Raw genomic sequence first — 72,089 nt, 5'->3', positions numbered from 1 at the left:
AAATACAACGGGATTTAAAGGTAGGCTATCTTTCCCTACAGTACCAGTCAAACGTTTGGACCTACTCATTCAAGGGTTTTTCATTATTTTTACTATTTTCTGCATTGTAGAATAGTAGTGTAGACATCAAAACTATGAAATAACATATACGGAATCATGTAGTAACCAAAAAAGTGTTAACCTTTTGACTGACCATGTCTTAAAGTAATGATGGACTGTCATTTCTCTTTGCTTATTTGAGCTGTTCTTGCCATATTATCTTAGTCTTTTACCAAATAGGGCTATCTTCTGTATACCACCCCTACCTTGTCACAACACAACTGATTGGCTCAAACGCATTAAGAAGGAAAGAAATTCCTCAAATAAACTTTTAACAAGGCACACCTGTTAATGTAAATGCATTCCAGGTGACTACCTCATGAAGCTGATTTGAGGGAATGTCAAGAGTGTGCAAAGCTGTCATCAAGGCAAAGGGTGGCTACTTTGAAAAATCTCAAATGTAACACTTCTTTTGGTTACTACATGATTCCATATGTGCTATTTCATTGTCTGATGTCTTTACTATTATTCTACAATGTAGAATGCAAGAGATATGCTAATTGGATAACAGTCGTTCAGCATAGCTAGCTAGCTTGCAAAGCGATTCTCATTTCTTGCTAGCTAACCAAATGACACGTGCATCTTTAGCTGTGTAGCCACCGAAAAACAATACCAGGGGAAAATTTGCGACCATGACCTCTCCAATGACACAGTGTCCTCCTAGCACCTATCTAGCTAGCTATCTAGCTAACGTTAGGCTCTATGTTTTTAGCTTGCTACATAAATAGATACGCTAGCATATTAGCCATGTTATGACTGACTGGTGATCATTGCCCTTGCTAGTTTGATTGTATTGACATTCCCAGCCTTAGTTACATTTGTCAGTTTTTTGTCAAAATATTGAGTAATTGAAACTGAAACGGTGTGTCCTGAATGGAGGCAGCAAACAATGTACCAGGCCAGCTGTGATTTACAACCATAAAGTCATATTTTTGGGACTACCAAGAAATGTATTAGTGAATTATTTTAATCATGCATTGAACTGATCTAATGCCTTAGTGTACATCATGGAACGTTGAGTCAAATAGAACCTATTTTTAAAACCTCTTATGAAGTTGGTTTTGTAGCATAAACTGGGAATTTTATATTTTTGACTGATATGATTGTCTGTTTTGTATCTGCAAAGTAGTTAAAATACTGTCAGTTCCACTTTAATGAGAAGAGAACATCTGTGTTTTATTTTTAGAATCTAAAATATAGACATAGGAATCTTTTTCCTGTTTATTTTATTTCCATAACCATTGCAGAATAAATTCCTCACCTTTTCTGAACAAAAATATGCAACATGCAACAATTTCAAGGATTTTACTGAGTTACAGTTCATACAGTATACGGAAATTAGTAAATTGAAATAAATGCATTAGGCCCTAATCTATGGATTTCACATGACTGGGAATACAGATATCAGATACCTTAAAAAAAAAGTAGGGGCGTGGATCAGAAAACCAGTCAGTATCTGGTGTGACCACCATTTTCCTCATGCAGTGTGACACATCTCCATGGTGCACTCGGTTCACAACGTTGACATCAGCAAACCGCTCGCCCACATGACGCCATACACGCCGTCTGCCATCTGCCCGGGACAGTTGAAACCGTGAAGAGCACACTTCTCCAGCGTACCAGTGGCCATCGAAGGTTCATTTGCTCACTGAATTCGGTTACGACGTCGAAATGCAGTCAGGTTAAGACTCTGGTGAGGACGACGAGCACCCAGATGAGCTTCCCTGAGACGGTTCCTGACAGTTTGTGCAAAAATTCTTCCATTGTGCAAACCCACAGTTTCATCAGTTGTCTGGGTGACTGGTCTCAGACGATCCCGCAGGTGAAGAAACAAAATGTGGAGGTCCTGGGCTGGCGTGGTTACTACACATGGTCTGCGGTTGGACATACTGCCAAATTCTCTAAAATGATGTTGGAGGCGGCTTATGGTAGAGACATTAACATTCAATGCTCACAACAGCTCTGGTGGACATTCCTGCAGTCAGCATGCCAATTGCTCGCTCCCTCAATTTAAGACATCTGTGGCATTGTATCCACTCACTACTACTACTGTAAGTCACTCTGGATAAGAGCGCCTGCTAAATTACTATAATTTAAAAAAACATGATATAACTGAACATTTTAGAGTATGTGGCCTTTTATTGTCCCCAGCATAATATGCACCTGTGTAATGATCATGCTGTTTAATCACCTTCTTGATATGCCACACCTGTCAGGTGGATGGATTATCTTGGCAAGTGAGAAATGCTCACTAACAGGGATGTAAACAAATGTGTGCACACAAGTTGAGAGAAATACGCTTTTTGTGCGAATGACACATTTCTGGGATCTTATTTCAGCTCATGAAACATGGGACCAACACTTTACATGTTGAGTTTATATTTTTGTTCAGTGTAAATAGTTTTGAATATACAATCAATCTTAGACACTTGCTATAGGCAGCATGCATGCTTATTCTGCCCATATTTAACAGTTGTAAATGAGGCTCCAGGAGACTGTTGAAGTACCTAAACTGACTTGGGCTAGGTTCTTGTCTGCTGGTATCAATGCAGGTCTCTCTGTCTACGCTCTGTCTTGTAAAGTTCTACAAATAAACATTGTTTTCTATTGTTTTGTAGAATATAGTGTTTTGTTTTGAGAATGTTCAACATATTACAATACTAGAATCCATATCTGACAAGCAAATATCTTTGGTACATGCATTTTCAGGTGGGGCTCTCAATGTGTCATGCCCAGACTGCCAGTACTAACAATGCAATCATGTACTACCATGGTTTAAATAATTGTTCAGCCCCTTTAGAGAATACCTTACAACTATGTATTCAAGGTAGAACAGACACTTTCATTAGCGGAGGGTGAAAAGGTTAAACGTTAACCATATCATCAGGAATTAACCATATAGGCCTAACCACAGCATTGTTTGGCCTCCTTCCCCTTTTCAATCTCTCCCCCCTATTCAAAGCATGTTCCCCTTTAGTGTTGCTAGCAGCAACCTGAATCCCTTGCCTTCTTATATACCCTTGATCTTTTATGGAGTAAAATCAGGCCAAGAAAACAGAATTAGTCAAACGGGCTCACACGACACCGAGGAGGAAAAGATGTTTTAAACCGATAGAGTTAATATTTGAATTAAACCTTTTCATTATGCACACGTACTTTAGGGCTGCTGTGTTGTAGGGCTATGCTGCATAGGGACTGGAGAGGCGCCCATCGTGGTTATTAATGGACTTTGAGGTAACACAGGCCTCAGGGTGCATCATCAAACTGTCCACCCACACGACTGAGCGCGACACTCGGCTCTAGCCCCGGGCATACCTACCCACAATCCCCTTCCAATGCATTTTACGTTCTCAAAGATGATATAAAAGGAAGAGGGGGTGGAGGGGCTTGGGGACCCCTCCTCTCCTGCCCCCCCCCAAACCCCTCTGGCCCCCCACCTTCAGCCAGCACAGAGAGTGGCTCACAGAGGTTTTGAATGCAGCTAATGTGTGAGTAGGAGTGGTGAGTACACAGGGGGCCCTCAGCATGGTGGCTGTATTTTCTATTGACATAATGCGTAGGGTATTATCAAGTACCACGGTAGTCGATGGGTTACTAGGAGATAATGACGTCTTTGATGCTTTGAATCTCATTCAAATCCTAGATTGCCCAGTTTGGAGCCCTGTTGTAGTCCCTTGGGATTCGTTTGTTTGGTGTATGCCATATTGGTATCGTTTGTGACAAGAAAAGTAATCCATTTGGGCTTCACACATATCTCCATAAAGCAATTGACCTGATATTTGTCCCAATCCTACCCATGATGACACCCTCTCATTTCCAATATTCAGCTCCGTAGAGAGCGGAACATAATGCAATGTGGATCCGTCGGTATCATAAACTAAATGGCCACTAAACACGACATGACACATCACTGCAATTTACCGCTAACACATATTCAATCCGTACAACTAGAAAAATGGCATTCCATGTTTTAAACACTGAACAATTTTGCCCTGTGGTTATGCTCTTCCACCTGGTAGTCACAGGGAGAAATGGGAGAATTAATGCAATCTCTCGCGTTAAGCAAAGTGTGTCAGACTGACTCTGCTGTTCACGTCGTGGCGCGGTATTGTAGAGGCAACAAACAGCACAGCCCACTCAGTTTGTCAACAATAGTACGGTTGGAACAGAATTGAAATCAAGACTGTTGAACATAATAAACATGTACTGTTGTGTAGACAGTATTAAAGACTGGCTGCATGTACTGTTGTGTAGACAGTATTAAAGACTGGCTGTGTAGACAGTATTAAAGACTGGCTGCATTGGATATTGAGAATGAAGAGATTCTTTGTTTAAAAATGTGTGAAGATTAGTCTTCAAATTTAACCAAAAAGTAGATGCATTTGGTCACAGGTGGAAGGCTATCTTTCCTTACTCCTCCACTGATTGTATAAGGTATTATTACTATGAAATTTGAATAGATGTCACCCCTCTTTACAGACCAATTGGGAGAGACGATAGGATAACCAACAGTTATGAAGCTATGAATCACTGCGTGCCTCTGATAGAACAGTTAAAGTCATGGCAGAGATTAGGTAATATTGTTACATCTTAGTTTATTCTGTGACAACCTTTAGATTGTCCACATCACTCTTACTTTTGTTCCAATATTCACACTGGGATCATCTAGCATCCTTCCATCGGTGGATTCATTGAGTTATCATTCACTAACACCTGATTTAATATTATCCATAACCGTGGACAGGGTTTCTATTCCCTCCTGATTATGAACAACCCTAACCCTAGCTTCATGTCCACATCCCGCTTCAACCATAACCCTAGTCAACCACAACCCTAACCCTAGCTTCATGTCCACATCCCGCTTCAACCATAACCCTAGTCAACCACAACCCTAACCCTAGCTTCATGTCCACATCCCGGTTCAACCATAACCCTAGTCAACCACAACCCTAACCCTAGCTTCATGTCCACATCCCGCTTCAACCATAACCCTAGTCAACCACAACCCTAACCCTAGCTTCATGTCCACATCCCGGTTCAACCATAACCCTAGTCAACCACAACCCTAACCCTAGCTTGATGTCCACATCCCGCTTCAACCATAACCCTAGTCAACCACAACCCTAACCCTAGCTTCATGTCCACATCCCGGTTCAACCATAACCCTAGTCAACCACAACCCTAACCCTAGCTTCATGTCCACATCCCGGTTCAACCATAACCCTAGTCAACCACAACCCTAACCCTAGCTTCATGTCCACATCCCGGTTCAACCCCAACCCTCAACTCCAACCTTAGCTTCATGTCCATAACTTGGTTCAACCCTAATCCTAGAATCAATTACAACCCTATTCTGTCTACTACACATCCACCATTCCTCTACCCATGCCCTCTGTACCATGCTCCTAGTAGCTGTAGACTAGCAGAGCAGCCACAACAGACTCAGGTCGCGACCTGACGACGCCGTAAAGCCCATAACAATGCCTTCCGTCTACCCCGTCGCAAAATGCCACCCCACTGTAAAAGGTTTTATAGCAGAGTCCATAAAATACTGAATGCATTAAACGTTTTCATTGGCCTGTTAAGACACGTTGCTTTGAACAGTTGGTGTCGTGTGTACTGCATGTGTGTGTTTACTGTATGAGTTGTGTGTTCTGAAAGTGTGTGTGTGTTTGATTTGTACATGACTGTTGATCTAGGACTGTGTTACTCAAAAACAGCCGACTTGTGACCACTTTCCTCATTTTGATTTAGGAAAATTCGGAATATCCCCAATTTAAGTCGGATGGAAACATGAATAAGATGTGTTTGTTTGTCCCTCCCTTTATTTTGATAATCTACCATATTTGTTATTAGTTTCTGATAAGAGCAGAATCATTAAATCCCTTTTATAGCTAGGTTACAGTATATTTCCAGAGATTACGGTTTTATGAAAGTTTTTAAGGAGTTGACATAGTCTACTTTGTAATAAGGTAAAGAAGGAAAAGGCTATACAACCTAACCCATGAGAATCAACGTACCGTGATCTCTCGCTATGTCTTGGTGTTACATTTGGAGTCTGTTGTCACTCCCTATCCTATCCCCTCCACTCATGCGTACAGCCAAGTGAGAATAATTCTCTCCCTGGTAATTAAAGTATTTTATTTTTGCCACGGGTCAAATAAAGGGAAACAGTTCATTCCTTAATGTGTAGGTCGATTTAATGTGTAGGTCGGCTAGATTGTTGCTGGAGGTTCTGAATCACTAGATTGTGGCCCTGAGCACAGGGCTTGTTCACTCGTCTTAGCCTCACAATGAAATATACTTCCATACATCCATGAACTATGGCGATATCATTTTTCCTCATGTCTAAGGCTAATGCCATTTTTCAAGAAATAACTGACTCCTGCAGATAGTTTCCCTATATGACGGACAGTATTATTGTGAATATTAAAATTACAATTAGCTTTTTTTGTAAAAATAAACTCTTTAGAGAGATGGAAGACAGAGAAAAAGCCTCTGCTATTTGAATTTGAAAGTAAGAAAATGTTGGTTTGGGGCATTTTGAAACTGGTGGATTATCAACAAAGAACAGCAACATTAATTTCACGCATCAGAAAAAAGCCTGGTTCCGTTCTCTTGGTTCTGAGGCTGTCTGATTCTAGACTGAAACAACACCTCCAGCATGGAATGACAAACTCAAAGAAAGACAAAAACAAAGACTGGTCTGGGGAAATGTGTTTATGCAAATGTACATGTGCACATGTGGATATGGATAAGGCACAACTGTTTTCCTCATTACATCTGATATAGGTTTCTATGTGGGAAAGACCTGTTATTCCACTCTGGAGACTGAGTGAGATGCTGAATAAAGATGTTGATCATCTCTCCAATGGCTTTATTATAACTGTCAAGGTCTTTGAGAATAATCTATTTCCTACATGCAAACCGTCAGTTATTAATCAGGTATTTTCTGAAACATTGCAGGCTAAGTGCTAATTATGCAGTAATAACCTATGAATAATAACCACCGTTTAATACCATTTAATATCAGGCAGTTGGGAATAATGATTTGTGAATTGAATACACTGAACAAAAATATAAACGCAATGTAAAGTTTTGGTCCCGTGTTTCATGAGCTGAAATAAAAGAAATGAGCTGAAATAAAAGCTTATTTGTCTCGTTCTGCGCACAAATTTGTTTACATCCCTGTTAGTGAGCATTTCTCTTTTGCCAAGATAATCCATCCACCTGATCAAGAAGCTGATTAAACAGCATGATCATTACACAGGTGCACCTTGTGCTGGGGACAATAAAAGTCCACTCTAAAATGTGCAGTTTTGTCACACAACACAATGGCAAATATGTCTCAAGTTTTGAGGGAATGTGCAATTAACATGCTGACTGCACCAGAGCTGATGCCTTTGGGTTATGATATGGGCAAGAATAAACTACGGACAACGAACACAATTGCATTTTATCGATGGCATTTTGAATGCACAGAGATACCGTGATGAAATCCTGAGGCCTATTGTCGTGCCATTCATCCGCTGCCATCACCTCATGTTTCAGCATGATAATGCACGGCCCATGTCGCAAAGCTCTTTACACAATTGCTGGAATCTGAAAATGTCCCTTCATATGAATATGCCTGCATATTCACCAGACATGTCACCCATTGAGCATGTTTGGGACGCTCTGGATCGACATGTACGACAGCGTGTTCCAATTCCCCCCAATATCCAGCAATTTTGCACAGTCATTGAAGAGGAGTGGGACAACATGCCACAGGCCACAATCAACAGCCTGATCAAATCTATGCGAAGGAGATGTGTCGCGCTGCGGTGGTCACACCAGATACTGACTGGTTTTCTGATCCATGCCCTACTTTTTTTTAAGGTGTCTGTGACCAACAGGGGCAGAGGCGCAACTTTCGCTGGTGACAAGGGGCACATGCCCCCCCCCCCCCCACAGATTCTGAAATTGCATTTTTGTCCCCCATAGTTTTATCATTGCGCTGTGTTACAAAACGCGTCTCTGGTGTGCTTTAGGACCATGCGGATGCCTCAGAGCAGTCGGGTAGGCTGTTTTCTGGTTTCAGCTTGCTGGATTTAGGACCGCAGAGACACCACAGAGCAAACAGGCTGTTTGAAGGCAAAGCTTCTGAAAGGCTGGCATATAAGACCAGCACAGGAGAGATGAACAGAGGTAGCTGCTGTCTGTGTTGCGATTTATCTCTGAGTTGTAAAAGCAAGCAGAGCAGAAACTGGCTACTCTTTAGTTGGCTGATCTAGCTGGCAAGGTAACTACTGTTTGACAGAAGAAAAATATATAGATTCACAGTACTGAGCTAGTAGTGTAACAGACATGTTACCTTAGCTAATGTTTCATCCCCCCCCCCGACTGAGGTGAATGAACTACTAGCAGCTAGTTAGCTAGCTAGTAGCTACCACAGCCAGCTCAGCTCTAGCTAGCCTCTAACTATCTGTCAGAAAACAGTATCTAACAGCTGTTGTGTGTTTGGAAATGTTTTGTAGCCTTTGCTTTGTCCCTTTTCAACGGAGGTACATTTGATGATGTACCATTGTACCATTAGCTAGCAGAGCTAGCCAAAAGCTGGCTAACATTAGCTAGTTAATTAGCTAGCTCGCTAACTTTAGCTATTATTTTTGCCTCAATCACACCAGAGCTAAATCAAACGATGAAACCAGTGGCCAAATGATTGAAGACCGATATTCTGACGTTTTTTCAGCGCAATGTGAGTTTTTATTAGTCAGTATAGCAATGTAATGTTTTTGAACTGTCAGTTTCCCTAGCTAATTCCCTACTTTTCACACTGACACAGTATATACAGCTCTACAGGATTCACTGTCATGGTACACAGTCATTACACAACACTATGCTCATCATGTCTTAGCAGGATCAGATGGTGACAGGTGTCCCTGCAGCGTCAGACATCCAAGGAAGACCAGTCTACATAGCTCAGGTAAATTTTGCAGTATATTATAACTATGAGTGAATGCATACAAAGTTCCATCTTGAGTTGATGGGTAGGCTACAGTCTGAGATCTGGGAATAATGGTAATTTCAATTGTTGAACCATTGATTCTATTCATGGATAATATAATGTATACTAATGTCATTCTTTGTCATGCCAGTGACAGTGACAGGGGTCTAATCAGGGTCAGGCAGCCAGGGAAGACCAGTCTGTGACAGAGCTGCAGATACAACACTTTATTTTCTCTGTACAGAAAACATGGGACAAGCAAGAAGCTTAAAAGATTTAAACTATTTTAAAGCAGTCTGACAAACCTCTAAAGTTGATTTCCAAACTGTACCAAGGGTTGATAGAGGCTTTTCCCGATGACACAAAACATGTGAAACAAAAATGTGAGGAAGAACTGGGAGATGATATTGATGATGATGAATGGATACAAATATGTTTGAATGCCCAGTCATGCTCATATAATCTCAGACATAAATTATTACAGTTTAAGACCATCCATAGAATGTACTATATGCCAGTGAAACTGGATATAATGCACACAGAAATGTAATTATTCTGCTGGAGGTGTAAAACACAAAAGGGAATATATTTGCATGTAAGGTCTTGTGAAGGCTGGATGAATTCTGGCAAAGAGTATGTTATTTTATCTCAGCATGTCTACAGATTCTCCCTTTGCCCTTTTTTTGTTTGCTTGGAAATGTTGAAACTGGAAACTTATCAGAAGAAACAGTGTAACCTAGTATTTATAGTGGCTAAGAAATGCATTGCAATTAATTCAAAATCAAATTTTATTGGTCACATACACATATTTACAGATGCTATTGCAGGTGTAGTGAAATGCTTGTTGGAAGGTTGGTTATCCTCCCACAATGGATGGAAGAAATGTCAAGTTATGTATCACTAGATTTGATTTATGACAAGATGAAGGGTATGCTGTGCAACTTTCATAAGGTCTGGATGCCTTATATGGAATAAATCAAATCAAATGTTATTGGTCACATACACGTGTTTAGCAGATGTTATAAAGGTGTAGCGAAATGCTTGTGTTTCTAGCTCCAACAGTGCAGTAATATCTAACAACTAATATCTAACAATTTCAGAACATATACCCAATACACACAAATTTAAGTAAAGTAATGTAATTAAGATTATATAAATATATGGACGAGCAATGTCAGAGCGGTATAGACTAAGATACAATAGAATAGTATAGAATACAGTATATACATATGAGATGAGTAATGCAAGATATGTAAACATTATTAAAGTGACTAGTGTTCCATTTATTAAAGTGGCCAGTGATTTAGAGGCTGCTGCCTATATACATAGACTTTATGTGCTAGTGATGGCTATTTAACAGTCTGATGGCCTTGGGATAGAAGCTGTTTTTCAGTCTCTCGGTCCCAGCTTAGATGCACTTGTTCTGACCTCGCCTTCTGGATGATAGCGGGGTGAACAGGCAGTGGCTCGGTTGGTTGTTGTCCTGATCCTTTTGGCCTTCCTGTGACATCGGGTGCTGTAGGTGTCCTGAAGGATAGGTAGTTTGCCCCCGGTGATGCATTGGGCAGACCGCATTACCCTCTGGAGAGCCCTGTGGTTGCGGGCGGTGCAGTTGCCATACCAAGCGGTGATATAGCCCGATAGGATGCTCTCGATTGTGCATCTGTAAAAGTTTGTGAGGGTTTTAGGTGCCAAGCCAAATTTCTTCAGCCTCCTGAGGTTGAAGAGGCACTGTTGCGCCTTGTTCACCACACTGTCTGTGTGGGTGGACCATTTCAGTTTGTCAGTAATGTGTATGCCGAGGAACTTGAAGCTTTCCACCTTCTCCACTGCGGTCCCATCGATCTGGATAGGGTGCTGCTCCCTCTGCTGTTTCCTGAAGTCCACGATCATCTCCTTTGTTTTGTTGACGTTGAGTGAGAGGTTATTTTTCTGGCACCACATTCCCAGAGCCCTCACCTCCTCCCTGTAGGCTGCCGCGTCATTGTTGGTAATCAAGCCTACTACTGTTGTGTCGTCTGCAAACTTGATGATTGAGTTGTAGACGTGCTTGGCCATGTAGTCATGGGTACACAGGGAGTACAGGAGGGGCTGAGCACGCACCATTGTGGGGCCCCAGTGTTGAGGATCAGCGAAGTGGAGGTGTTGTTTCCTACCTTCACCACCTGGGAGTGGCCCGTCAGGAAGTCCAGGACCCAGTTGCACAGGGCGGGGTTCAGACCCAAGGCCTCAAGCTTAATGATACGCTTGGAGGGTACTATGGTGTTGAATGCTGAGCTATAGTCAATGAAAAGCATTCTTACATACAAATGTCTCTTGTCCAGATGGGATAGGGCAGTGTGATGGTGATTGCGTCGTCTGTGGATCTATTGGGGCGGTAAGCAAATTGAAGTGGGTCTAGGTTGACAGATAAGGTAGAGGTGACATGATCCTTGACTAGTCTCTCAAAGCACTTCATGATGACAGAAGTGAGTGCTACGGGGTGATAGTCATTTAGTTCAGTTACCTTTGCTTTCTTGGGTACAGGAACAATGGTGGCCATCTTGAAGCATGTGGGGACAGCGGACTGGGATGGGGAGAGATTGAATATGTCCGTAAACACACCGACTAGCTGGTCTGCGCATGATCTGAGGACGCGGCGAGGGATGCCGTCTGGGCCGGCAGCCTTGCGAGGTTTAACACACTTCAATGTCTTACTCAAGTCGGCCATGGAGAAGGAGAGCCCACAGTTCTTGGTAGCGGGCCACCAACACACTGTGTTTATCATGACACAAGGCGAGACCCAGATGCAGGCAGATGGTTGGAGTTTAAGATCTTTAATAATCCAAAAAGGAGTAGGCAAGAGAATGGTCGTGGACAGGCAAAAGGTCAAAACCAGTTCAGAGTCCAGGAGGTACAGAGTGGCAGACAGGCTCGAGGTCAAGGCAGGCAGAATGGTCAGGCAGGCGGGTCCAGAGTCCAGAAACAGGCAAGCGTCAAAACCGGGAGGACTATAAAAAGGAGAATAGCAAAGGCAGGAGAATGGGGAAAAAATGCTGGTTGACTTGGAACATACAAGACGAACTGGCAAAGAGATACAGGAAACACAGGGATAAATACAATGGGGAAAGCAAGCAACACCTGGAGGGGGTGGAGACAATAACAAGGACAGGTGAAACAGATCAGGGTGTGACAGTGTTATCCTCAAAGCGGGTGAAGAAGGTGTTTAGCTTATCCGGAAGCAAGACATCGGTGTCCACAACGTGGCTGGTTTTCCTTTTGTAGTCCGTGATTGTCTGTAGACCCTGCCACATACGTCTTGTGTCTGAGCCGTTGAATTGCGACACTACTTTGTCTCTATACTGACGTTTTGCCTGTTTGATTGCCTTGCGGAGGGAATAACTACACTGTTTGCATTCTGCCATATTCCCAGTCACCTTGCCATGGTTAAATGCGGTGGTTCGCTTACAGTTTTGCGGGAATGCTGCCATCTATCTACGGCTTCTGGTTTGGGTAGGTTTTAATAGTCTCAGTGGGTACAACATCTCCTATACCCTTCCTGATTAACTCAGTCACCGTATCAGTGTGTTTGTCAATATTATTCTCTGAAGCTACCCGGAACATATCCCAGTCCGCGTGATCAAAACAATCTTGAAGCGTGGATTCCAATTGGTCAGACCAGCATTGGATAGTCCTCAGCACAGGTACTTCCTGTTTGAGTTTCTGCCTATAGGAAGGAGGAGCAAAATGGAGTCGTGGTCAGATTTTTTGAAAGGAGATTGGGGGAGGGCCTTATATGCATCCTGGAAGTTGGAGTAACAGAGGTCGAGTGTTTTACCAGCCTGAGTGCTACAGTCGATATGTTGATAGAACTTTGTCAGCCTTTTCCTCAAGTTTGCTCTGTTAAAATCCCCATCTACAATAAATGCAGCCTCATGATATGTGGTTTCCAGTTTGCATAAAGTCCAGTGAAGTTCTTTGAGGTCCGTCGTGATATCGGCTTGAGGGGGGATATACATGGCCGTGACTATAACCGAAGAACATTCTCTTGGGAGATAATACAGTCGGCATTTGATTGTGAGGTATTCTAGGTTGGGTGAACAAAAGGACTTGAGTTCCTGTATGTATCACAATTACACCATGAGTCGTTAATCATGAAACATACACCCCCGCCCGTCTTCTTCCCGGAGAGATATTTATTCCTGTCTGCACGATGAACTGAGAACCCAATTGGCTGGAACGACTCAGACAGTATATCCCGAGAGAGCCATGTTTCCGGGAAACAGAGTATGTTACAATCCCTGATGTCTCGCTGGAAAGAAGCCCTCGCCCTGAGCTCGTCAACTTTATTATCCAGAGACGGAACATTTGTGAGTAATATACTCGGAAGCGGTGGGTGGTGTGCGCGCCTCCTAAATCGGACTAGAAGACCACTCCGAGCACCTCTCCTCCGCCAGCGTTGTTTTGGGTCGGCTTCTGGAATCAGTTCAATCGCCCTGGGGAGTGCGAACAAAGGATCTGCTTCAATTCAGTATGACAAAAGGAGTCTGTATTGAAAACATGTCCACATCAGGGGAGATACCTATTTAGGCAATACCTAGCTGCTAGGCTGCTCAGTCCTGGCCCTGGGGGTCTGCCTACTGTTGATTGACACTGGCCCTGGCCTAACACACCTGAAACCAATAATGAATGTTTCACTAAGATCCTAAAGCTGAGTGGGGTGTGTTGGGTTGGGGCGCAGCAGGGACGTAGACCCCTAGGGACAGGACGGGGTGACCCAGCTATATTTGCAAGTAGAAACAGCTCTACAGGACTATTAGGCCTGTGATATGAATTATATGTAGTGTGTACGGTTTCTGTGTATTTTATTTCCAAGCCTTTCCTTGAGACATAAAACAAAATGGGAAGGAAGTGTTGAGCAGATAGTTGAGTTATTGACTAGCCTGGTGGGGGTTGGGCTTGCAGGCGGCCCTGGCTGGGCGGTCTGGCTGACATTTTATATAGAGGATGTCTGAATAAAGACAATCAAAAGTCTTTGTATTTTTTAAAGAGTTGTTCCTTTGTTAGTATATTGGTTAAAGGTGCAACACAATAATGATTCTTGAATTATCATTGATCTAGTTCAATCTTATCAATCATTTAAACATATTTAATAATGATCTCTTACCTAGCTTGACGACTGGACAGATTGTGTAGAAATGCAGGATATTAGCTTTAGATGCTCCCAAAAATGGGAGGACCCTAGACACCCTACCAGGTTAGGTCCCCCCCACTTCTTAAACCAAAGTTGCGTCCCTGAACAGATGCATATCTGTATTCCAATACATTAGGGCCTAATGAATTCATTCCAATTTACTGATTTCCTTATAAGAACTGTCAAAGGGAAAATCTTTGAAATTGTTGCATGTTGCCAGTAGAAACCGTGTCATAAGATAAAGTGCTACCCAGTTAACTGTATAGTAGCCTACATGCAACACTAGTTCTCATCATGCTATGTTGCTGCATTTGTTCCTAGAACACGATAAAGGGAAAAGAAAATGCATAAATTCACAGTGACAAACTTATAAATACGTCTTTGAAGTGGCAACTTCATTTACCACATCTGTAAACTGAATTTAGCAAATCAAGCCTTAACCCAAGCGTAGGCCTATCAGAGGACTTCTGAGACTGTCACAGAAACACGGGGAGTTATTTAAAAATGCAACACTTGAGGAAAGAAAATACATTTTTAAATAAAGGCCAGCCTCAATTTTCCATGAGGATTCTGATGAGCCTAGTCCTAGGAGAGGCAGCATTAAAGGTACAGTAATTAGCAGAGCCCGGCTAGCTCTGATTAGTCCACATTAGCTTTTTACAGTTGCCATATGGGCCATTTAATTTCTCTGTGACGGTGTTCCCTGATAGAAAATGTTTAAAGGGGGAGGAATGGAGAAAGGAGTTTGTCCTCAAGTGACACAGTCATATGCTATCAATATGCTGCCATGTTCTTTTGGAGCTGGGGTTGTGTTTTAATAGGCCTGGTGGTTAGAACGTGGCATGCGTTTCACAGGGACACTGTATTGTTATGCCTCCATTTCTTCTTTTTGAAGGATTTTTTTTATACTAAAGAAGGCAGACGTCCGTTATCATGAAGCTCTTCCAAAAAGGAACAAAGGGGGGCTATTCCAAAACAGAGTGGTCGACAGTTATTATATGAAATCACCACACATAGAGAGGCTTGGCTGGGAGAAGGAAAACAAACCGGCCACATTCCCCCTGTACTGTAGCCTACTCTGACTCACATCTTGGTTATGGAGTTGGACAGAGGGGTCCCAAGCTGAACATAGTGTCATATGGCAGCATTGCCATTCTTCTGTAACCTCTCCCTTATTCACAGACCACTCTGCAGTTAACCCTAGTCCTATTATTTATACTGCCCTATTTACATTACATATTTATGTTGCCAATTACTTTAAGCATATCCTTCCTACTCTCTGTCCAACACTTCGACAACCCCTTTTAACAAAACAAGCAAATGGATGAAACATTCCCATGCAGCAAAAACTCGGTTTCTTGGATCCAAGACCACATTCATGTTTTTTGTCAAAAGTTGTGTAGAGAGTGAAATGTGGCGCTGAAATCATTGGTGGCCTGCCGGGCTCGTTTGGTCTTCGAAAGTGTCTCTGCGTGCCAGGAGGGAGGTCACCCAAAGCTGGAACTCGTTCTGTCTTTTATTCTCCGTGGAGATTTAGTGAAACACAACCACAAAGCTAGTTTAAGTATGTCACTCTCCCATCGTTCTCCCAGTTCTCTGCCAAGGCATGAGACATCTGATTTAGAGAATAATGAAATGCAGAAAAATGGCTTTCCCATAATTAGACTTTCTCTTATCTCTGCTGAGCTCTGTAGAAAAAAATAGCACATTCCATAATGGCATAGTCTTTGCATTGGCTTTTAAAAAGTGTATAAACAGAAACTTCTGTTAGGGGGTATGAAAGCAGTTGGCTGATTTGAAACTGATGTGAATGCTGTCGTACAGTACCACACAGCTACAATTGTATCTCTGGATTATTTGTACACTCAATCCATATGGAGATATGCTGACTGAGAAACGCTTTCTGACAGTATTTACACAAATCACGTTTCTCCTCAACAAATACAATAGTTGGTTGGTGCCCTACCAGAAGATGTAGTGATCTTGATTTAACTTGGAACATTTTGATTGGACGTGGGTTTGTCACACTAGACAGGGCTCCTGTTGCTTTAGCCTTATCTCTCTACATGCTCTTCCTCAAATAAGCTCTACAGGGAACTGATTAGTACATCCACAACGGGTCATCTACCCAGCTCTATAGTGCTGTTGAGGAGTATGAAAGCATGGCACCTTATTGCCTTTCAAACGACTCTCAACCTACTGGGAGTAAGACTAATTAATTATTTGATACAGGTTCTTTTGACATACTTTGACTTTCAAAGTGGCTTTAAAGTGGCAGCTTCAGAGTGGAAGCTCTTTGGACTGGTAGTCTATGATACTATATGCTACAGATGCTGTAAGTGGTTGGTGCTTGAGGGTGTGTCTGGACCATCCCAAATTACATAGATCCATTAGTCCTCCTGGTATAATGATATTGATTTAGGACATGTTCTAGGACATCTGTTGTCATTGGTGCAGTATTGCAGAGTTGTCATCATACTGATATTTAGACATCGTAAAATGGATGACCACATTGACAAAAATGTATCTACACAGTCTATGGCTTTCTTGGGGTTTCTGCGTCCACAACGAAGACAAACAATTTTCCTTGAGGGCAAGTCTGCAGTGTTGGCAAACCTGCGACTCCTGCTGTATCTTAAAAGACAAGAGACTCCTACTCCAGCCGAAAAGACAAAAATAGCACACAGCGCAACAAAGCTTTGCTCCCAGAGAGCAAATGGTCAGAGCAGACAGGGAGTGTGTTTCATGTGGTCTCTAGTCATATAAGTAGGAGCAGAGCAGCTGTGATCTGATAGTGATGGAGAACATCTTGTCTGAGTGACACTGCCCTGGCCACTAGTGACCAGCAGAGGGTGCTGATTCACCCCACCCGCCCTCTGGTCTGACGTAGTGCAATGAAGAAGTGGTGCTGCTGACCAGCTTTGGATCAGTCTGGATAAATCAAAGCAAACATATTGACAAAAAGCCTAAACAAAGTATTTTCCTAGATTAAAGCTTTTCCCTGATCTTCATCAAACATTCAGGAATTAGATTCACTCTTGAATTAAATTATCTGAAACAGGTTTGTGTATAATCTGTTGTGATTCTCTTGTCATGAATCTCTCAGGTGTTTCAGATCCCTGTAACTTCTTACAGTATACAGTGCTGTACAGAAAGTGATGTGAGAATAGAATAAGGAGTTCACTGTGTACAGTACTGGACATGATGGCAACTTTAAAAGTGACACATTTAAATAGCATTACATAAATCTAGATTAGGGAGCCTGTTTTAATTGCGGCCGTGCTTTGAGGAGCAGGGCTGTGTAATAGGAGCCGACAGACGTATGATATGAGTCCTGTGATCACTTATTAGACTACAAAGGCTGTGGCTGCTCCTCTCTGCTCTGCTCGCCCTCCCATGCATTTACACTGTGATTGACTGTTTTATTTCAGGGACAGCTCCATTAGTTATATTTCGATGAGTGGTCGTTCGTCAGAGAAAATTATTAAAAGTAATCATCTCATCCGGGTTGTCTCTCTCTCTCACACACACACTGTGTGTGTGTGTTTCTGTGTGTAGGTAGGCTCCTCTGATCACCCAGTATTCATGCTCCATCATTGTATATGTTTGTTTAACCCCTAAAACAGACATTTGCAATTGGAGGAGGAAGGGAGACTTTTCCCAATGTGCTTGTGGTTTCATACAATGCATATGAAAAAAAACAGCCTCAGTGCTCATATTCAAATGATTATTTTTAATTTCCAAGTGTGTCTGAGACAGGCTCTATGCAAATGAGCCTGTCTCAGACACACTTGAGGATGATGCTCATTCACAGACTTGAATAAAGACAGATTTGAATGCATCACACAGGCACACACAGATAACTTAACATAGTATCATTACTTTTGTCAATACTTCATTCATGATACTGTAGCTATGCAGTATACGGCAATGGAAGAGCCAGACCACAAAATAAGCTATTTACTAGTATGCATTCACTATAGCACAATTCAGAAATCACAGTTTGGGTTCAAGTGTAACTAACGATATAGTAAAATATAAATGATATTAAAACTTTAAGATAAGGTGTAAATCCTCACTATTAATAATATATTACAGTAATACTAGCTCCAAGCTTTAGGCACAACAGGTCCTCTTGTCTGTTCATGAATCCATCCATTGCTGTAGATAAAATGTCCTTATCACTTCTTCTCCAGGCCGAAGATCTCTGGGCTCTCAATGAGGATGAACTCCACTATCTGGTTCTGATAGACCATGTTGACCGCCATGTTCCCACAGTCCAGCTCAGGCCACATGAGTGTCGGGCCAAACACGATGCTGATGCCTTGTGTCGACATCAGGTTTTTCCGTGAACACGTCAGAATCCTGCAGAGAGATAATGGTTAAATTATCTGTGAAAATAAGAGAGAGCTTGGATTTAGATGGTTGAGATTGAAACAATGGGATATTAACGCATGAGTCACCAAACAAGGTTTTTCCAGTCAACATCAATGATCATCACAAAAACAGACATCTCATTGCCACCGGAAAATGGTGGATCATTTCTGCACACATTCAGTAGATTTGTTAGCAAGGCTGATTTTTACCCTTGAGTGGCCCCTGTTGAGAACATCTCTTATTTCAGTATTGGTAACTCTGTATATCATTTGTGCACCCAGCTTTGTGTACTCAAAGATCCAGGTTCAGCCACAACTAAACCTCTCACTTCATGCCACACATTCAGCACCGTCAGTCAGCTGCGGAACATCTATTGACTCTAATGTATCTGAATAGGGATAGTTACAAAATAAATCTGGATGGAGTTTCAGTGTAGAGGGGGACTGGATAAAACGGGGGCAGGAAATTAAGAAGCACATGCAACTCTTGTACATTACATACATGCTGTACGATTCTATGCCGCAATGAGGAAACTGTAGATGATATTCTCTCCTGTACGATCTGCATTTGTTTCACTGTACAGATTGCCTCGCCTTCTTCCTTGGCCATAATCCATTAGATATATATTTCATTATCTTGACATGAGCAGTATGCTATGCAGAGTGTATATAAGGACTCAGTGGTTGTACTTTCTGGAGAAAGCACAGAGAACGTGATACAGGGAGGCTTTTTGAGAAGTATTCTTCCTGAGCTGAGGCTTGGCTGTGGGACAAAGACCCAGGCAGGCCCAGGCAGGGGGACCCACTCCGCTCCAGTCTCTACTCCCTCTGTGGAGGAGGCTGCCGCCCACAGGCCTCTGGGCCCATTATGGAGTGAGGCCTGGAACGGGATGGAAGGGCTGTGGCGTGGGGCGCATCTCCAAGCTGTCAGTGGGATCTTGATGGAGCGTTCTGAGGTGGGATGGGGTCCCTCCGTGCCCAAAACGGATCCACACAGGGCCTCAGCAGATAATTGCATCCAAAAGGTATTGTCAGGGTGCCAGGCTTAGGCACTGCAGCGCTGCGGCGTCTGAAGCTGGTCTTTTGGAAAGCCCTAAGTGATGTTATCTATGGCTTACATGTCATAAAACAAAAAGCAAAATAAAACAACAGTCTGCATATTTTTTCCATTGCCTAAATGTAGTGCACATGTATAGTAAGAAAACACACACTAGAAAAGTTCAATTTTATTTCTTTACCTTTTTCCCCAAAGTATGGAGTTAGTATTCTTTGTGACAAGTACTATAATAGTTAAGTTAACATAACATCTAGCTGATGTAAAGGCAGGCATGCAAGAGCTCAATCAGGATAGACATCTAAGATGGACTGACATTCACATTAGGGATAGTCTGTCTAAACAGTTGATTTCAGTGCTACAGTATATGTCAATAAAACACGTGTCTGGAAAGGTCACGATCAGGCTGTATCTCTCACCAATGGAAATATGCCTCTAAATGGTTAATCATGTGGGATGGTCAACATCTTGCTCTGCCACATGTCATTATAATATCGACCCGGCGTGTTCATGCCATGCATATTTCTCAAGCTCATTACTAAGAGAAAGGCATGATGATGATCCAACCTGACATAATCATTATGAATAATTATCCTCATCTCACTTTAAGCCAAAAAATTATATTTTCCATAAAATATGCTATCATGCTACGGTGTCAGAGCGAATCTGTATCAATGTACTGTGGTAATTTATGTATAGTAATAATGCAATAGTGCTAGCTTTAGCAATACCAATGTAGCTAGTACTGAACAGTGTCTCCCTGTGCCATAATGCTAGTAAGGCACAAAACACTGATGTCTTGGAAGGAACTATATTGTGAAAAGAGTGCCATAATTGATTCCAGACGAGAGCACTTACGTTCACAGGTGGGAGTGTAATTGCAGGAAGTGAAATTCACTGCCACCTATTTATCGGTGCTAGCAAAGCAGAATTAGAGATTTACTGTCACCGCATGCAATGCATGTGCTGTAAGATTCTGGTAAAATATATATTTCAGGGGATGACTGGGAAAAACAAAGTTTACTGAACGCACGTACTTGAGGTGGACAATATGATGTGCAAGTGCTTTTTATTTTATTTTTGACTTTCTAAATACAGTTGTATTCACCTGATGAATAGAGTTTCTATCCATGCATTTGCCATTACTGTAGGTCTGTGTCTTTGCATGCATGTATGTCCATGTGACTAAGTGTTTTGGAGTGTGTCTTGGAGTGAAACCTGATTAAAATGTGTACACGCTATAATTTCCTATTTATGTCTGCAATTAACCTCAGCCCTGTGCCTGTGTACAGTACATCACTGTTCTCTGCCTGTCTGACCATCAGCGTTTTAACTTAATTAGAACACTGCGATGATCTAAGGGTCTGGATTACCATGCCTAATGGTTCACTAATGATCTCAAATAAGGCGACTCAATTATTAAAGTAATTCCACTGTATATTATTATTATTCATTATTAAAGTAATTCCACTGTATATTCACAGAAGGAATACATCACCTTACTAAGTTCTCAGGATCATTCTGCCTCGGCACAACGGAGACTGGTATAACTTACTGTAGACTAGCTATTCCTCATCTCCTCTTCCTCTGACTACAACGGCTACAACCTCTAACACTAGCTATACTTACAGGAAACAAAATCACACTTCAAATACTTCACACCCAAACTTGCAAGTAATGACTAGTCACCAACACCCTGGCACAGTGTTTCCAAAAAGCCATGGTGGCATACACAGCTCATATCAGCAATGTCCATCCTACCCTACCCAGAGAGCTGACCAGAGGGGACTCGTGATTTGATCTGACGAATCATTGATGTCTCCTACATGAGCTGACGTACACGGCCCAAGATGCCAATGGTAATTAATTAGCATCTAGTTTCTCCAGGCGGGGCATGACAGAAAATGAGAGCTGGACCATGATGGGGTCCCCTCCTTCTTCTCCTCCTCCTCCTCCTCCTCCCCTCCTTCCCTCCTCCTCGCCTGGAAGGCTCCTCCTAATTGGGTCAGGATCACTGACTCCTTCAGGATCATGGGACAGATAATAAATTGAGGTGGGGATGGGAAGAGAGAGAGAGGAAGGGGCAGGGAGCCGGAGGAGGTGGGGTGAGGAGGAGAGGGGATGGGGGGGTGGTCTAAAGCTCGAAGGTTGAAACTATAAGTGTCAGTCTCGTAAAGTGAACAGACAGCGCCCCATTTGATCTGAACTAAAAATACCCCATGGGACCAAACATTTGAGTTGAAGTGTTGAAAAGTTTCCAAGCAGCGAGCATCTTCTTGGTGCACTATGGTTAAACAACACTGCATTGGATCATGGCAGTTGAGAGCCAATCATAAGAGCTGTCCTAGACAGACCTATGTCATCCATTCTGGTTCAGCAGCACCCATTGATTTAGATTCCTCTCCTAGCCTCGGCTGTGGCTACCTATCACACCTATAGAGGTTTGTTTTCCACTCTGTAGTAAGGTCGGCGGGAATTGAAAGCCCATGGATTTTTTTAAAGCCCTTGTGGTAAATGGTACAATGAACAGCAGTGACAAAAACACTTACAAAAAGTAGAATAAATAGAATGGCTAAGTGAAGGTACACTTCAGAGAATCTGGTTTCCTTGACCACATCACCACAATGCAAGTACACAGCTCGATATTGAAGCCAGACCCTATGGATTGGGGGAAAAGGAACACTGGTTCCACACAGGCAGAGAATGAAGCCACAACAAAGCAGTCAGAAAATTTCATAGACTCCTACATTACTGAAGGCACAGCCAACCCAGCCAGGACCGAAATAAAACCGCCCAGTGAAGCCTGGGATCATAAACCACTCTTCCTTCTGGAATAGAAGTTGTTTAATACGGGAGGCAGGGACACACATTCACCCACTCTGTAATCTCATTTGATATCCTCGATAAGGCAACATGCACCACTGATAAGCGTTTGTCAGCGTAAACTTCGTACTCTCATCCTTTACCTCTAATTGTCTTTATAAGATTTTCTCAGTGTTCCCCCTCTTTTTGCTCTCTGGCAATCTCAGAGAATGTTTTATACACTGGTCCTGTGCGCCCTCCAATGCTGCTATGTTCTTCTCTTTGGGGGAAAAAAGGCAAATAATAAATGTAAAAAATCACACATGATCCCAATTTACTGTGGTCTGGTGTGAAATTTAGATTAGGCAAACGCATCTAGCCTATGAGAAATAAAGAGTGGAACTGGAAGTGAACGCGGTATGGAGCGAGACAGAGAGCGAGAAAGAGGGAGAGAGAAATAAGTGAATTAAAGCTAAACCACATCAATAGGTAAGGGTGTGGTAGCCAAAGTCCTGGATCTGGTCCCTAGAGGCCCGTTCTCCTGCCATTCTGTCACATGAGACGTTCTGGCTTGATTATTTGCATGGTGAGAGGGCAGGGAGAAGTCATTTTGTGGTGGGGGCAGACTTGGAGGCACTGCCTGGGATTTACTCTGTCCCCACAATCCCCTCGTAATGAAACCGTGTGAGCAAAACAATGTGTCAGTAACATTACTTCACTCAATCCATTGATAGTTTTTATGAGGATATTATTCAACATATTCTATTATGCAAAGCTGCATAAAGGAGCTGCAAAGAAGAGCTGAGAAGGACTGAGAAATAGGATAGAAATGCCGCTGAAACCATTCCTTGAACTAGGTGTGTCATTGCTGAAAGAGAGAGAGGGGGAACGAGAGGTAGAGATAGGAAGATAGAGAAAGGAGAGAAAAAGAAAGAGCCAGAGGAGGGAGACAGAAATAGAGAGAGAAAGAAAGAGAGAGATAAAGAGATGTTTTGGGGTTATCTCTGCAGGCAATTCTGCATGGGGATATGAATGGGGGATTTGGACTTATTGAGGGACCTGGCATTCGAAAGCAAACAGACAAACACACACGTCCTCTGCTGTAGCCAAGGGGTATGTTCCAGTTAGGGAGGGGCTCATCAATCTAAAATGAGTCATTTGGCCTCCTGTGTGGGGTGGTAAATATGGAGAAGGGTAAGATGGGATAGAACACCTCTCCTGGGACATGGGTTTAGCCATATGGCCCCTTTAGCCTGGCCAGGACAGTCAGAGTGGACCGGGGCCAGGCAACTTGCACACGCAGGCAGCACTGAGGTCATTTCCCCCTGTCCTGCACACATGGGCCCGGGATGCCACGGTCGGGTGGGGGGAAGGGGGATAGGAGGGTCATATGTAACTTTCTACAGAGCTTGATGTTTTAGTGTGACCTCTCCGTCACCCTTTACAGTACGTTTGACCCTCTGTTGTCACTCTACTTTTTAAAAACACTGGGCTAATAGAAAAAATACTATTTATGAGTTAGTAGTAGTACTACTGTAGTACTATACTACTACTACTACTGTAGTACTGTAGCATTCGCCTACCGTATTCTACAATGCATCCGAATTCTGGACATTGAATACAACATGTTCTGGCTGTGCTCCAATGACATTAACAGGCTGTGAACTTACGTCTGCAGGTGTCTGAAGAGTACTCTCATGGTGTCCTGGTTGGGTTTAGGGAGCTGAAGTACTAGCTTCTTTATCGCCTGCACCTTCTGCTTGCCAGCCTTCGTCTCTGTTCAGAAGGAAGATTTGGAGGAATATCGTTATGTGGCAACACTACAAAGATTGATTATCCAAATGTAGATGTTTGTCTGATTATTCACATTCAATTCAAGAGTATGTGAGACTTTACTTTGTTTTTTTAATGGATGATCATTATTGTTATTACTGGAAACCATTAGAGCCTTTCTGTTACTTTAACACAACACTTGGCTGACCAATTAGCCTTCCCAAGGGAACGTCCTAGTCTCCAATGGGGAGTCAGATGGGCCCTTACCCATAATGACTTATATAGATGGCAAACTGTTTGGCAACAATGTGTCTGACCTATGACCCTTAGAAATGGTTAGCATACATCATGTTGTGCTAGCTGATGGGTAACACTCTTAAGACCGGACCTCCTCTCCCGATACACATGCCTGCATTACACTGTTCTGTAATAGGTAAGAGGAATACACCAATGAAATCTCTCAAACAATGTGCATGTCTTTCAATGAGACTTTATTTGATTGTAATCAAACCAAAAAGAAACCTAACACTATGGTCAGATGAGTTAGATAATCCCAGGGAGAAAATCCTCGATGATTTAGTCCTCATAGGGGCCAGGCCAGGCGGGGACGTCAATACAACCAGTCCAGGGATCAAGCTCCTTTTCCACCCCGAATTCCACCCCAAAACAACTTTGCGTGTTATTAATCTGAACAGATGTTTGCTTTCTGTATTGCTACTCCATTTAGGAAGAGTTGGGTAAACACGTGTGAATGTGTGTGTTTATGTTGATGTATTTGCTGAAGAGGGAGAGAGTGAAAAGTACTTGTAAAATAGTTTTTGTATTAAAACAAGACAAATCCAGTCCTCAATCCCTGATAAATATGACAAGAAACTGCAACACTCAGTAACACATCTATAGTCCAAAAACTGTCCCATCCACTGTGGCAATACAGCCATGCAACACCACCCATCCATCTGTTGAAACCTGCTATCTGTTTTTTTTATATCGACATCCTGCAAAGAGGTGACAATAACCTCATGCTTGCTCTACCCTCCCTGTACTCACTGCTCAGCATCCTTCTCTGACCTCCAAAGGAACCCACAGGTTAGGTTAACACTAATGGCCTAATGGAGTCTACTCAGCTCTGCTTGTTCTCATTACCCCAGGTTGTTAGCAGACAGAGCCGCAGAGCGAGGCGAGGACAATGTTTGGCCCCCTGTCTGTCGTACCGTGGAGGCTCCCCTTGAGCACGGCCAGAGCAGATGTCTGCGTGTACACCGAGCTGGCACAGGCACAGGTGGCAGATGCCCACGTCGGGTGCCAACCCTGCCAGTTGGGCACAGATGGACAAACCCGTTCTGGGAGAGAGAGTAGGGCCCCTGACCTTCTGCTCTAGGTGAGCCTAGCCTGAGCTATGCTCTGCGCCGACCCGGCAGGATGGAATGTGTGGCAGCTTTCCCTGCCTGGCGGACAGGCTGTCACTCTGAACAGAGTTTTCCTGTTTAGTTTTTGTCCTCAATATTAACTATGACTGGAAGTTATCACTGAGATTATATGAATTGACTAGAGATGACCCACTCTGACATAGATCAGGCGATATATCTGTTAAGTACAATGCAGAACTGTTTATAAGAGGCACCTTCTGCTACACAACTAATCAATAGTAGGCCTCACCCTGAAATATTTAATCTAGTCTACATTACTGGCACAAAGGACATGATTCATTCATTACTTTGCCGTTGGTGGCTGACATATTGGAGATGCCCCTCAGCTCACCATTGTGGACAGATGGCGAGGACAGTGTCATTAATTTAAAGCAGGCTGAAAATGCCCTGTTAGGATTATAGCATCTACATTTGCTGATTCACTCCAATGTACCACACACTGAAACATACAACCTGACCCAAAAGTCACACAGGTTCATATAATATGGCACTGGATGAGCAATGGAGCCAGATGAATACGGGTAATACTGCTCTTCACACAAGTACTCTAAACCAGAAGATCATTTTCAGCCTTCTTATAAATGAAGTTGTGATTATTTAATTGACTGAGCTGACTTTTGGCAACCATAGCAAGCATAGAACATTAAGTGTGGTACCATTTCCTGGAAGATCCCATTTCCTTTTTTTGCAAATCCAATATTGTTATGAATCTGGCATGGACAGGAGTAAAGCCTCTCAATGATGGGAAACATCTCAAGGGATAGAGCGTACCCCACAGAAGACTAAACGAACATTAGTCATGTCAACTTTAGTCCCCGGCTGCAGCATTAGGCAGCTTTTGGGCACCTAGAGGGGATTGAGTGATTTATGAGCTGCTATGACAACAGACCATTACAACTCCCCATCCAGGTCTGTATACAACAACACAAACAAACAAGGCTGTGCCAATGAAAATCAATACTGTGTATGGGGTGTAACCCATGGAATAGTCCTTTGATCCCAAACAAATATTTAAGAATTGCTGATCTGTATAGATTGGAACAAGAAGGTAAATGCCAAACAAATGCATACAGGTTTTGAAACCTGTAAGTCTGTAAGCCTACAAGCATTTCGCTGCACCTTTTATACCTGCTGTAAACTGTGTACGTGACAAATAACATTTGATTTGTTTTGTTTTGAGGTATCAATTTGGGACAATACGATTTATGAAATTGTAGACATTTTTGCATTTGTGCAAAGTTACTTTCCTAGTTATTAAACATTCGCAATGTAAATCTTAAAACCCAATGTTAGTAATTTGAGAATGTCAATAGCTGTATATTCATAGAGATTTCAGTGAGAACCAATTACTGTACAATAGCCTCAAGTTTTTCTTCTCTTTTTGATTTCTGATAAGTGTTTCAATCGGTGACACAGTGACTAGATACACATTCAGCATCTAAACCTCTGTGTATATAATCCCATTATAAACGGGGAAATGTATTTTGTTTCAGGAAATCTAGCTGTACAACCTCATCTCCAGGCTTAGTGTACTGCATGGCTCACTAAAGCCCCGTCAAGGCAAATATTAGCAGAAAGCAAATAATCCTGCAGGTTGTGATTAAGATTTTAAATGGATCCCAATTGTGTGCTTTTGGTTAATGAATAACAAAGTCTTGGAGGATGGTGTCTGTAATTTATTAAACATGAAAAGCTCCTTGATGAAATATAGAAACTAGATATTTTTGCATTTCAAACGATTTGCATGGCCAGCTTACTTCGCATGCAAATTTGTTTTAGAGCGTTATAAAAAGAAATGAACTAATAAGTACCATTGAATGCCCCCGTTTCATGAAAAGGTAGTATCTTCAAGTATCTTGATCAAAGGTAAAACTTAATTATGAGGAATTATTATTCTCAAACTGAAACGTTACCTACCAACTTAAGAAGTCTCAGCACAGTAGCACAGAAGTGCAGAATTTCTAGATCGTTTTTTCTAATTTGTTCAATCTTTAATTGCATATTCATGAGAGTGCTTTGCACCACATTCCCCGTTACAGAAAATACACAAACATAATTAATACTCATTATGAACACAGGTCGTAAGTTAATAATCCATCTGTGATTATGATGAGTGCTCTGTATGCTCTCAATAAGTCAGAAATAGAAACCAAACAATGTCAAACTAATAAAAACAACTCCTTTGTATGCTACAGGACTTGTATGGCTCTGGGCTCTCTGCCTTTCTGTGATGTGCGCTTTGAATTTGAGGTAGACTATAGAATGCTATTCTTTCCTACTGTAATGGTGATTGTCAACTACGCCAGATCATAAATACGTGCAATTATTCATATGTAAATGACGTGTCTCTTTGAAGCTTGAGAAGTGGTGTGTAACCCAAGATGACCTGGAGATAGCGCTGGACTTTACCATTTTCCAAGAAATTATGCATCTGATGAGCTGGCCCAATTGTAGTCTGGCCCTTCCTGTAGAATGTAGGATATCACCATTATAACCACAAATGCATTTCAAACAGATACCAAACACTATAGAGAAATGTGATTCTCTCTTACGTTTGTCATGTTCAGGCATTTTGTCTTCCCTAATCTACAGTATTATCATAAATACTGAACCCACATTGGTAAAGTTATTGCTTAAGTGGGTGAATCAACCAACCCCAACTGAGACACAATAGATTCCCTCGATTCTCTCTGCAGTAATGTTTTTCTGCTGTGTTTCTGTTTCTGTGTCAGTATGGTGAATAAATAAGAGCCATGTATAAAACTGTGCTAGCTAGTTAATGAAGAGAAAGTCCCTGGCTTGGTGGAGATGCGGAGGGAGCAGTATTTAGACTTCTCTCCTCGTCTGTGTGGCCCAGTTACTAACTCACATGACTCCATTTCCATGGTTACTGAGGGCATAGACAAGGACCAAACAACTTGGGAAAATATGCATCTTTTTCTAATTAGCATTTTTGAATTAACAGCAGAAGAATTTTTAGGATGCCAGCCAATCTGAAGTTCTGGGAGCCAAACATTTTAAGAAAATCACTTATGTTAAGAGAGTTGAAATCTTTGTAAATATCAACAGTTAAACACACACATGCATGCATACAGATAGCATCCACTGAGCCATGACCATATAACATCTTAGTTCTTGTAACCAGTGTAAAAATGTCTCAACCCAAGACTCCGCTCCTCCCCCGAAACATTTACACTTTTACGGCAACACTTTCAATGCCGCCACCATCCTCTACAAAACTACTAGAAGCAGTGCTCTAACAAGATCAAACTCAATTCATCAGTGTTTGCATTGATTTGCTTGCGAAACAAAAAGGAGTGTTTGTCTGCGAGACAGGTGGCTGGAGATTCCAGATACCCCTCTCTGATACTGAGGCCCACATGAATAATAGAACGTGGTAAGTTGGTGCCAGGATCACGGCCTGCAAACACAGCTGCTCCTCTCAGCCTTCCAAGAATGAACAGCTCACTTGGAAGGGAGACAGGGAGACAAGGCCTGCATGGACACCACCTGAGGACCTCAGACTGAACAACTAATCAAACCTACGGGGCTGAGAGGGAGGGAGGGAAGGGGGCATCTGTTCATACAAAAGTAGAGAGAAAACAAATGAAACAGGAGACCAGAGAAAGAAAGAAAGAAAGGGAGGGAGGTGTAGGACTGAAGATATGATAAGTGTTTGCATTGTGTTTAGGATATTTAGGAGATAACAATATCATATCTCCATTATTAGAGGCTGAGAAAATCCTTTCATATAATGTGAATGGACTGGACTACATCCAATGCTACACTAACCATCATGTTGTAGTACTTGTAAGTCTCTTTGTCCAATGGGACCCAAGCGCTTGGCCCATGATTCCGGTTACGACACTGCCCATTCGTAACAACACATGCACACTGCCCATGGTTCCAGTAAGCTGCAACACTGTTGGCTCTTGGAACGGTGGTTTCAATTAGAGACCTGGTGATCAGCTCACCTCCCGTCCACACAAGCCACGGACCCATAGGAACTCCCCGTAATGCAACCCCATTACAGGGCCAGCCAGCATGGGCAACACGACTCTAATGATGACGACCCATCATCTCCATCACCAGGAGACTCTCTCCCTGTCTCAAGGTCCTAAATAGGGCATGAAGTCAAACAACTGTTTACTAATAATGTGTTGGCTGCAGATTAGGCCTTGCTCTCATGTTCTGGACAGTTCAACCAGCTCATTATCTTGAACTAGGACGTCTTAAATGACGTGGGGCAGGTGATTGCCATGTGCTGATGCTAAATCTTCAGTCTTTTTTCAGTATCTTTGCAATGTAAATTAATGGTGTACGTCACCATATGGTCACTAATGCATCTATTTAGCTGCACAACTACATTCACTTAGTGGCGAATCTGTAGTGACTCCACCCCTGGCCGTTTCATCTCTACAGCGGAGCATGGCGTACCAGGTTATCCTAATTACACCTCCTGCTATGAAGGGCTTCCTACACTGCTAATTAGTTGTCTAAACGCTGTCTGAGACTCATCAGCCGTGCACATACTTATCTGATTAACTGGATGTAACCACCTTGAGCGCCAGAGGGGATTCTGGCCTACATTCTGGAGCATGTAAATATTTATTGCCAAATTATAGCACCACCTTGGGATTGTTTTCGCAATCTGTTTCCGGGGGCTTCGAGGGTCTCAGAGAGAATATTTGGGTATGGGATGGGACAGCATTGACAACAGCAGGCACTTTTGTACAAATGACACATATAGAACAAATGAAAAAAATAAATAAGGGGTAGAAGAAAAAGCATTATTCAATATAATTTCCTTATGGTTCATCCATGGAGCTCAGGAGAGAGCTGATGGCCCCTGTAATTCCAACCCTGAGGTGGGGTTACAGGGCCCAGGTAGCATTTCAACACAAGTGCACAACCTTTAACAGTATTGTTTACACAAGGTTAACACTGGCGTCAGTAGGACGGCAGCTAGGGTGGGAGCCGGAACAATGGCATGATGGGGGTTAATTGAGTCGTGGATTGGGGGCGTGTGTGTGGTGGGGTGTGTGTGTGTGTGTGTGTGTGTGTGTGTGTGTGTGTGTGTGTGTGTGTGTGTGTGTGTGTGTGTGTGTGGTGAAGTAGAGTGGAAGTATGTCGACACATGACTCAGTGTCAGATCTGATCTTGTGTTAGCTTCTGTCTGGACTGCCAGCCCTGGCTGCCGTGACCTTTGACCGGTGGAATTCCCCCCACTAACCACCAGGGGATGTCAGGGGTGAGAGAGAGAGGTGACCCACCTCACAGTTCTACAGCGACCTCTTTTGACTGGACAGATCGAGAGAGGCAGAGAACTCTGCTACCTTTTTGAGACCACCTGGTGTAAGTGGAGTCAATGATACAGTACATTGTACATGAAGCACAGAAAGAAATCCTGTACATACTGTGTAGATCTATCTGAATGTTTGAAGAGTTTATTCACCGCCTCCAAATGCAACCTAAAGTTCTAACTCTGAGGTTGTTCTCCTCTGGGCCCATACATACTGTATGTGCCAAGTGACCATGTGGAAAGATGGCTATTGATTTCACCCCTGTTGCTTAGCAGAGAGTGGAGTATCAACTTAGCATACTGTACCACGGCTCAATCCTCAGTGGTCTTTCTCTCTCTCAGCCTCTCTGAATGAAAAATCGTTTAGTGTTTAAGTGAGCTGCCTTGAGGACAACGTTTCTAGAGGCAAATAAAAGCGCATGGAGTACAGTATAAACAGGATTAATGCTAACACACCACAGGGCCTGATGCATGTGTTACTATGTAAAACCCAGGCAAGCCTGCCTATTTCACTGGTAGAATAGCAACCGTTACACAGTTCTGACACAAACCATTATTAATCTGGATTTGGAGAATTTCATTGCATTCCATATTTTCAGTCTTCTTGACCTCAAAATGAAAGTGACTGAAATCTGACTGCAAGCCCAAGCTTTGCGAATATGCTTGAATATGCTGACAACAACAAAAACTCTAGGCTGTATACTCACTGATGGCCTCCACAAACAGCTCAAATAATGTGAAGGGAAACAGGGGCTCTGGCAGCTCCCGGAAAAACATCTTGAGTGCCCCGGTGACGACGTGGATGTCCTCCCATTGGCTGTCGTCCAGGTTAAACTCCTCCTCTGGGACAACACCAGGAAGAGAGGGGGTAAGAGAGAGGGGGGGAGGGGGAGAGAGGTGGGAGTGGGAGACAGAGAAAGAGAGAAAGAGAAGGAACAGGAGCAGCGAGAGAGAAAAAGAGAAAGAGGGAGTGAGAGAGAAAAAAGAACAGGAGAGGGAATAAAGAGGGAACAACAAAGCTTTAATTGGGAGAATTTGCAAAGGCTAATTACTATGCTAATGTTTACCTGCTAACAGCAGAGCTCACTAACAGGCTCCCAGCTACCCAGAGGTCTGATGAAGCCACATGTGTTGGATTGGGTTTCTGTTCTATACTGACATATACCCTCTGTTGAAATCAGTTAGTTCTGATAGGGCTGAGAATAGAGAAAACCCCTGGTAGTGACAGAGACAGGCCATCAGGTGACGAAGTGATTCAGAGGCACCAGGCTCAATATGCCACAGGAGGGGTGCAGGATGATCCAAAGCCAAGATGACAGGCCTGGAGGTCTGAAGACAGTGGAATGGTACAGCACAAAGTCACATTATGCTGTATGTTGAAACTGGAAATAAGCAATCGTTCGTTTCAGACAACCCTGTTACATGATAATAGGAATATAGTGCCATAGGAACTTCTGAATAATTTTCATAGAGATAATTATCTTAGAGCGATTTTATCCATGCTTTGAAATTAGAGTAATGTAATTGGCATGTCAAGATGATCTTAGATCTTCCCTTCCATCCTTGGCCAACCAAAAACAAAGGCAATGTGTTGGAGAGCCAGAGTCATAGAAAATTACATAAAGTGAGTGGGTATTTCTTATTTTTTTCTGCACAGTTTTAGGTACTCCCTAGAAAAAAGTCCAGACTTTCAATTAGCCAGCCTCTCCAGTGTGTGCACTTGACACATCTGAGCTGATTGCTAATCAGCCCATGGTTTCCTTGTTTGTACTGAATCCTGGTACAAAAACCTACTCAGGGAAACTGAACCTGCTGCGTTCTATGGTCCTGAAGGACACAGTAGCCTACTACATGGTCAATGTTTTCAACCCACTCTCACTTGAGATTGTACTGCACTGGCTCTATATAACTATGGGGGTTGGGAGCACATTCAGGATAAATGGAATGTGTGGGACAGAATGTAGGCACATGGTGTCATTGTGTCAGAATGCTTGGAATGTGCAAAATGTTGATGATGTCACTCTCCCCTCAATGTCCCGCATCACAAACCACTTCTTTAATCTCTAGGACTGCAGGGCACAGTAACAAATAATGGTGTATCTAAATAACAAGAAGGTTGCTAGCTACCTCAAGACAGAGAAATACGTTCCAGAGTGATAAATTAGGCTAAAGGTCAACCAGTCTATTCTTTATTCTCAGAGCCTGGACAACAACAAACGTTCTCTTGTTGGTTTGCTGGAGAAATGCCCCAGGAGTCCCTTACAGGAAACATTGGATAATTCAGATGGAGTATGTAGACGTGTTTCACTGGAGGCCCAGATATGACTTGAATTCTCATGAGGGATGCTTTATCCTTCCTTTAACTCTGAAAGATCCCATTCTTAAGGTATTCGTCAATCATTTTTTACTTGCCAAAGAATGCCTTGTGATCCGTTACTCATTCACCATCAATAGGTCTCTACAGTTACTCATAATTAAGCTGTAAAGTAGAGTTACTCAGTAATTACCCAGTATCATCCATGATTATTGAAGATGGCGCCGGAGAGGATGGCTGCTGTTTTATTTGCTCTTAACCAACCGTGCTATTTTGTTAGTTTTTTCATATTGTTTGTAACTTATTTTGTACATAATGTTTCTGCTACCGTCTCTTATGACCGAAAATAGCTTCTGGACATCAGAACAGCGATTACTCACCTTGAACTGGACAAAGAATATTTCTTAAATGAGTCAGACGGGAAGGATATACTCCAAACACCCGAAAAGGCCCTCACCCCGTCATTCGCTGGAAAAACAAACTGAGATTTTGCGGAAAGAGATCGGGGTGCCTTGTGAGGATCAGGCGACGAGTGGCTAATCTGCCTTTGCCATCAGTACTGTTAGCTAATGTTTAATCGCTGGAAAATAAATTTGATAAACTGAAAGCACATATATCCCTACCAACGAGACATTAAAAACTGTAATATTTTATGTTTCACTGAGTCGTGGCTGAACGATGACATTAATAACATACAGCTGACGGGTTATGCACTATCGGCAGGATAGAACACCAGCTTCTAGTAAGACACGGGGCAGGGACCTATGTATATTTGTAAACAACAGCTGGTGCACGATATCTAAGGAAGTCTCGAGGTTTTGCTCACCTGAAGTAGAGGATCTCATGATAAGCTGTAGCCTACACTATCTACCTAGAGAGTTTATCTGTATTTTTCGTAGCTGTCTACATACCACCACAGACCGATGCTGGCACTAAAATCACACTCAATGAGCTGTATACCGCCATAAGCAAACAGGAAAATGCTCAACCAGAGGCGGTGCTCCTAGTGGCCGGAAACTTAAATCAGTTTTTCTATCAGCATGTTAAATCTGCAACCAGAGGGGGAAAAAAAACTCTAGACCACCTTTACTCCACACACAGAGACACGTACAAAGCTCTCCCTCGCCCTCCATTTGGCAACTCTGACCCTAATTCTAAAATTCTATCCTGATTCCTGCTTACAAGCAAAAATTAAAGCAGGAAGCACCAGTGAATCGGTCTATAAAAAGAGGTCAGATGAAGCAGATGCTAAACTACAGGACTGTTTTGCTAGCACAGACTGGAACATGTTCCGGGATTCTTCCGATGGCATTGAGGAGTGCACCACATCAGTCACTGACTTCATCAATAAGTGCATCAATGACATCATCCCCACAGTGACTGTACGTACATACCCCAACCAGAAGCCATGGATTACAGGCAACATTCGAACTGAGCTAAATGGTAGACCTGCTGCTTTCAAGGAGTGGGACTCTAACCCGGAAGCTTATAAGAAATCCCGCTATGCCCTCCGACAAACCATTAAACAGGCAAAGTGTCAATACAGGACTAAGATTGAATCATACTACACCGGCTCCGACGTACAGACTACAAAGGGAAGCACAGCCGAGAGCTGCCCAGTGACACGAGCCTACAAGATGAGCTAAATAATTTCTGTGCTCGCTTCGAGGCAAGTAACACTGAAACATGCATGAGAGCATCAGCTGTTCCGGACGACTGTGTGATCACGCTCTGTTGTTGTGCCACCAGAGATTCTGGGTTCGAGCCCTGGCTCTGCCGCAGCCGGCCGCGACCGGGAGGCTCATGGGACGATGCACAATTGGCCCAGCGTCGTCCAGGTTAGGGAGGGTTTGGCCGGCAGGGATATCCTTGTCTCATCGCGCACTAGCGACTCCTGTGGCGGGCCAGGCACAGTGCATGCTGACCAGGTCGCTAGGTGTACGGTGTTTCCTCCGACACATTGGTGCGGCTGGCTTCCGGGTTGGATGTGCGTTGTGTCAAGAAGCAGTGCGGCTTGGTTGGGTTGTGTTTCGGAGGACGCATGGCTCTCGACCTTCGCCTCTCCCGAGTCCGTATGGGAGTTGCAGTGATGAGACAAGACAGTAACTACTACCAATTGGATACCACGAAATTGGGGAGAAAAAAGGGGTAAAAATAATAAAATAAAATAAAGTTTAAAAAAACAACACATCCAGCACGCTGATCGTCAACACGGGGTCCCCTCATGGGTGCGTGATTAGTCCAGTCCCTTCCTGTACTCCCTGTTCACTCGTGACTGCACTGACAGGCACGACTCCAACACCATCATTAAGTTTGCCAATGACACAACTGTGGTAGGCCTGATCACCAACAACAATGAGACAGCCTATAGGGAGGAGGTCAGAGATGTGATCAAGACAAAGGAGATGATTGTGGACTATAGGAAAAGGAGGACTGAACTCGCCCCCATTCTCACCGACGGGGCTGTAGTGGAGCAGGTTGACAAGTTCCTTGGCGTCCACATCAACAAACTAACATGGTCCAAGCACACCAAGACAGTCGTGAAGAGGGCACAACAAAGCTATTCCCACTCAGGAGACTAAAGTATTTTGCATGGTCCTCAGATTTTCAAAAGGTTTTACAGCTGCACCACCGAGAGCATTCTGACGTGTTTTATCACTGCCTGGGATGGCAACTGCTCGGCCTCCGACCGCAAGGCGCTACAGAGGGTAGTGCGTAAGGCCCAGTACGGGGCCAGGCTTCCTGCCATCCAGGACCTCTATACCAGGCGGTGTCAGAGGAAGGCCCTAAAAATTGTCAAAGACTCCAGCCACTCTAGTCATAGACTGTTCTCTCTGCTACCGCACGGCAAGCGGTACTGGAGCGCCAAGTCTATGTCCAAGAGGCTTCTAAACAGCTTCTACCCCCAAGCCATAAGCTCCTGAACAGCTAATCAAATGGCTACCCAGACTATTTGCAATGCCCCCCTCCCCCCCCTTTTACGCTGCTGCTACTCTCTGTTATTATCTATGCATAGTCACTTTAATAACTATACCTATATGTACATATTACCTCAATTACATCGACACTGGTGCCCCCGCACATTGACTGTACCGGTACCCCCTGTATATAGCCCCGTTATTGTTATTTACAGCTGGTCTTTTATTATTTGTTTTTCTTACTCTTACTTTTTTAGGTATTTTCTTAAAACTGCATTGTTGGTTAATGGCTTGTAAGTAAGCATTTCACTGTCAAGTCTACACCTGTTGCATTCGGCGCATGTGACAAATACAATTTGATTTCAACAGAACACACTGTCTTAGTTGTATCCATTGTATCACAAAGAAAGCCCCCTAATTGAACCCTATTCGAATCCTGTTGTGTTCATTATATGATATCCAGTAGAAACTGAACTGTATGAAGTCAAGCACTGTTACAAACACTATAACATAGTCAATCACAAGTGAATTAAACGACAGAACATACTGTACCTTGGTCAACCAAGAATCGTAACTTCTGGATGGTGGCTAGATTACCACTCACTCTGTAGATGCCATCAGCCTCTAAACCTGGTGGTTAGACATTAAATACAAGCAGATTTGACAAGACTACGTTTTGATTTGGACTTATATGACCATAAATGACACATTTAGATACAATTCCTGGGTTTTACAATAGACAATGTGTACATTCATTGCAGTGGAATGGATAGTTGACATCTTGCCTAGATAGGGGCTTGGACTTGGACAACATACGGCTCTATTTCACTGTGACATTTTGAGCATTACTTTGATTATAGAGTCTGACTGCCATTTTCTTTTGCATCCAAGTACAGGAGACCAGCCTGCCAAACCAGCTCAACAGCATTTGATAGATTGTCATGCTTTCATTGTCCATACTCTAAAAACAAGCCATTTAAAAAATATATAAATTAAAAAGTGACCAGCATTTAAATACACAAGGCTGGAGGCTTAAAAGTTGAAACACAGGCTAGGCTACAGATAATGTAATGCTAAATATTTGAGTCACACTGTTGTCAGTGCAAACTAACACTGCCGCTGCATAGAGGTAGCTGGGGCGACACTTTCCTCTGGCTCTTTCTATCAATTGCTCTAATGAATGTCCGTCCACATTCCCGAGCATTTGACAGTGGCATACTATGTACTGTACTATACCGCTGTCACTGGTGGGGTAACTTGAGGATATGGTTGACTTGAAAAGTAAAGAAGACCTACGTTTCATTCTTTGCAAGGCATTCTTGTATAACGTCCTGGCTATTTTCTGCAGCTCAAGTGTTAAGATGTCCAGAGGAATTTCACCCCAGTGTTTGGCCCTTTGTTTACATAGAAAGCATTCAGAAGTTGTTTGTTTGTTCTTTCCCTGCTGTGTCCAGAGCCCAGCCAATGGCCTCCCAAATGTTGTTTGTGTGTGTGTGTGTGTGTGTGTGTGTGTGTGTGTGTGTGTGTGTGTGTGTGTGTGTGTGTGTGTGCGCGCGCGCGCGTATGAGTGCGTGTCTAAAGGTTTATTTTCTAACACACTAAAGTCCATCGTGTATCAAGAAATGCAACAGACCTTTAGATCATAATCATTACAGTTAAAAGACGTTCTTAATCATTATTATTTTCTCAGCGTGTTTATCGGGCCACAGCAATTTTACCCCCAGATAACTAATAGTCCTGAACAAATGTTCAGCCAAAACCACAAACGGAACCCATTACACAAACACATAATTCAGTCTCAATTTCAGCGCGTTATAAACAGTCTGAAGTGGACTCGGAATTGGACGCGGACCAAGAGTGAGTGATTTGGGATGCCGAGGAGCATTTTCCTCAGGGTTCAGCGCCTTTGCCTGGCCAGCTATGTGACGGAGCCTGGGAAACTACTGATCACACACATTGTGTGAGAACACTACGAGTCAATGACCGGGATACACGTCTTATAAAACAGGCACTCAAAACTATAGGTCTTTTCATATTCACTCTCAAATGTCAAAACAGAGGGGGAAGTGTAAACAGTGGTGAAATGCTGAAGCAGCTACTGTAAATGTGTGAGATGAAGCATCACTGAGGTGGACAGGCCGACTCGACAGGGTCAGGGTGTGGAGAAGGGTCAAACTACCAAATACAGGAGGACAATACAGTACATACTTCCCACACACATCTTATCCATTGTTGATTTATTTCCCATAAACAAAATATTAATTAAATATAACAATTTTAGTAAAAGTGCGTACCTCTTTTTTCGACGGCCTCCACACACTGCCTGACAAACTTTGGCACAGTGGTCCCTTCCCGCTCGCAAAGTGTCAATAAGTGACATCCAAACACTTGATCTGTGAGGAAAAAAAGACATGATTTGTTCAGTTAAAAAACCAATTTCCCAGAACTACTGAACTAGAGACAATGTAAAAATATAGATATTAGCAGTAATCATCAGATATTGCATTTAATTGCATCAAAAGTCCTCAAACGTGGAATGTGTTGAAATGTCTGTTTTCAGATCTCAGGAATTTTGGTGGAACGGTAAAAGGTCTGTTTAATAAGTCATTCCATTCACGCTTGAAAAATCTCATTAATACTGTCCATTGATCATCATCATCATTATGTGGAGGGATAGGTAATTATTTCATAGCATGAGTAGTAACACTCATCGCTCTTGAATCCTACTGCCCTGCTTTCCTCTGATGGCTGTTTCCAGAACAGTGCTACTAACAGTAGGCTACATGGATTCCACGGCCACATTGGTAAAGGATAAACAATCTAATGTTTAATCACACACTTAGCATTTTATCGCTAACATTTTTTCCCATGAACCCTGAGAATCCCAGGCCGCTTTGCTCCAATCAGAGGAAGAGGGGGGCCACATTTTCTTGCCTTATATGAACATTCTCATTGCTTCATTACTCTACTTTTGTCCATTTAAATGTACTGAGGCATCCCTCATTTAACCTGTCCTTACTGGCAATAAACTCAGGCTTCTGTGGTCACTAACTCTGGTCAGTTAATCTCTAGTAGACGCCCTATAGGGCTAGCAAAAGCTAGGGTTAGCAAAGCATACCTCATCAATCATACACTGGAATTCAAACTGACTGTGCACAGAGGTACACTTTCTCACTCATCAACTGGCTTATGTTACATTATCGGGACTCTTGAACAGTGCTGTCTCTCTAGCACTGTGCAACATCAAAGATCGCGCTCTCTTGTTTATACACTGGAGGGAAGTGTGCACCAAATACATAAATGACTGCAAGCGCGGCACCTTTGCATACAAAATGCACTTCCCAGCGCTCGGCAGATAAGCAAGAGAAAAGACGAGGGAGAGAGGAAGGGGGGCAGAGAAATGGAGCAAAATTACCCCTCCTAAAGGAATTCAAATAACCCTCGCGTTGCATGGATTTAATTTGCATTCTGAAGTACGATAGGAAAGGGGGGGGACCTGATTTGAGGAAGCACACTCTCTGAAGTGGCTTGCCCACCAGCCCTGCCAAATAGGACAGTCTGGAGGCCACCTGCCCCACTCCTTAATCCAGAAGTATTTCATTTATTCCGTCAATAACGTCCTCTCCCTTTGATCTAGCGTTTGTCCCGTGGACACAACATTAAAGGGTCTCCTTGAAGCTGGGGGAAATTCCAAATACCGTTACCTTCTTCTAAGGATTGCAAATGTGCTTAAATATGCCCTTTAATGGTGTATTTTCCTTCAACCGTGCGCTCAATAAATTAGTTCCCCCTTAGAGGAATGGATTCTGTGGTTGCCGGTTGGATTGGCATGGTTTGTTCAAGTAAAATGCATTCAGTTTAATTTTATCAATCACTGTTGTTCTGTGACTCCTAATAAACGTGGAAAGACCTTTTCAAATATTCTATATTTACAATCAATTATAAAATAAATTGTGACATCTGGGAATATACAGACATAGTTAACTCTCTTTTTTCTTCTTTGAAGGGCTGTCCTAATAGAAAAAGATGACAAAATGTACAACACATTTTGAACGATTTGTGTTCTTCACAACATGTGAGGTGTGCTGGAAAATAATACACTTATACTGGTACATTTAAAACAGAATACTGTGATACCTTTGATGATGCCTTTCTCCTGTAGAGTCTTCATAGAAGGCCGTCTTGAGATGAACTTTTTGAGTCTGTTCTTCACCCCATTCTTATCAGCACTGTCCGACATGCTGTAGGTGAGCTTGGAAGACTTGAAAACTTGTCAGGAACACACAGACACACGGTTAAATGGCAACAAGTGAAAGGGAAAGCTAGGGTGTTTAGATGTGTCTATAGACAGGCTCAGTAGGCCTATATGCCCTTACAATGTTCAACCAGTAAAGTGGAGGTGGATAGCATGGTTCACCTCATCTCTCTACCTGACCCTCGCTATTCCCCTCTCTCTCTCTCGTTAGAGTCCCACTGTTATTTATTAATTAGGCATCCTTCCAGGGGTCTCTCCCATGGCTGTCTTTTTCTATTATTCATTCCAATTGAACTTGTCCATGTCTAGAGGAATTCCCTGTAGTTTTTTTAAAGTCCGGGTGCTGCTTGTCATTCTAATAAAAATGAACACTGCTCCTCCCAAATGAATCAAATGACCTATTTTGTCTACGGACTAGCTTTGCCATACAATAAATATATTCAACTTGTTTCTTGTATTACAGTTGGGTTAGACAGAGTTGCAAAGCAAATAATATTGTTGTCAGGTGATTGTATATCATTTCCTGAAAACATACAGTAGGACCTACAGTGTAAAAAAAGCTATCCATGTTGCTCTCCAGTTTGTGTAAAGTACTGTCTTTTTCATGGGCATAAATTCACATGAACATAGCCAGAATCATACCCATAATGAAAGGTTCAAGCAGCTGAACATAAGAGACTGGATCTTGGCCTCTATGTCCCTGGCCCCTAATTAGAGATTTTAATATGCTCATCCAACATCAATATATTCGTCTCGCAGCGCTTAAGGTGATGAGATTGATTTGAACCAATGACAGGGATTAACATAATTGCTACTTGACATACGATGACATAATGTTAATTAGCATGTTCTTGTGTCATGTTCCTACAAGAGCCATAATTGAAATCAACAGTCCCACACACATTTTGGGCATATAAAAAGAAAACGCAAAAAAGTGCCACTAAAAATCAGGAAAGCTGTCAGACCTTATCATGTTGGTGGGTAAGGGAAATGAGCACACATACATTATGCAAATGTGTGAGCAACCGTTTCCCTGGAAAAGTTATGTTTTGAGCAATTAAATCCCTACAGTAGCACAGATAAGAGACAACTTTTAATCAGCATACCTCCGAGTTCCAGCTTGTACTAACACGTCAAGAAGTGTTTTGATTAGCATCTGTAGTAGAACTATAGTCGTTGGAGACAACTTACTGAGTGAACGTCTGTGTTCAGGTTCCTTTGTGCAGGGGGAATCAGGCGCAGGTTTTGGCAGTGACAGTGTCTTGCTAGGCAACCCATGTCTGGGTAGGTACTCTGTGCTGTTTGCTCTCTGTATGCCAGGCTTGCCAGAGGCCTGTCCTCCAGCTCCTTTAGACTACATCAGAAAGGAGGTTACAACCTTTCAGAGTCCAAAGGTAACTGGTTGCATACAGTAACTCATTATTATCAGTCATTATTCAGTAAAGCAGGTCTATGCGATTATCTGCACTACGTGGAACATACAATTATATGTTTGACCTGATATATAGTCAATGATTTATGGAATTGTCTTACTTTCATTTCGAGAAGCATATTATGACTAAGCAATATTCTGAATGATTTAGTCATAATTTCAATATCCAAAATCATAAACACTTCAGAAATGTTGAACTTCAAATACACCGTCTGTAAGAAACAGGAAACTGCTTACCAAGTTGTCAGCTGTGCTTTTAATAGCATCATGCCATTTACATATTGTGGGGTAATTGTCAGCCTGGAGAAGGAACTCACTGCCAGAGCTGGTTGTTATCTGGAACAGAGAATGCTCAAATTGACCTCAATAAAGGTACAACAACAAACAGGCCTTTACCTAATGCATTCCCATGAAGCGGGGCATAATACATACCGAATAGCAAAGGTTAGAATTCATAATACCCTAAACTAACAATCAATATTTACATTTTCATATCATTTTAATGACACCTACTGATCCACATGAGTTTGTAAGACTATGCTCACTCCAGCATCAGCAGACTTTGCACTTGATACTCATTCCCTTGGTCTGTTGAGTCTTTTCAGCTATGTGCCTGTTAATATGTGTGCTCTCTGTGTTTGACAAGAAGCTCACGTTGTGCAGGGGGTGTGTGTGTGTGTGTGTGTGTGTGTGTGTGTGTGTGTGTGTGTGTGTGTGTGTGTGTGTGTGTGCCAAAAGAAGAGACAAATGCAGACTGTATTCTCAGAGGGGAAAACATAATTAGTGTGATACTTGTCATCTTAATATCAGGCCAGTTCTGCATCTCTGCAACAGTGTAGTAACAGCATTTGGCGCCGTCAAACAGAATAACTGTACTGTTAGTAAAAGTCTTTGAGAAACCATGACATCAAGGTCAGCATTGTCAAGTGTGGTTGATATTACAGCTGATTAAATTTTGCTCATGTTTTGTAACGGAAATGGTAAAAATAACATAAAAAGGAGATAAAATGGTATTTCATACCATACATAATGATGAAACTTATTTTCGCATGTTATCTTCCTAAATTAGTTAAAATGTTGACAATTGTTCATCATTCATCTATGTGATAATTCCTTAGAGGAAGTGTTTTTACCGTATGGAGTTTGGGATGTGAGTAACCTTTTCCCCTTCGTATATTAATATCTCTTTAATCCAGCATGAAAAGCCAGACCAGACTGTAATTATTTTTGTCACACGAAACCTTTTAACAAATTCTGAGGAGGAAATTTCATATTTTATCAACAACCATGCTTGCAAAGTCACTCGTAGCCTTGGGGAGTAGCATCTCACATCTTGCTGTCCCAATATTCCACTCATGCAATCATGGTTACCCTACATGGACCTTCAAAGTTTGGGACTATTGTGGAACTGACTTTTGTGACTTCCTTACAAAACGTCAGGAGCAGTTAAGCAGCATGCTTTTGTGATGCCAGATAAAAACAGAGAATGGTTAGGGGCACAATCCTTGTCAGAGTGAGTTTGCCATCCCTCTTTTCTTGGGTTACAAGCATCTGAACAAGCATGTTTGCTCTGGAACATTGTTTTTCCTGGAGGCTTCCCCAGGACGTGTCAGTAATAGGCTCTGCAATCACGCTGCAATGTGGGGGACAGGTTACGGGGAGGCTCACTGGTGAATCTGAAAGTGCTCTCAAAACAATCACAAACACACAAACCTTGGGCTCCGAGGATCTATTTTCTGTTCTCTAACATAAAGTATGTGTAATCAGATACACAAAACATAACAAATGGGTACAGGAACCTGTGTAAAAAATGTTCAACCACTACCATGTACAATACATCCTATAAATAACAACACAGATCGGTTGTGTTTGTATCACCTCTTCTCTCCACGATTAACTGGAACATAATGGACTTGGATAGGTTGTTTTATAACCCAAGTTAGATGTATTTGCATGAATTTTGCATTAGTTACAGTCTGTTCCTCTTATAAATGTTAGATGGTGGACACACTGAGTTCCCTCTCTATTCCCACAGGGGACTGATCTCGCTACCTTCAACTGGGATGACTGTATGCATTGATGTTTCATTTTGCCATTCACAGCCCCTCATAATTGTATAATTTGGCAGAAATGATTTACACCAGTATGTCAGAGCTTTAGAATCATAGTACGAGTTGATTTGAAGAATGAGTAAAGCAACCTTTCACGTACATTATTAATATCAATGAGAGATTTGCAAAGATTTTTAAGTTATGTGCCTGGATGTCAACTTCAAATCATAAGCCTAAAATCCTAGGCCTTGAAAGAGGAAACTAATATTAGTGACTGTTTATTAACTGGTCCCTGCAACTTGGAATCTCTGTTGAAATCCAATGTGTCCATATCATGGTGAAGCTAGCCTACAATCCTCTTTATATTGGGTTTTAAGACTCAGGATTTATCATGTAGTCCATGGGATCCTCATACAGAAATGCATCCTGAACATTACGTCCTTTTTCTTCTCCTGTCATCTTGGAAACAGAACCCTATTGAAATGTCTGGCTTACACCAAAGTATATCTGACTTCCTGATAAGGCAGACTCTTCCCTCTGAAGTTTAATCAAAAATTGAGAGTGAACTGCTTAAAAATATATATATATTTTTAGGAGCATCTTAAAGATGCATTTAAGATTATCTGAAGCAGCGCAGAGAAATGACAGCGGACGCTTCGTGTCTATTCATTCAGTTAATGAAAAATGGAGATAAGCTCCTTCAACTAAATATGGCCCTACCCAGTCTCCATGTTCACATGTCAACTGTCCTAATCTGAGCCAGCACAAAGGTACAGTGTGTAGAGCACCGCCTCTCAGGCTCATATTGAGCTGTAGGTTCATTGGGACGACGCAAACTCCTTAGTATGCCATGATATTAATCCTGACGTGCACAGGCCTCTTGAACTAAGAGTTGGTGATTTTAATTAGCATGGTCATTTTATTCTCAGGCAAATGTTTGCTGGAGATGCTAATGTATGTGAAAGCAGATAGATCCCCCAAAGAACCTTCATATCAACATGCTAGCTATAGTCCACAGTCAAACAAAACAATAGGCAAACATATGAATTAATAAAGAAGGACAATGAAAATGTAATTATATAGTTTATACCACTGATTAACATTGTTCTTTATAACCAACAGACCAATAGTTGGTAATTCATAGACTGTTATGAAATGTGAGGTATTATAGGAGATAATCAGCTTTGACAATGCAATGGAAATGCATTGTAAAATGACTGCATATATACGGTATGACTTGACTTATATTCAGGGAATATATTCAGCTCATTGCCACTATACAAAAACAAAAGTCAAAAGTTTGATGTGTATTTTTAAGAAGTGAAATGCAGTTATAGTAACCAGTGCAAAGTAGTGTTTTGCTTTTAGAAATGAAAAAGAATATGAAATAAATCTATTTTTTTCATCACATTTCTTAATAAAGAGGGTGTTGAATTTCTGGGCTTTATTTTGACTGGAGCCATTAATATTTAAATATGCACAGCGGAGCAGAGAGGAGAGTGCCATTTGTGCCTTTACATTTGCATGTGGCTCTTAAATTAAACATTAATTGTGGTTCTTCATAAAGGAACAATGCAATATGGAAGCATTCTACTTTGCCAAGTTAATTATTTCCAATTTGCAACAAAATATCTGTAGATGTGTCAAAACTGCGATGATAATCACAGAAAGAAAAGTTCTTAGAATAACAGTGGAAGTAGTGTGAAATTAAAAGAGTATCTAAGTGTTGGATGCTTTTTATTTAGGTCTGACCTGAGCAGAATGTTAATCCTGCAATGTACTGCTGAGTTATCTTAGGCCAAGGCGACAGTTGTCATAAGAATGTTCCATCATTTCCTGAAAATGTAATAAATCTCCACAATTCATAACCCACAAATTGCTCACTTCTCTTCTCTTTGCTCCATGACCTGAACTCATCCCAGATGCTCAATCTTGGTGGCTCACATTTCTCCACATAAGAAAGGTATAACATTTAATACTGTGTGATGCATGTCTGGCTAGTATTAAGTCATGTGGTTTAACTGAAGTTCATTTCTAAGTTGTAATCTCCAAGGCAATCTGCTGTTGGGGGTTTAAATCCTTCCACCGTACTGGCGATTAACATACTATATACTTTCACTGTTTCTCTGAAGAACCAAATTAATGCCCACTTCAATGTAAGCAGCTTTGAGGAAGAAGGGCCACACCACAAATACCTTTTCTACGCTCTGGGACTACCAGAGAGAGACTGTCATTTTAACGGATTAAGTCCTCATCTCAAGTCTCCAGAGACCCACTTCAGAGGGAGCATTACGAAGGTAACTTACAACTACGCAATCAACGTAACACAATGCTGATGCAATTTAATAAACTATTATGTTTTCAACTTGTTTCCCTCCTTTGAATAAGAACACTGTGTTCCAGTGACAGAATGAAATACACAGATAAAAGCCTTTTTTTTTTTTAAAGGGGGGGTTGCGTGCGAGAAAGGACCAGCTGAGAGAATGACATGGGGAACCTGACTACGTCTTGTAGGGGTCAGGCCTTAGATGACGGCTAGTGTTTCACAAGGTGACATTCTGTGTTAATCTGGGACTATTGCCAGCTGCCTTGCGACTCTGTTGTCATAAAGTATCTGTGTTTAAGGGTTACAGGGAAGAATCTTTCAAACGCTCTCATTGTTTTTTTTACATGGTTTGTGGAGAAAGAGACAATATATAAAAAAATCACAGTGCCACTTTACTTCACAGCTTAGAATAAATGTGTAATAACTTAGTAACAAAGTGGAGCTGTAACTACCCTTATTCCGAGCTGGGAGTAATGTGCTATCCATATGTATAAAAATACAACGTATGATGGTACTCTAACAGACCACAGAGTGACAAACGGACAGGCCTTCCTCTCATAATGGTAATGTGTTTTGTTTGTTATGTGAATAGATTGATATACAATAATCCTACGACCCCATTTGAAGCCCTAAGATTTTGCCATCCTCCTGGGCCAATTATCCATAACACTTATCACAAAGTCACTCCGAAACATATCAATCCGTGCGCATGGCCGTGAGGTACAGTGTGAAACGCCAGTTGTGATAACACTGTTAAAGAGCTCCAGACTCCCGCAGCTCTGACACCACGGAGACATGCATCGCTACAATATGGTGCATGTCTTAGTGGTGCGGTCTCTACCCTCCAGCCAGAAGGACAAGAAATGACAAGACAAGAGGGAGGTGGATGAAGGAATAGCAGTGGAGAATGAAATGCAAGGATATGCTCATTATATAAAATGTGATTGCTCAAAATCAAACAAAATGTGGTATTATTCATTCATTGATCTGGATATTGCTATTATGGTCCAACTAACTTTCCTATTAACATTCTAGTATAGGCTGTATTTTAAATAAACTAAGCTACTAGTTGTTGGCCGATGCCTACTGTCATCAACACTATGGAAGTTAGAAGCTTCTTTTTGGGTGTAGCCCTTTCCTGCAGTCAAGTGACCAAATCACCCTCTAGTGGCCTCATGGGTGGAACGTTATTCATATTTTTCATAATTTCATAATTAATAAACAATAAAACAAAAAAAATATGCAGAAAATACGGTGTTTCTATGTGAAACGGTTTTGTTATATTTCAGTCGTCTGTGATGTATATAAAGTGTAATACTTGGATAAACTCCAAATGAAATACATTCAACTCTATATCTGACATGGTACAGGTGTCTTCTCCCCCCCCCCCCCCCCATAACCATGTCTGTGAGGTATATACTTTTGTTTCAAAGTAGATTTGTTTAAGACTACCAAGAAACACTCTGTGTGACCCTGATTTAGCCCACAGCAGTAAAAGGTTAACCACAGGTCAATCTCCTAGACCTCACCAAGGTAGTGTTGGCTAGTACAAGCAAAGTCTGTGTCTGTGAGAGGCTACCTCTATTTGTGTGTGATGTGATGTGGGATCCATTTTGGGAGCAAGCCACTCCTATTCACAATCGTAATCACGGCTGGTCATCAAGAAGCAATCAGGCACCGTGAGCTTTAAGACAGATGGCATTAAAGTAGTCAGGTCAGCAGCTTTGGACGATTACATCCTGGGATCAGGGGACCAGTAGGCACTGGATAAATCCTACTCCTACTGTACAAACTATAACCTGCTCTGACAATCTACTGTACTGATCTTTCAGTTGCTTTAAATAGTAAATACATTCATTTACATCGATCTGGTCCAGCTTTTCTTATTTACTCCACTCAAGATACAGCTCCTACACTTCAGGGCCTGGCTGATGCACAATGATGTGGAGGTGTTCAGTATTTCTGTGTTGGTGTAACAAGGGCCAAGCCAGTTGTAAAAGTCAATGCCTTTCATCTGACTGAACTTTAGAAAGGTTGAGGCTCATACAGAAATCCGAAGATCAAAAACTGTGCTAACCTCAATGAACTTCTTCCGAAAAAATTAGGATGACATCCTGCCAGTATAATTCACCTTTAACACTCAGAAGGACGCTTCCTGAAGTGATTACGGGTCTTTCGCAAGAATATTAAACTTTCCTGTTGATTAGTCAAGACAAAGCAATGTTTTTAGAGTGGTGGCAGGTTAAAGCTCCTCTACTAAAATGGACTCATTATTTTCTAGCCCTGGGCTCTATTTCATCATCTTAGTTGTTTCTGTCTTCTCTCCATGGTTGTTGTTGAAGTCTGTTTTTCCACATCGTGACTATGAGAACGATGTTTGTCAGAGCAGAGAGGGTACAGGGGGCTCACAGCGAGAGTCGCCCAAAACTCCAAAGAATCAATTAGTGATGAGAGAAGGATGCTGGTGTTGACGTCTCTGTAGCAGCGGCCAGTGGTTAAAACCAGACGCCTTTGACACTACACTACTTTTTGTCTCTCTTTCTTCTGGTGGAGTTGATGCAATTTGGACTTTTCTGCTCCTTTTGTTATTTGCTTTTAACTCACTCAAGCCAGACTCAAACACTTAGATATGCAGAAAGGCATGAAAAATGCATGACCACTTATTCAAAGTTGTGCTCCTTTTCATTTGTTGAGCAACGTCAGAGATACTTCTCGTTGTATTATCCTCGTGGGATAGTTTTTGAGCCGTTAGTCCTTTTCAAACAGACTATCTGCTTTCATCAATGCTGATAATAGTTTAAAAAAAACAAATAATGTTGAAATACTTATGAATTGCTTTTGGTTATAAAGACAGTGTGCCAGGCATTTCCATTCAGTCTTCTGAAACAGACATTTTGACATATTATTTTTAGTATATAATTTGGGGGGTGCTTATATTTCTCCTGTTAAACACAAGTTTGTAATGGAAATGTGTTTTTGCATATCCCAACCCCCTGAAACCCACACAGGGAGTAGGGTCACAGTCACCATTGAACAGCACCGCTGAGGCAATCAGGGTTAAATGCCTTGCTCAGCTACAGATTTTTTATATATATTTATTATCTTGTCAGCTCCGGTCCTCGAACCAGCAACCTTTCAGTTACTGGCCCAACACTCTAACCTCAAGGCTACCTGCCACCCCTGGTATGACAGCTCAATATAGATAGACTGCAGTTTGGAATACAGAGTTCTGCTCAATGTGTCTGACTTTGATCGGACAAATGTTAACCTCATATAGCCTTATATATGGTTTGGTTTATGGTTCCCCAAGCTAAAGTATGTCCTCTCCTCATGTCCCTTTTCTGCATCATGTCCCCTCCTACCTCTATGCTTCTTCAAATGTTTTTTTATTTTTTATCACAGTACAAATAGTGAAGTTTAAACAATCTCTGTTCTTCAGTGAACCTTTTTGTATGTTTTTACAATCTTATGTATCATAAGGCAGCTGTGTGACGAACAATGACATATCTCATATTGCAGTCAAATATGTGTATTTCCTGTCAATCCTCATGCGATGTTTAACCTGAGACTGATACAGACGCAGAAGTGACTTACTCTCAGCCTCAAAACAACCACATCACAATTGACCACAGTTTTCTCTGGTTTCTAACTATGTTTGTGTATGCATTCTTTCCGTGAGCATGGCACAAGATATGGGGGTCCCTCAGGTGTCAAAGGACTCCAAATACAAAGACCAGAGCTCCCTCCTTGTTTCTGCAAGGTTACGTTTCACTTTGTCAACCCTGGCTGTGTAACTGATAGCCTGATAAAAATGTAGCAGACATGAACCTTGCATTGTTTTAAGAATTTCCTATGTAGAGACCAAGTGAAGGTTATTCCCAGTGTCTCGCTAAGCTGAAGTGTGGAGTAACCTTGAAGGAAAACAAAGTCCCTCCTTCCTTAAGCTCCTGGTAGGGCAATACTGAATCATGAAGAACAATGTCCATCTATTCATAAACACAAATTATGATATTGGTGAGTGAAGAGATAACGGGAAGGGTGAGTAACAGACTTGTGTCAAGTCTAAAAAGAAGCCTGCAGCTGAATAAATACTGTGGGTGACAATGGCCTCAGTTAACACCCTCCTCCCATTCCCATCCTCTTTCCCCTGCTTGTGGAATATGGAAGACCTTTGTGTCACCAACCTTGTCACTCCTCCACAATGACAAAAATAAAGAAAAAAAGTGAATAAATAAACTGGATAGATGAATAACATGAACACCTATTTCTGAACCATTTCCATCAACAACTTTTTCTAACACTTTTACTATTCCTTCAGCTGCCCTCGAGCCAAACCAGAGCTTTCTTCTAACCATGTTAATTCCCTTGCAGGATCCCCATAAAGTGATTGAACCATTTCCTCAGTCGATCACACATTCAGTAAACTTTCAACTTTATAGATAAGAAAAACATACTTTTTTTTCAGGCGGGCATTGCCTTAATGAGTCAGTCAGTTTCAGCTCTCCTCTATCCTTTTACCCATGACTTCCTCTAGAAAGAGCAGGTTGGCTGCTTCCTGCCTGCCAAGCAGCCATGTTGCTGATCTGAAAAGCTACTGTGGGGAAAAACAGCTGGTGACCACTGAGGTCTTAGAAAGTCAACGCTGACTGACTGAGAGGCACATTTCTCAGGGTCATGACCCTGTGATCTTTGGATGGGTAGCCTGTTAATGACAACACTGTCCAGGGAGGACGCTTCCTTACTGGAATGTTCACAGAGAATGATAGTGATAGAGAGCAGAGCGCTGAGCAGAAAATAAGGTTCGGCTTCATGCCTATTTGATTGCAGTATTTATTGAGCTGAGGCTCCTTGTCATATTTGGACATTGGATTTGAAGCGCATTCAATCGATATATCTTGTGCATTTGAAATGTTGGATTTGGAAGAAATACACTGAAATACACTGAATGTACAAAACATTAGGAACACCTGATCTTTCCATGACATAGACCGATCAGGGGAATCGATTGGATTCAACATGGGTCAGCATCCCTGTCGAACACTTTGGACACCTTGTAGAGAGTCCATGGCCCAACAAATTGAGGCTGTTCTGAGGGCAAAAAGGTGTGCAACTCAATATTAGGAAGGTGTTCCTAATGTTTTGTACATTCAGTGTATATACTGTACCATCAATAAAGGTTTAAAGTTGAGAATCACATTTATGTCTGCAACCACTGGGTACTTTGCACTACATTTTTATTACTCCATATCAAATCTAGTGAATGGCCTTTTGAGAGCACCATTTGCAATAGTGCCAAACTCATCAAGTCTGTAAACCGGCCCTTAGTTTACATGGTTCAATAGAGCAATTATGTTGTCATCGTCTTTGAAATATCTTAGAAATTGGGATCTATCTGGAAGTCAGAGATATGGGGAGCGGAGATACTGTATAAGCGGGCGAACAAAACAAACATTTCTATTATATTTTTGTAATCGTATCTACCCATCTGACAGGCATATCTTTGTGAGGTATTTCTTCGATTATTGTATAAATCAGTCTCTGGAATGGTGCGAAATTAAAAGTAACTTTCCGTACTAATTTTAACTGTAATCCTAGTGTTGATTGACAATGTTGTCAGAACTCAGAATAGCTTTGCGTCGGCATTACACACACTTTTCTGTCCACAGCACTTGGATTATTTAAGATTATGGTGTAATTCCCATTTTAATCTTCACTGCATTAACATTTTGAGGCTGAAATACTGTGCGGAAGAGTAGCGACCGGCAGCGATGAAGTGTCTTAAGCGTCTGATGAGATCGTGAAATCTGCTCTCATCCTCGTCCTTTTCTCCCGCTTATCACAGCATTTTTTTCTCTCATGAAAACTTGTGCTGCCACCGCCAATGAATTGATCATCAGTTTGCTTTGCTGGCTTAAGCTTTTATCAAAGAGTATCTTGAAAAGGCAATAAGAAGATAGTACTGAGAAGTTCAAAGGTCTAATTCCCTAAACTAAAGGCCATTGGGTCTGAAGAGACAAGATGTTGGCTTAACATCATCTTCAAATTCAATCTGACTCAATTGAAATGTCTTCTCTGAACAGGTGGAAGCAACGAAAAATTATTTTTGAAAATTGATCAAATATCTTAAGTTGAGTCTATTATATACTGAAATTATCAAGGAAAGAGTGCATCCGAGAACATCCCATCATCAACAACTAAAACAGACAATTTACAGGCTGCTCAGTCTTATTGTAAACTTGCTTGATCCTTGTCTTCACGCAGAAACAAAATGGCCGTACCTGAACCACGTTCTTCCGGCTGGACCTCTCTGTTGTCCATTCAACCACGGCCCCACAGAGATCCACCCCATCAGGGCTGCATCCAGGTTTCTACAGACATATAAGAGGCAGAGTGGAGAGGTGTTTAGTGAATAAAGGTTACTATACTGAACAAAAATATAAACGCAACATGTGAATTGTTGGTCCAATGTTTCATGAGCTGAAATAAAAGATCCCACAAAAATCTTATTTCTCTCAAATTTTGTGAACAAATTTGTTTACATCCCAGTTAGTGAGCATTTCTCCTTTGCCAAGATAATCCATCCAGCCTGACAGGTGTGGCACATCAAGAAGCTGATTAAACAGCATGATCATTACACAGGTGCACTTTGTGCTGGGGACAATAAAATGCCACTAAAATGTGCAGATTTGTCACACAACACAATGCCACAGATGTCTCAAGTTTTGAGGGAGCTTGCAAATTGCATGCTGACTGCAGGAATGTCCTCCAGAGCCCTTTCCAGAGAATTGAATGCTCATTTCTCTGCCATAAGACAAAAGTCATTTTAGAGAATTGAGCAGTACGTCCAACCGGCCTCACAACTGCAAACTAAGTGTAACCACGCCAGCCCAGAACCTCCACATCTGGCTTCTTCACCTGCGGAATCATCTGAGACCAGCTACCCGGACATCTGATGAAACTGTGGATTTGCAAAACTGAAGAATTTCTGCACAAACTGTCAGAAACCGCCTCAGGGAAGCTCAGCTGCTGCGTTCTCATCGTCCTCACCAGGGTCTTGACCTGAATGCTGTTCGGCGTTGTAACCAACTTCAGTGGCCAAAGACTCACCTTCGATGGCCACTGGCATGCTGGAGGAGTGTGCTCTTCAGATTAATCACATTTTCAACTGGCAGATGGCGTGTATGGCGTCGTGTGGGCGAGCGGTTTGCTGATGTCACCGTTGTGAACAGTGTGCCCCATGGTGGCAATGGGGTTATGGTATGGGCAGGCATAAGTTACAGACAACAAAAACAATTACATGTCAATTTGATTGCACAGAAATACCGTGATGAGATCTTGAGGCCCACTGTCGTGTCATTCATCTGCCGCCATCACCTCATGTTTCAGCATGACAATGCACAGCCCCATGTTGCAAGGATCTGTACACAATTCTTGGAAGCTGAAAATGTTCCATGTCAACCATGGCCTGCATACTCACCAGATATGTCAATCATTGAGCATGTTTGGGATGCTCTGCATCGACATGTACTGCAGCATGTTCCAGTTCCCACCCATACTCAGCAACTTCACACAGCCATTAAAGAGGAATGGGACAACATTACACAGGCCATAATCAACAGCCTGATCAACTCTATGCGAAGGAGATGCATGAGACAAATGCATGAGGCAAATGGTGGTCACACCAGATACTGACTGGTTTTCTGATCCATGCCCCTACCATTTAAGGTATCTGTGACCAAAAGATGCATATCTCTATTCCCAGTCATGAGAAATCCATAGATCAGGACCTGATGAATTTATTTCAACTGACTGATTTCCTTATATGAACTGTAACTTCTTTGAAATTGTTGTGTGTTGTGTTTATATTTTTGTTCAGTGTAGTTTCACTGCTGTGTTTGTGAATGGGACTCCTAAATGTATCATAGTTGTGCAGTAAATATCAAAATAAATGTTTAAAGAGGGACGCTTTCTCTATAATGGACAGATATTTGATATAAATCACGATGAATAAACAAAAGGAAGTGCTCTACCCAAATATCAGATCTTACCCTTTTGTTATAACACTTTTTCATATTCATTATGCTGGAAACTGAGAATGTACATGTGCTGTAATTCTCTATCATTCAAACCTTTAATATCTTATTCATATCCTCTATGGAATTAAAGAAGCGGTGTGTAACCGTATCAAAACAAGAATGGTATAATTTTCAGACAAAGAGAATGTGATTTAGAAAATGTAGCTTTTTTAAAGAAGAACTAATCAGTGTTAAAGGCATGGGAACTCATTTAGATATAATGTCCCTTTATTGTGGTCTCAGATGAGGGAAATCATGGGTAAATTATAATGAGATGCTGTAGAAAATTAAGATAAGGACATTCTACAACAGTATTACAATGTAGTATCACAATACATTGTAAACACCATAAATCAGAATCAAATCAAGCTATCTTGGGCCTTGATTTGCTCACTGAGATCCCACATGCCCAGTCTGGAATAAACTGAACCTTGACGACTCAATTAACTACCTTGGCTGACAGGTACAGTATTGGATAAATTAGGTGATATTTGATTTATAGTACCTGCCTCAGACAGAGTAAACTACATGTGTATAAATTGGATGATGTAAAATACTGCCCATTCTTGTTTCTACTGAATAAATAACTCTCCTTATAGAATGATGTACACATTGCAGGTGAACTCATATATCCTGACTTTGTATGCTGGTGACGACATTGTATATTCAAACCCAAACCTAAATACTGCCCACAGCGACCAAATGATAACACAAGAGATTAATAAACTGTTTATTCTACCCTGAAACAAAGATAAACTAAATTATCAAATGAACACACACACACACACACACACACACACACACACACACACACACACACACACACACACACACACACACACACACACACAAACCACCACCACCCCAAACACACACAACCACCCTCCACTGTACCAACTATTTCCATCGGAAAGGGGGGAGATATGTCAATCTATGTGGAAGTGGAAATGTCTCTCTCGCCCATAATGAACTATTGGACGGGGAGAGTCTGACAGACCGTTGCCCTGGTGGGGCTCAGTAAGGGAGAGGGCTTTGATTAAGTCCTTGGAGCTTCATTAAAAAGCATGGCAAGCTCATTTTAGAGACTCCCCCCAACCACCCCTTCTCTCGCTCTCTCCCTGCCAGTCACCAGTTTCTCTCTGTCTCGCTCCACCTCTCCCTCTCCCTCGCTCTCTCAGAACCACATCAGGGCAGGGTGGATTAAAGTCACATACTATACACACATAGACAGACACACATGCACACATGCACACACACAAACACAAACACACACTATATGCAGTCCACTTCACAAGGGGGTAAACAGTTCCTCATTGCTTTTTGATGGGGTGAGCTCCAGTCCTTGGGATCAAAGCCAAAGTTAATTTGCCAGTTTGAGAAATCAGAAAATGAAAAGAAAACGCTTCATTTCTGGCATCAAATTAAAATGCACATAGCGTGTGTTCACTCAACATTTGCACTCATAATGCTAATAGGCAATCCCTCAGAAGGTTGATTTGAGGATGTAATTGAACATTGCCCCCTCGTATTCAGCAGGTTACCAACCTATTGATGTCACTTTTTTACTTTACTGAACTGTCACTTTTTTACTTTACTGAACTGTCACTTTTTACTTTACTGTGTGTGTGTGTGTGTGTGTGTGTGTGTGTGTGTGTGTGTGTGTGTGTGTGTGTGTGTGTGTGTGTGTGTGTGTGTGTGTGTGTGTGTGTGTGTGTTGTAAAGACCTACCAAATTCATCAAGGCTTCTTGCTTGCTCTCTTTATAAAACAGAAGTTTATCGGTCTCCAGGACTACCCAAGTTGAAGCCCAGTTCTTCCTCAGTTTTTTGCCTCCATCTGATATTTTGGCTTTATTCAAATATTCACCTTTCAAAACAACCTGAAATGCATGATGTAACATTTAGCCTTTAACATATACTAAATCAATTAAATATTAAAATAAAACACATGCTATTTTATCAGTATAAACAAAATAAATATACCTATTTTAATAAGTAAAATAGGCCTGCTGAGTTAAAAGCATAGAAACATATTTATAGTGAATAATACTTAAAAGTTAGACTTATAGAAATAGTCTAATAGCCAATAGCAACCATATAGCAATAAAGTATAATAAACCAAGTATAATACATTCCTTCCCATATGTTGCCATACAAACAGTTATTTATGATGACCTGTCATACTCACAAGAGTCTCTGCAGCTCCAGTTCCACCAATGTTATGCTGAGACTGGTTCCTCCGGTGGCGAGAGATCTACAGAAACAGAAAAGCAGAAAAATATATTGAAGAGAAGCCGATTTCCCTGACTGGTTAAAATCAGAGCTGTTGCTTGATTGTGGCCATATTGTCTTAGCTAGTAAAATCGGTTCAGTGAAATTAAAGGCGTACAGGTACTGCTAAGAGTCCATGTATTCCATTCAATAAAGATGCAATATACTGCATACAGAGTATGGTTACGTGTGAATGTATCATCAATGTATTAACATATACAACGTCTATATCATACAAGACTATACAGTCTCTGATAGTAATGTGTATGGAAACAGTGGGGTTAATGAGATGAGACCTCGCATTGTGACAACAGATTAACAACGCACACAACCCAGTGCTAACCAAAATCAGACCATGACAATTCAGATCAATATCACAGCAATGTAAACACTCATTCCAAAAGATAAACATGGACACAAATACACCAAGATTATTGATAGTGTCATTTGACAAATCCATTCTCAACTGCATGTATTTCAGTATTGTAGTAATAGAGTAGCAGCAGAAGCAGTACTAGGTATAGCTATAGTAAAGGTAGCTTAGAAGAGGTTGAGGTTATACATAGTTGAACAAGAGTTCTGCGATATCCACACCCTTTACTATGGAAACACAGCTCACAGAATGTATTGTTTGGTAGTCAGTTTTATCCTTCAGCACAGTGCTGGCCTGCCCTCTACTGTTCAAAGGATAGGCCTACCCCGGCACGCCGAACCCCTAGTGAGTCCTATATTCATTATGATTGGGTCCTGCTATATTCTCTCATTAATCACAGTGTAAGAGGGTGAAGCTGGTCACAGTACAACTGGATTTAACACACTTTCCATACATTGGAGGAGGTCAAGAAAGCATTTCTCTGCTCTCTGGTAACATATCTAATACATGGGAGTAAACAAATAACGTTTATTTTGATGTCTGTTAGATGAGACCCTCTGTGTAATGAATGTAATGAAATGAAAAGTACATCTGTTCTACGAACAACATTCTGGAACACTGATGCAACGTTAAAGCAACACTCTAACGTTCCGTGTTCCGTGTTCTGAGTTGTGTTTGTTCCGAGTTGTTAATGACCATGTTTGTAGTCCGCAGGAACTGGTTCATTATCTCCAGTAGTCTTTGCATCTCTGTCCTCTGGACAAACTGTATTATTGCAGTATAAGACATCTCACAAACAAGTATCATCTGCATAATTAGCAAACAAGCAACCCAACAAAACCACAGACGTGGCCTCACGGCAGTGATCATCTGGATGATACAGTTTGCTGTCAATTACTAATAAACCCTAGGAAGGTTTAAAATACAACTGTGTATGTTAAGCAATCTAAACTGACGGATTGAAGGTCAATGGCCTGTTATAAACACATCTAATACTATTTTGTATCTGAAATTTTGCAGATGAACATTCTAGCCAACAGACAGATGTATTGTATGATACGATGCAGGAACCACTATGCTAAATAGAGGTGTCAGCCAGCCCCTCCACCAGCTTATGAAAAATATTTAATGGTTGGGGTTATGTCCAGTTCATTGTCAACATGGTAGCTACATTATTCCAAATATGCTACACCAGATTGCTCATTTTGTAAATGCATCATCTGTTTTATCTTTACCCTGATTTTCCCACAGGGAAGTGCTCAGAGTCAAACAGAGATCAGCTCAATTAAGCTAATGATAATCACCTAATGTGCGACAACAGTTTATAAACAATATAATCATAATTACTGGAATTTATATAAGCACAGTTCACCAAATGGCTAACAATATTCAATAAGCCTCTAAAATCAGAGTATATCTGGCTGATAGGTGTGTGTGTGTGTGTGTGTGTACGCCTACACTGAGTGTACAAACATAAGGAACACCTCATCTTTCCATGACATAGACTGACCAGGTGACTGCCTTGCTCTGGATGTATGATCCATTATTGATGTCATCTGTTTAATCCACTTCAATCAGTGTAGATGAAGGGGAGGAGACAAGTTAAAAAAGGATTGTTAAGCCTTGAGTTTAGAGATGGATTGTGAGACAATTGTGTATGTGTGCCATTCAGAGGGTGAATGGGCAAGACAAAATATGTAAATGCCTTTGAACGGGGAATGGTAGTAGGTGCCAGGCACACCAGTTTGAGTGTGTCAACTGTCAAGAACTGCAACGCTGCTGGATTTTTTCACGCTCAACAGTTTCCCTTGTGTATTAAGAATGCTCCACCACCTAAGGGACATCCAGACCAAGGCAGGCCGGTGGTCGAAAACAGGTAATTGACAAAAGAGGACAAAGGAGGCTGACACAAAATGTGCAGAGCAACAGACGAACTACATTTAGTCAACTGACAGTCCAGTACAACATTGGTGTCCAAAGAACCATAAAATAATGCACAACTCGTTTGAACTTAATACAAATAGGGTATGGCAGCCGACGACCTTACAAAGTTCCACTTCTTTTAGCAACAAAACAAAAAACTGCGGTTGCAGTGGGCTAAGGAACGAAAACACTGGAAAATCGGAAAAAAACATTGCCTGATCTGATGAATCCCGGTTCCTGCTGTTTCACACTGATGGGAGGACTAGGGTATGCAGATAACCACATGAGTACAAGCATCTAACATGCTGTGTGTCAACATTGCAGGCTGATGTAGGTGCTGGGATGGCACACATTGGGCCTCTTGATAAAAGTGGAGCAACGTTTGAATGCCACAGGCTATCTAAACATCATTGCCAATCAAGTGCATCCCTTCATGGCAACAGTATATTTTTAAAACAGGATAATGCCCCTAGGATAGGACTGTCCAGGAATATCAATCCAATTGAGCATCTGTGGGATGAGACGGAACGAGCTATTCGGAGTAGAGATCCACTACCAGCCAACTTGACACAACTGTGGGAAGCTTTGGAGTCTTTCGGTACCTTGGAGAGTCCATGCCCTTACAAATTGAGCCTGTTCTGAGGGCAAAAAGGGGTTCAACTCAAGATTAGGAATGTGTTCCTAATGTTTTGTACACTCAGTGTATACTCACAGGTTTGGGAGGCAGGTCAGGATCCTGCAGGACCATGGACTTGGTTTGACTCAGGCGTTCCGCGCTGCTCTGGGAGCTCTTGATGCGCATCTGGACTGTACCTTGTGCTGCTCCGGTCAACTGGTGGGGCAGAATCAGAGGCGGCTGTTTCCCTACATTCTGAAGATTGGTGATTCTGGTCAAAAGGAGATGAAAACATAAGTGAATGTTAAGATTAAAATATTGATGAAAATAACAAGTATTATCCAATTGATAAGATTTCTTATAAAGCAATGGATGTAAAATAACCTATATACTGAAGAAGGCTATTAAGTCAAAATGTCTGTGTATGCTATCCTGATGCAGTAAAAAAGAATATCTTTTTTGAAAATGAAGTGTGTGTCAACCCTGGCCTTAGTTATCTTTGTTTTCTTTATTATTTTAGTTAGGTCAGGGTGTGACATGGGGGATGTATGTGTTTTTGTATTGTCTAGGGGTTTTTGTATGTTTATGGGGCAGTGTTCAGTCTAGGTGTTTGTATGTCTATGGTTGCCTAGATTGGTTCTCAATTAGAGACAGCTGTCTATCGTTGTCTCTGATTGGGAGCCATATTTAGGCAGCCATAGTCATTAGGTAGTTTGTGGGTGATTGTCTATGTCTTTACGTTAGTTGCTTGTGTCTGCACTTTCGTTTTATAGCTTCACGGTCGTTTGTTGTTTTTGTATAGTTTGTCAGTGTTCGTTTCGTGTTCGTCTTCGGTAATAAAAGAAGATGTACTGTTATCACGCTGCGCCTTGGTCCTCCTCTCTTCATTGTTACGATGATCGTGACAGAATCACCCACCAAAACCGGACCAAGCAGCGTGATACAAGGCAGCAGCAGCGATCGCAGGAATATTGGAATTGGGAGGAAATATTAGACGGTGGAGGACCCTGGGCACAACCAGGGGAATATCGCCGCCCCAAGGCAGAGCTGGAGGCAGCGAAAGCAGAGAGGCCGGTATGAGGAGCTAGCACGGGGGGGGGACTCTCGGGGAGTGTAGCTGGGTCAAGTAGGAGACTTGAGCCAGCTCCCCGTGCTTACTGTGAGGAGCCGAAGATGGAACCAGAGCCAGTCGAGGTGGAATTGGAGGTGAGTAAGAGGAGTGAAGCTGAGACTGTGGATGAATTAATGGGGAAATTGGAGGAGAGAGAAATGAGGGATTTGCTGGTGTGGAGCATAAAGCACCGCATCCGCGTGAAGGAGCGTGTGCAGGATTTGATGTCACCTGAGTCAGCTCTCCATACTAGTCCTGAGGTGCGTGCTAGCAGGCTGGTGAAGACTGTGCCAGCACCACGCACCAGGCCTCCTGTGCACCTCCCTAGCCCTGCACGTTCTGTGCCAGCTCAGCGCACCAGCCCTCCTGTGGCAGTCCCACGCACCAGCTCTCCTGTGGCAGCCCCTCGCACTCGCCCAGTGGTGAGTGTTCCCAGCCCAGTACCACCAGTGCCAACACCACGCACCAAGCCTCCTGTAAGTCTCCAGAGCCCTGTACGCACTGTTCCTTCTCCCCGCACTCGCCCTGAGGTACGTGCCCTCAGCCCGGTACCACCAGTGCCGGTACCACGCACCAGGCCTATAGCGCGCCTTGAGAGTCCAGTGTGCACTGTTCCTGCTCCCCGCACTCGCCTAGTGGTGCGTGTCTCCAGTCCGGTACCACCAGTTCCGACACCACGCACCAGGCCTAATGTGCGCCTCAGCAGGTCAGAGTCAGCCGTCTACTCAGTGCCGCCTGCACTGCCCGTCTGCCCAGCGCCGCCTGAGCTGTCCGACTGCCCAGCGCCGTCTGAGCTGCCCGCCTGCCCAGCGCAATCTGAGCTGCCTGCCTGCCCAGCGCCGTCAGAGCCGCCCGTCTGTCCCGAGCCGTCAGAGCCGCCCGTCTGTCCCGAGCCGTCAGAGCCGCCCGTCTGTCCCGAGCCGTCAGAGCCGCCCGTCTGTCCCGAGCCGTCAGAGCCGCCCGTCTGTCCCGAGCCGTCAGAGCCGCCCGTCTGTCCCGAGCCGTCAGAGCCGCCCGTCTGTCCCGAGCCGTCAGAGCCGCCCGTCTGTCCCGAGCCGTCAGAGCCGCCCGTCTGTCCCGAGCCGTCAGAGCCGCCCGTCTGTCCCGAGCCGTCAGAGCCGCCCGTCTGTCCCGAGCCGTCAGAGCCGCCCGTCTGTCCCGAGCCGTCAGAGCCGCCCATCAGTCAGGAGCCGCCAGTCAGCCAGGAGCCGCCCGCCAGTCAGGAGCCGCCAGAGCCGCCCACCAGTCAGGAGCCGCCAGTCAGCCAGGAGCCGCCAGTCAGCCAGGAGCCGCCAGAGCCGCCAGTCAGCCAGGAGCCGCCAGTCAGCCAGGAGCCGCCAATCAGCCAGGAGCTGCCAGAGCCGCCAGTCAGCCAGGAGCTGCCAGTCAGCCAGAGCCGCGAGTTTTGCGGCCGGAGTCCGCACCTTTGGGGGGGGGGGGGGGGGGGGGGGGTACTGTCACACCCTGGCCTTAGTTATCTTTGTTTTCTTTATTATTTTAGTTAGGTCAGGGTGTGACATGGGGGATGTATGTGTTTTTGTATTGTCTAGGGTTTTTTGTATGTTTATGGGGCAGTGTTCAGTCTAGGTGTTTGTATGTCTATGGTTGCCTAGATTGGTTCTCAATTAGAGACAGCTGTCTATCGTTGTCTCTGATTGGGAGCCATATTTAGGCAGCCATAGTCATTAGGTAGTTTGCGGGTGATTGTCTATGTCTTTACGTTAGTTGCTTGTGTCTGCACTTTCGTTTTATAGCTTCACGGTCGTTTGTTGTTTTTGTATAGTTTGTCAGTGTTCGTTTGGTGTTTGTCTTCGGTAATAAAAGAAGATGTACTGTTATCACGCTGCGCCTTGGTCCTCCTCTCTTCATTGTTACGTCGATCGTGACAGTGTGCTTGATGCAACATCTTTTTGAGGGCCCAAACAAACTTTCGGGAAAGCATGATGGTCCACCTTTGATTCAAATATTGATAAATAATAAGTAGTATCCAACTGATACTAGATTTCTAATCCACAAGATGTCTAATAATTACATGGATATAGAACACTTCATAGAAGGCCGTTAAAAGTGCTGTTTTTGCTTTTGGGAGTGCATTAATTCATTTGGTTTAGTTGTGACGTTCAGGAGATGAGGAACATTTAGGGGCAGACGCTTCTAGAAGTCTGGCCTAAGCTTGAGGACTTTAACTTTCCTTCCTGTAATAGTTGCCTCATCAAAGCATTGCAAAACATCCCTCTTGCTGTAATGTGTCTTTCAATGAGCAGGAAAAAACTCAGTCTGCTTATTTAAGGATTCTCACAAATCTACCCACTGACAAAAATCTATGTTAAATCTAAACAATGATCATGTAAATGTAAATACTAAGGCACATCCAGCCAATGTCATAAAATATTTTGTTGTTTTTTGTTGTTGTTTTTTTACGAAATGTGTGTTATTAACTGACGTTTTTTTGAAAAGTTGCACAGTGTATCACAACAGGAAGCAAATCTAAAACTCCCTCCCCCAAAAAACTGATTCAGAAATCAACCGAAGTACTTCATGTTTGCATAGAGCCTAACGTCTCTTCTTCTTACTGATTACCACATTAACAATGCAGTAAATAAGGACGGCCATGTGATACAAATCGTCATATTTCTGGTAAAGACTTGTGCAGAAATGTCAATTGACAGACAGGATAATGAATGCGGTTTCAAAAAGTTCAAAAAGTTACTTTAGCAACGTTTAAAAAAAGAGACATACAAATTCTCTCTATTTTTTGAATTCACACTTGTTCAACAGCAAATCTACGGTATCTTGTGGCATCTAGCATGTCCTGTTTTAACTGCACGTAGACAGGGCATTCCTAAACAACATCTACTATGTTATAACGATTCTGGACTATAATACTCTAGAATAACGGATATTCCTCACGTGTCAACAACTTTCCACCTATCAGCCACGTCCAGTAAGGACCCAGGCCACTGACACCATTGCCCAGGTGTTACATCTCTTTAAGTCACCAATGGCCCCCACTAAACCCCAAATACACTTAAAAGCAAGGAAACAGCAATGACAGCATCTTTCAATTTTCAAACCCAAACCCACTAGAATGGTGTCTTTCTTACCTCGTCCCCGCCATGCCTCTATCAAATCAATCTGCCACAGATCACAAAAAAAGAGAAAGTGCAAGTCTTCCTTTTAGAGGAAGTAGGTTTCATCACGTGTTGTAGTCAAACTGCTCTACGGTTGATGTGAACATCTGTTATATGTCGCAGGCTCAGGTCCCCACTTCCTGAAGGGTGCTACTTGCACAGAAATAGTCTGACTGAAACTTGCTTTAACTTCAAAAGTGAATACACATTACTAACGCATGTACAGTAGATGTGAGATCTGACCATCACACAATCTGAGAACAGGGTCGATCAGAATTATCACCCTCCTGCAGCAGAGAGTTGGTGTACGAGACAACAACTTGTGTGGTTTTCCGCTTCTCCTTTTTGGCCTGTTTTTAGTAACAGCTTGTTTCAAACATCTCCCTTGCTCAAAGTGTAGTTTGAAAGTTAGTTGTGCATGCCTTGTGGTACGTTTCACTGCAGTTAATGTTATCCTAACTTAAATTATATTTGGTTACAGTGATTTTTATAGTTTGCATCAATAAACAAGTGGTCAGATGAAGCAGATGCTAAACTACAGGACTGTTTTGCTATCACAGACTGGAACATGTTCCGGGATTCTTCCGATGGCATTTAGGAGTACACCACATCAGTCACGGGCTTTATCAATAAGTGCATCGAGGACATCATCCCTACAGTGACTGAACGTACATACCCCAACCAGAAGCCATGGATTACAGGCAACATTCGTACTGAGCTAAAGGGTAGAGCTGCCGCTTTCAAGGTGGTGCGGGACTCTAACCCGGAAGCTTACAAGAAATCCTGCTATGCCATGCGACGAACCATCAAACAGGCAAAGATCAATACAGGGCTAAGATTGAATCATACTACACCAGCTCTGACGCTCGTCTTACGTGGCAGGGCTTGCAAACTACTACAGACTACTAAGGGAACCACAGCCGCGAGCTGCCCAGTGACACGAGCCTACCAGACGAGCTAAACCACTTCTATGCTTGCTTCGAGGCAAGCAACACTGAGGCATGCATGAGAATATCAACTGTTCCGGACGACTGTGTGATCATGCTCTCCGTAGCCGACGTGAGTAAGACCTTTAAACCGGTCAACATACACAAGACTGCGGGGTCAGACGGATTACCAGGACGTGTGCTCCGGGCATGTGCTGACCAACTGGCAGATGTTTTCACTGACATTTTCAACATGTCCCTGATTGAGTCTGTAATACCAACATGTTTCAAGCAGACCATAGTCCTTGTGCCCAATTACACAAAGGCAACCTGCCTAAATGTCTACAGACCCGTAGCACTCACGTCCGTGGCCATGAATTGCTTTGAAAGGTTGGTAACGGCTCACATCAACACCATTATCCCAGAAACCCTAGACCCACTCCAATTTGCATACCGCCCAAACAGATCCACAGATGATGCAATCTCTATTGCACTCCACACTGCCCTTTCCCACTTGGACAAAAGGAACACTTGTGTGAGAATGCTGTTTATTGACTACAGCTCAGCGTTCAACACCATAGCACCCTCAAAGCTCATCACTAAGCTAAGGATCCTGAGACTAAACACCTCCCTCTGCAACTGGATCTTGGACTTCCTGACGGGCCACCCCCAGGTGGTGAGGGTAGGTAGCAACACATCTGCCACGCTGATCCTCAACACTGGCGCTCCCCAGGGGTGTGTGCTCAGTCCCCTCCTGTACTCCCTGTTCACCCATGACTGCATGGCCAGGCACGACTCCAACACCATCATTAAGTTTGCAGATGACACAACAGTGGTAGGTCTGATCACCGACAACGACGAGACAGCCTATAGGGAGGAGGTCAGAGACCTGGCCGGGTGGTGCCAGAATAACAACCTATCCCTCAACGTAACCAAAACTAAGGAGATGATTGTGGACTACAGGAAAAGGAGGACCGAGCACGCCCCCATTCTCATTGACGGGGCTGTAGTGGAGCAGGTTGAGAGCTTCAAGTTCCTTGGTGTCCACATCAACAACAAACTAGAATGGTCCAAGCACACCAAGACAGTCGTGAAGAAGGTACGACAAAGCCTATTCTCCCTCAGGAAACTAAAAAGATTTGGCATGGGTCCTGAGATTCTCAAAAGGTTCTACAGCTGCAACATTGAGAGCATCCTGACTGGTTGCATCACTGCATGGTACGGCAATTGCTCGGCCTCTGACCACAAGGCACTACAGAGGGTAGTGCGTACGGCCCAGTACATCACTGGGGCCAAGCTGCCTGCCATCCAGGACCTGGCGGTGTCAGAGGAAGGCCCTAAAAATTGTCAAAGACCCCAGTCACCCCAGTCATAGACTGTTCTCTCCTACCGCACGGCAAACAGTATCGGAGTGCCAAGTCTAGGATAAAAAGGCTTCTCAAAAGTTTTTACTCCCAAGCCATAAGACTCCTGAACAGGTAATCAAATGGCTACCCGGACTATTTGCATTGTGTGCCCCCCCAACCCCTCTTTTTACGCTGTTGCTACTCTCTGTTTATCATATATGCATAGTCACTTTAACTATACATTCATGTACATACTACCTCAATTGGGCCGACCAACCAGTGCTCCCGCACATTGGCTAACCGGGCTATCTGCATTGTGTCCCACCCACCACCTGCCAACCCCTCTTTTGCGCTACTGCTATATGACTATATGCATAGTCACTTTAACCATATCTACATGTACATACTACCTCAATCAGCCTGACTAACCGGTGTCTGTATGTAGCCTCACTACTTTTATAGCCCCGCTACTGTATATAGCCTGTCTTTTTACTGTTGTTTTATTTACCTATCTATTGTTCACCAAATACCTTTTTTACACTATTGGTTAGAGCCTGTAAGTAAGCATTTCACTGTAAGGTCTACTACACCTGTCGTATTCGGTGCACGTGACAAATAAAGTTTGATTTGATTCGATTTGTTTTTGCAAGGGACCAGTATACTTCCATTATCAAAATGTAGATATACACTGAGTGCACAAAACATTAAGAACACCTTCCTAATATTGAGTTGCACACTGCTCTTTTGTCTTGCCCATTCACCCTCTGAATGGCAGGCATACACAATCCATCTCTCAATTGACTCAAGGCTTAAAAATCCTTATTTAACCTGTCTCCCCCCTTCATCTAAACTGATTGAAGTGAATTTAACAGGTGACATCAATAAGGGATCATAGCTTTCACCTGGATTCACCTGGTCAGTCTATGTCACGGAAAGAGCAGGTGTCCTTAATGTTTTTTACACTCCGTTCACAATATGAATGGTATACACTTTATATCAAGATATATACCATAAGATTTAAAACTAATGTTGTAACATTATCAACAAGCTCCAAAACAATTGTTTGTTGATGACATTGGTTGAAACAAGATTTTACATCATTTTGGGGTTTTCCTGTGGTCTGGGGGAATTCACCCAAAGATGGTGGATAAATAAAGATGTCTTACTGAGGTTGTTAACAATTGAAAAAAAATGGTCATAGTTTCAGTCTGCTTAAGCAAGGGGCGGCTCTCCCATGGACACCAATACGATAGCAACTGGGTTTGGTCTGCTTAGCAACACTCCTGAGAGATGATGTCAGCTTGGTTTTTTACAGTGAGGACACACTGGGCGCCATCCTTGGTCAAACTTTAACATAAACAATAACCTATAAATGTTTTATACGGCATAAAGTTTTAGAATAGACCGTGAAGAAAATGTACAATAGTCAATAAACTATGAATTTCCCATTTACTTCCAGAAGATGGGGCAATTGCAACGTCACATTCACAATCCCATTGGCCCTAATCCAGGAAGTGTTTTTCAAAACTCATTGTTGCCTTGTATGGAGCTGAGAGGGGGTGGAGACTGCAAAAGGGAAAGTACAGAATTACAGGAAGGGAACCGACAGAGGGGAACCGACACTCAAGTTCTGTCTATATAAGTCTTTACGATCAACCCTCAGCACAAGGTATCAATTTACTGCACTAGCTCGACTTGGGGACATTCGATAATTCTACACAATACATTCATATCTCTACATTCTGTGATGTTTGTCTTTGATCATTGATGGTTCAGTTACTCTCATTATGGTTGACAGCCTCATATCTCGTCTCAACAGCTTTTTTCTGTATTTTATATTAATTGACATTCAATGTCACATACAATTAGTCAATGAGCCAATGGAATCTCTTACAGAAGTAATTGAACACCAACCAGATCTCACCATGTCAGACACGGTCCCCCTGGAACAGAGGTACAAGGCCAGCATGGTCCTGAGTGGAGCAGGAGATGCCCTGGGCTACAACCATGGTAACTGGGAATTTGAAAAGGATGGAGTGTTCATACATGAGGAAGTTCAGAAGAGAGGAGGTCTAGGGAAGCTGGATGCCATAGACTTCCCTGTTAGTGATGACACCGTCATGCACCTGGCTACAGCTGAGGCTCTGGTCAAGGTAGGGAAGGGGAAAGGGGCGTCCCTCCCTGTGCTGTATCGAGCCCTGGTGGAGAAGTACATTGTAAGCATGACAGACATGGATGGAAGAGGAGCAGGTATGTAACAGTTTATATTCCTTTATGAGGTGTGTCATGTTGTGTTAACATGAGTGGCAAATGGCAATATTTCTGCACACTTGGACACGGTACACTTAACTTAGATGTAAATATAGGGGACCTACGTGGTTCTGGTACCGGTTCTGTGGACACCTTAGATCTGGCTTGCATTGAGCAATAGCGCTGGTTCCCACGTACATAGTAGTATTTTTTCTGAGCCTATCTGTCGTATGATGTGAAATCTGAAACCACTTTAAGCTGGGATGTCCCTTCTACCATTTAATTCGCTCTTCCGACTGTCCATCAACTCCTAGCTGAACCCTACCTCACAGGAGAAGCACATGCCTGCGATAGTTACATCGTAGCACAGCAGGAGAGAGTGGTCTCATCATGGTGGCACATTCAGAGATTGAATTATAGCCATTCATCTAAAATAAAAATCTCTTTCCATTTGTCATAGACAGACAATATTAGCATGCAATGAAAGGTGCGTTCCTAACGAGTTCTGGAAGCCAATCTAGACCTCTGTGAGACATTCACAGATGGGGGCAGATGTTTTGATCAAGAGAGACCTTTAGAAAATCTGCACATTTTCTCTAACACTAAACATACAAATATTTTTGCATTTACATTTTTTGTCATTTAGCAGACACTCTTATCCAGAGCAACTTTCAGTAGAGTGCAGACATTTTCATATTTTGTTATTTTTTCATACTGGTCCCCTGCGGGAAACGAACCCACGCGTTGCAACCACCATGCTCTACCAACTGAACCACATGTATTTTACAGTTATAATGAAGGTGAAATCTTATAGTAATGTTATAATTTGATTTGAAGTCCTATTCATACAGTTTTGTTGAATAGGAAATACATCATATAAATATTTCATACTTTCATGTTTTTTATCTTATTTGTACTGTGCAGTTGAGCGTATGTCCTCAAAAGTGACCTCAGCAATTTCTAACCATTTTTACCAAAAATGTGAGATTTTAACATTTATTGGAGTATGCAACATTACTAGTTATTGATTATGGCCCTATCATCAAAAATAATAACTTTGGGGGATTTTGAAGATTACATTTTTGATTACATTTAGTTACATTTAAATCCACATGTTGATATTCAATAATTATACTCCCTCTGTCTCCGCTGTAGGCCTCACCTGCATCAACAGCGTTGCAAAGCACAGACAGAGAACTGACGAGGACATTAAGATTCCCTTTGACAAGAGGGGCGGAGGGTGTGGGGCAGCCATGAGGGCCATGTGTATCGGCCTGCGCTTCCCCGACCCTGAGCAGGAGCACCTGCTGATAGCAGTAAGTGTGGAGAGTGGGCGTCTGACCCACCACCACCCCACAGGTTACTTGGGAGCCCTGGCTGCAGCCCTGTTCACGGCCTACGCAGTGAGGGGCACCCTGCCCGTGGAGGCCTGGGGACACAGACTCCTGGAGGTCCTGGACAAAGCCAAGGAGTACGTCAGGCATTCGGGCAATTGTGTGGAGCTGAACATGGAGCACTGGTGAGGCATTTGTTGTGGTTGGCTGCAGAGGAGGCTGGTGGGCAGAGTGGAACAGTGGGCGGACTGGAACGGTGTCAAACACATGGTTTCCATGTCTTTGATATGTTTGATACCACTCCATTCCAACCATTACAATAAGCCAGTCCTCTCTGCCCAACAGCCTCCTTTGGTTGACTGTACGTCACAACTCAATGTTAATTAGTGAACGTTGTTGTTTATAAAGAAATGTGACATACTGATGTTCCAGTTAATAATACACCATTGTCCAACCCAGATATTGGATCTTAGTTTCTACATTTTTTTGTTGCTGAGAATTTACCTGCGCTGGAGGAAATGGAGATGAGCTTGGGGTTTACATAAATTCACACAAAACTGCACTAACACCCGGTCAAATTATCAGTATTCCATTTTTCATGTAACCTCATTTTACCAGCAAAAAGCCTAATCACCGATCACGCAACATCATGGACTAAACGATCAAATCCTGTTGCTGCAGAAATATTTTGCTGCGACAATACAGGCCAAATTAAATACTACATCTAAGTCTGGGTTTACAAAGTAGAATGATGTGTAAGTTTCATCTGCTTCTGACGTAACTTATTTTTCCAGGGACTACTTTGGAATTCAGTGGAAATCCTATTTAGAAAAGAGAGGCATTCTGGATGGAAAGAGCAAACCTCAGTTTCCAGAGTCCTACGGCGTGAAGGAGAGGGAGCGTTTCTATGGGACGGTGAGCTTCGATGGTATGGGTGGCGCCAGTGGGCATGATGCTCCCATGATAGCTTACGATGCCCTCCTGAAAGCAGGTGACTCCTGGGTTGAGCTGGCCAATCATGGCTTCTTCCATGGTGGGGACAGCGACTCCACGGCCGTGATCGCTGCTGCCTGGTGGGGCGCACTGTTCGGCTTCAGAGGGGTGCCAGAGATCAACTACCAGAGGCTTGAGTACCGTGACAGGCTATCCAAACTAGGGCAACGACTATACGAGCTCAGGGGAAAACCTCTTGGAACTGAGAAACAGTGATGTAAATTAATCCAATAGATGGTTAAAGGTGAAATTCATTACATATCCTGCAGATGATCAGTCATTTCTCCTTTTTTGACACTAATTTTGCATCCTTTGGTTTTTTTATTACATATTTTTTAAGAATATGACTGGATCTGGAAAGATTTATAGAGGACTTATGATCTCAAACTGCAGTCTACCTACTGACTAGGAGATGGAGCCAGAATGTTCTGTATAATAACAAACATTTTCTTTTATGGCAACGAAAAATGTTTAATTACCTGCCTATAATCAATCCTTCACTAACATACATTACTGCTACGGTTGTTGTGCTATTTTTGTAGCACATTAGCTATGGCAGAGTGTAAAAACGGATTGCTTTACTTCAGATTAGATTGAGGTTATTGTGTACATCTTCAAAATGAAGACTACAAGTACGGTGGTGACCAGAGGGTGGCAGTGTAACTTAACAAATCACTCTTGAAACTCCCTCCTCTCTCTCTTTCTCTCTCCATCTCTCTCTCTCAATTCAATTTCAATAGAAGGTCTTTATTGGCATGGAAAACATATGTTTACATTGCCAAAGCAATGGATAATAAACAAAAGTGAAATAAACAGTAAAATAACATTACACTCACAAAAGTTCAGATATCATATGTCTATATACAGTGTTGCAACGATGTGCAAATGGTTCAAGTACAAAAGGGAAATAAATAGATCAAATTTACAATGGTGTTTGTTCTTCACTGGTTCTCTCTCTCTCTCTTTTTCTTTGTCTCTCGCTCTCTCTCTCTCCCTCCCTCCCTTCCTCCCTCCCAGAAAAACCTGCTGTTCTCTTTTCTGAAACTTGGTTTTCCAGTGAAGCCTGTTTAACAGTGTGGCTTCTATCCCATACCAGCTTGTTATATGAAAGTGGTTGCAACCATCACTGTAGAAAATTATGAACAATTTAAACGTGAACTGTATGTCTGGCTCAGTCTTTGATATCCTTAAAGTAATTTTTCCTATCTGCTGATAAGTTAAGATAGGGCAATTCCACTCTAGATTGTTCTCGTAGTTCTCACATAGGAACTTCATTGGGAGGAAGGATATTTACAGAGGAATGGCCATTTTAGGCCCTTTTTTAGACCTGTTCATGCCTCCTGCTAGACCCTATGATCTGTGAACTGTACATGATACAGACATGATACAGACACATCTTGGTGTCATTATACTCCATATAGTGTTCCCTCAAACATGGAGTACTGTATGTCTAG

The 72,089-nt window shown here is 42.5% G+C and overlaps 2 protein-coding genes across 3 annotated transcripts; one reads left to right on the top strand and one right to left on the bottom strand.

Moving 5' to 3' along the window:
- Positions 1–18,056: 18,056 nt before the first annotated feature.
- On the bottom strand, positions 18,057–63,888 carry LOC120058295 (rho GTPase-activating protein 15-like). 2 transcript variants are annotated; one of them, XM_039006845.1, is made up of 13 exons: positions 63,760–63,888; positions 59,641–59,815; positions 56,550–56,615; positions 56,092–56,241; positions 52,567–52,656; positions 42,149–42,247; positions 41,671–41,833; positions 40,362–40,493; positions 38,519–38,617; positions 36,777–36,854; positions 31,700–31,834; positions 24,161–24,266; positions 18,057–18,623 (listed from the first exon to the last, which is right to left on the bottom strand). In XM_039006845.1, the coding sequence occupies exons 1-13, from the start codon at positions 63,771–63,773 to the stop codon at positions 18,440–18,442; spliced, it is 1,491 nt and encodes a 496-aa protein (XP_038862773.1). In that variant the 5' UTR covers positions 63,774–63,888; the 3' UTR covers positions 18,057–18,439. The 2 variants fall into 2 exon arrangements, with proteins under 2 accessions (XP_038862773.1, XP_038862774.1); XM_039006846.1 differs by lacking the exon at positions 36,777–36,854 and having other exon boundaries at positions 63,760–63,885.
- Positions 63,889–67,632: 3,744 nt separating this feature from the next.
- LOC120058293 (protein ADP-ribosylarginine hydrolase-like) lies at positions 67,633–71,418 on the top strand. Its single transcript, XM_039006844.1, has 4 exons — positions 67,633–67,727; positions 67,955–68,308; positions 69,464–69,827; positions 70,437–71,418. The coding sequence occupies exons 2-4, from the start codon at positions 67,984–67,986 to the stop codon at positions 70,849–70,851; spliced, it is 1,104 nt and encodes a 367-aa protein (XP_038862772.1). The 5' UTR covers positions 67,633–67,727; positions 67,955–67,983; the 3' UTR covers positions 70,852–71,418.
- Positions 71,419–72,089: the final 671 nt, after the last annotated feature.

This window comes from Salvelinus namaycush, chromosome 13 (genome assembly GCF_016432855.1).
Source record: "Salvelinus namaycush isolate Seneca chromosome 13, SaNama_1.0, whole genome shotgun sequence".
In the NCBI taxonomy this organism is placed as follows: domain Eukaryota; kingdom Metazoa; phylum Chordata; class Actinopteri; order Salmoniformes; family Salmonidae; genus Salvelinus; species Salvelinus namaycush.
The sequence above is the reverse complement of the archived record's forward strand: the minus strand, read 5'-3'. Positions and strand labels throughout refer to the sequence as shown.

Excerpts from the sequence above, each read along its gene's own strand:
- LOC120058295 (XM_039006845.1), bottom strand. Across the intron at positions 56,242-56,549 it reads CTGGAGCTGCAGAGACTCTT|GTTGTTTTGAAAGGTGAATA; the intron begins GTGAGTATGACA and ends CATGCATTTCAG. Across the intron at positions 52,657-56,091 it reads AAGAAGCCTTGATGAATTTG|AAACCTGGATGCAGCCCTGA; the intron begins GTAGGTCTTTAC and ends ATATGTCTGTAG.
- LOC120058293 (XM_039006844.1), top strand. The coding sequence starts at position 67,984 with ATGTCAGACACGGTCCCCCTGGAACAGAGGTACAAGGCCAGCATGGTC. Across the intron at positions 68,309-69,463 it reads CATGGATGGAAGAGGAGCAG|GCCTCACCTGCATCAACAGC; the intron begins GTATGTAACAGT and ends TCTCCGCTGTAG. Across the intron at positions 69,828-70,436 it reads GAGCTGAACATGGAGCACTG|GGACTACTTTGGAATTCAGT; the intron begins GTGAGGCATTTG and ends TTATTTTTCCAG.